The 72,089-nt window shown below is 33.1% G+C and overlaps 1 protein-coding gene, 3 long non-coding RNA genes and 1 pseudogene across 4 annotated transcripts; 1 reads left to right on the top strand and 4 right to left on the bottom strand.

The window, feature by feature from the left end:
* Positions 1-17,036: 17,036 nt before the first annotated feature.
* On the top strand, positions 17,037-18,708 carry LOC126745942 (putative nuclease HARBI1; annotated as a pseudogene).
* A 1,865-nt stretch (positions 18,709-20,573) lies between these two features.
* On the bottom strand, positions 20,574-23,405 carry LOC126745739 (uncharacterized). The gene is made up of 2 exons (XM_050453719.1): positions 23,107-23,405; positions 20,574-21,567 (listed from the first exon to the last, which is right to left on the bottom strand). Exons 1-2 carry the CDS (start codon positions 23,403-23,405, stop codon positions 20,658-20,660), a joined length of 1,209 nt encoding a protein of 402 aa, XP_050309676.1. The 3' UTR covers positions 20,574-20,657.
* Positions 23,406-25,732: 2,327 nt separating this feature from the next.
* Positions 25,733-51,274, bottom strand: LOC126745803 (uncharacterized). Its single transcript, XR_007663684.1, has 2 exons — positions 50,805-51,274; positions 25,733-25,960 (listed from the first exon to the last, which is right to left on the bottom strand). It is a non-coding gene; the product is annotated as an uncharacterized LOC126745803 (long non-coding RNA).
* On the bottom strand, positions 47,303-50,798 carry LOC126745804 (uncharacterized). The gene is made up of 5 exons (XR_007663685.1): positions 49,087-50,798; positions 48,360-48,531; positions 48,053-48,214; positions 47,861-47,994; positions 47,303-47,606 (listed from the first exon to the last, which is right to left on the bottom strand). It is a non-coding gene; the product is annotated as an uncharacterized LOC126745804 (long non-coding RNA).
* An 18,015-nt stretch (positions 51,275-69,289) lies between the features above and the next one.
* On the bottom strand, positions 69,290-71,505 carry LOC126745801 (uncharacterized). Its single transcript, XR_007663683.1, has 3 exons — positions 71,156-71,505; positions 70,944-71,082; positions 69,290-70,828 (listed from the first exon to the last, which is right to left on the bottom strand). It is a non-coding gene; the product is annotated as an uncharacterized LOC126745801 (long non-coding RNA).
* Positions 71,506-72,089: the final 584 nt, after the last annotated feature.

Raw genomic sequence — 72,089 nt, 5'->3', positions numbered from 1 at the left:
TTAATCACATATATGGCATACAAATAATAAATTTTCGCCTATTAGGTATTTACCTTTACGTGCTTAAAAATTCACATCATCTGTTACACAGATGACGCAATGCGCAGAACGAAAAAATTTTTACTCGAGCGGCTGACATACCGTGTTTTGGTGTATCGTGGGTGCGAGCACGATACACCAAAACAACACAAAACACCAAAAAATGTTTTGGTGTATCGTGGGTGGGAGGTTACCGATGCAGTAGTTCTCTGTCTACTCTCTATCTGTTAGGTCTAATACATTAAAACATAAATATAACAACATAAAATATTACATGTGTTGATATCTAGCTGAAAATTTCCTCTTTTGAAAATGCATGTAAACTTGACAACAGGGAATCGATAAATGTGTTTATAAACAAAACACCCCCCTTGCCCCTGTGCACATGTTGAACTCAAACAAAGGTATTGTTTACTAATTCTAGCCTTTCAATGTTTTAAGCGTTTTTCCAATATGTTTCAGCAGGAATGAAAGTTTTTCAACACAATATATATATATATATGCTGTAAAAATTGCAACATTTTCCTATTTTAACCTTACTGTATCTCCAATAGGTACCAAAATCCCCATGCTTAGGATTCGTATCTTGAGCACCCTGTATACAAAAATTGCAAAATGCCCCAATCCAAACTCAATTTAAATCATTTTTCTTCAAAATTTACGACAGTTTGGTAGGACTAATATTTTATTAAACCAATAAGAGCAATTTATCTGCTTTCCCTGATCGGAGTATATTGCCATTGCAAAAGGGCGCTTTGATGATTTTTAATTAAGTTGCAATGAGTAATTCAAACTATGCTCCAACTGGTTAATACCTCTGTTTTTGAAGGTGGTAGACAATGGTACAGTGAAAACATCTTGTCGGACTTGCATTGTCTTATTTATTTAATGTAACACGACGTTTCGGTTGGTAAGTATCTCCAACCGTTATCAAGTGTAAACTGTTAATACCTCGTCTCGATGCAAAATCTCACTTACCTCGCTATTGTTAAATGTCATGCTAGACGAGATATAGGATTGCGTTATTTTATTATTTACGCTAAGATCGATATGTATTACAAGGTTTGTACAAATGATAACTAATATTAAATCAATATACTGATAATTTTACACTAAATAGTATGAGTGTTTAAAGACTGCATAATAATATATTTAACCGATAAAACGATACTTTAATTAAAGTCTAGTCGACTTCTCGAAATCAAGTTCTGTAAGAGCTGAAAGCCTGCAATTTCTGATTAGATTAAGTTTGCTTTACGAACTAAGCGAGCTGGATACACGAGTCAAGTGTCACATTAATCAGACACCATGTCATTCGGTAAAGCTTATATATTATGCAACTATTTATTTTCTTAAGTGCATCGAAAAATTTTGATTCGGTTCAAGAAATGTAATACGGTGTACAAATTTGGTATTATAAATAACTTTGACTTATGCCTAACGAAGCTGATCACAAAAGGAAAGTAAAAACCCTTTACATTGTTTGTTTTGCCTTTAGTTAGGATACCAGTTCACGTAAACCGCCTAAAAATATAAGCAGTCGTAAGTGTACAATGGTAAGTGTATACTCGACTTATCCAAGAAGACACCAAAGGGAGGTAAACAGAGGTTTTTCAGCTTTGTGATATACACGCGCGTTTAGTTGCTCTGGTAATTCGGAGATGGCGGAACTTGTCCTACGGGAATTTTGTCCTACGCAAATCGAAACGGTCCGGTCTTTTCCCCGAAATTCGTGGGTTTCTACCTCTATATGGAGGAATTTAAATTTGTCAAAATCGCATTACATAAGCACCATGGCGGATTGTAGCAACAGGGCTAGGTCTGGTCTTTCTCTTAACTCGTAACGCATATTAAGTAAACACATTGGGGTGTCCGAGTAGGTATTATACGGTGATATGACTATTAAGAGGAAGCGCTCGTTTGAAAAACATGCTGGTTTTTGGAGTTTTGTAAGCTTAATTAAAAATAAACCATTCACATATTAATTAGGTATAAATGGAATTTAATAGATTCTATGTTTGTCAACATAGAAATGTAATTTTTATGTCCGAATATATATTATAAGCACTCAAACATTTCGTTTAAAAAACACAAAAAAATTGTGATATGTATTTGCTTAATAATAAAAAATACGTAGGGTTTGTTTGTTACAGTTTTCTTTTGTGAGCATAACACTTTAACTTAATGTGTTCAAATTTTAAATATTTGATTATAATATATAAAACTTTATTCATTTATCAAAATCTTAGATTAGTGGTTATAAAAGTAGAAAGCAAACAGAGTTTGGGCTTATGAGAAAGGGTAATCTTCATAGAAAAATCAACCCTAATTTTATAGGTTTCAATAATATAAAATTTTGATCAGCTTAGAAAATAGCCATATTTATTGCAAATGTATTTAAATGACAAATATATGTATAAATATATCAGAACAGAATATAAACATTAATGGATAAGATTTTGTCAACGCATAAATAGAAAATTGAAAAAGGTTGTGGACTGTATTTGAAAATTGTAGTGCTACCTCCACACTCTCGCCGAGACGTCTCGAGACTTTTTGCGTGGGGAGGTAACGGGAACAAACATCCACACTCTCGGCACTTCAGTACGAATTCAAGATGGACGAAGTAGAAATTGCTTGTGCATATAAATCTATATATTCTGGGAATCAGTATACAATTCTCCCAGGAAATTATAAGAATTATAAACAAGAAAGTGTCCCACAACAGATGTCCCAGTCTTCCGCAAGTCCAAGTCACATAACTAGTTTGGAATATGCTTACTTAGACGCAACTGAAAATGATGGTTAAATTTCAATGAACATTAAAGATAATCCTTTTTTTTTGTAAAATAAATAGAAATAAATGTGTTAAGTTCTAGGCAATAAATTCGGGCATAAAATAGAAATAGGCATTCTAGTTAATAAATATATAAATATATTTATTTTAGGCAAGCTATGGAAAACATGTTTACAGAGCTACTTCACGAACCTTCTGGAGAATTTAAAAGTTTTTGTCGCATGTCATCACTAGATTTCGAATATTTATTAGCCAAAATTTCACCATTTATTTCTAAACAAAACCCACAACTCAGAGAAGCCATAACGGCTAAAGTACGTCTCGCAGTGACATTAGGATTTTTGGCTACTGGCGACAGTTATAAGAGTCTTTACTTTTTGTTCAAAATTTCCAGCCAAATTATATCGAAAATTGTACCGGAAGTGTGCACTGCACTCAACGAAGCCTTAAAGGATGAAATAAAGGTCAGTATTAGATTTGAACTAAATACATTTATTTCTATTTATTTTACAAAAAAAAAAGGATTATCTGTAATGTTCATTGAAATTTAACCAATTTATCATTTAACCATTTATCATTTTCAGTTGCGTCTAAGTAAGCATGTTCCAAACTAGTTATGTGATTTGGACTTGCGCTTTCTTGTTCATAATTATTATAATTTCCTGGGAGAATTGTATACTGAATCCCAGAATATATATGTAGATTGGGGGGATAGGGGAGAGAGATAATCAGAACAATGGGAAAAGGATGTTGAAGGGTGAGTAGAAATGTATGTTTCTGAGGATCAGGGCAAAGGTTGATTATCGTATATAGTTTGATTGTAATAAGAAGAATGAGAAGGTGATGCCTGTAAACGTTTCATAAACATGCCATCAATTTTGTACATTAACAACTGCCTTTCTTCGTCGGGAAGCTTTCTTCATTTTTTCGCCAGCATTTTTGCGTAAAAATCACATTCGTCTTCTTCAGGAGGTCTTTTATTCAGCACGTTTTGTGGTGACGAAAAAGCTTCTTTCATATCGCGCCCAGCCTGCTGTAATTAAGGAGGAACTTGTCCACGTTGGCGAGGAGTTGGTCTGGATGCTGAAGATGATTGACTCGAATTGGCGGTGCCTATATTGTTTGCACTCGAAGTTGTTTTGCCAATAATTTCAACATTTGATGTTGACGGTTCACTATTTATGTCAGCTACACTTTGCAGTTTTTCGGTTTCAGTATTCTGTTCCTATAAATGATAGAAGTAGAATATTTAGACATTTTTAAAGTTAATAAAAATACTGCAAAGTAACAAATTAAATTTTAAATAATTTTTCCTTGCAGATGCCTTTAACTGCAGAAGAATGGATGGCAATAGAAAAGGGATTTAGAAGATTTCCACACTGCGTCGGTGCAATCGATGGGAAGCACATAATAATACAATGCCCAGCTAACAGCGGATCTGAATATTACAACTATAAAAGATTATTTAGCATAGTTCATTTAGCTTTGGTTGACAGTAACTTTTGCTTTACTTTTGTTGATATTGGAAGTCAAGGAAGAATAAGTGATGGTGGCATACTTAAGCATAGTTTGTTGTGGGACAACATTTGCTCAAACAAACTTAATCTGCCAGAATTGTCCTTTGCCAGGTTCAAATATAGAAGCACAAATTTTGGGCGACAGAGCATTTGCACTTAGTACTCATATTATGAAACCGTATCCAGGCACTCATGAACTTGGTTCACCAAAACGAATATAGGTTTGTTCTCACAGCAGTAAGAAATAAGTTTTTGACAAATAAACATGCGCAATAGAGATAGTCAGATATGTTTTCGGATTTATTTCAAGCAGAATTTCAGAGATTTCGTGTAATCAATCAACGCTGATCTTCGGAATATGAACATAACCTCTAAATTGTTGTTTGTATTTTATCATTTTGTATATAGTCCTTGCTATTCGTTTTGAAAAATTGTATTTTAAATTGTTGGATTAGTCACTGTCACATTAAGGAAATGAGTGATTTTGAATCGTCGGAAGAATCTGATCAGAATTTTGTTGATTCCGAGTTATCAAGGTTAGAGTTATTAAGGCTCAAAAATCAAAACTATTTTGATGAAACTGCGTCCCAATTTAATAGAATAAAATTTCTCGACCATTTTAGAGTAGCCCTGAAGTAGCAAATATTCACACAATTTTAAACTCTATTAATAATATACAGCGATTTTAAGGTTGTAGTGTATTTTTTTTGTTTATGTTTTATTTATGTTCCAATTTCTCACTGGCATAAAAAAGTGAGGTTATTTTTCTTCTCCACTCAACCCGTATTTGATGTTCGCACAGACGGTTTCAAATATATCAAAAGTTGTAATATTTTACGCATGCGCATCAAGAATGGTTTGGAAATAGTTTCAAACGTGTAAGAAATTTGCAGTGAGGACAAACCTTATATAACAAAAAATTGTCATCGAGTCGTGTGGTGGTAGAAAATGTTTTTGGGAATGTTTTTGGATATCAGTCTTTCGCATTTTTAGAAAACCAATATCACTGGAAGTAGATAAAGTATCACTAGTAACAATGACGTGTGTATTACTACATAACTTTCTGAGAAGAAGTAAAACATCAGAACGGACTTATACCCCTACTGGCACCTTTGATATACTAGATGATGATGGATCCATTATTCAACCTGGTTCATGGAGATAAGGAGTAGATAGTACTTGTGCTATTAGACATTACAGAATATACCCCGCAGATCAACCCAACATGCAACTCAAATAAGGGAAAAGTTTACTTCATATTTTTGTAATACGTAAAATATTTAATTTGGTGTATTATTTTTTGTTGTTAATGAAAACAAACAATTTTTTTAATCTTACCTGAAAATTCTCGGTGTTTATGGTGGATTTGCATTAGTACACTTCTCCCAAAAAAGCCTCCATAACTTCAAAAGCAAACCATATAGGCTTATTAATCTCAATGGCTCCAGCTCCGGATTTAATCGATTCCTTTTTTTTCTTAAATGGTTTCTAAATGTAGCCATTAAAGAATCTTTTTTTTTTTCTTTAAAACAGGTATAGGAATATCCAGTTTCTCGCTTAAACGAACCCATGCATTATTAATCTTTTTTTTATCTTTATAGAAATTATGTTTTGGGTCCCATATCACATCTTCCACTTAATATTCTTCCAAGAACTGTAGTGTGAATTAGTTAGTCCATTCTGCCATTTTTGTAATAACCACTTCCAAAAAACAAAATAACTATAACACACTCGCAAAAGTCGTACCAGCTAACTACAGAATTTCAGAACGACGTCAAATACGACGGCAGACGATAGAAACGAGAGTATGTACGCTACGCTCGCGCCTCCCGACCTCTCGCCTCATGCTTCCTTTGATCCGCGCCTGAAAAACCGACAAATAGTGGAGACATGTCGAGAAAGGCGCGGAAGGCCGAAACGAGGCGAGCGCACATACTACACTCTCGCTCTCGCTTGGTCTCGCAGACACTCGCCGAGAGTGTGGAGGTAGCATAGTAAGTAATTTCTAACACAAGTAAGAAAATTGTAAAAAAAAACGAATGTATTACACTACTCAAATGGGCACTTACCGAATAAGAAAGTTGTGGTCTTCTTAACGGGTATCCGCTTAGTTGCAGTCCAGGCTCACCACCATCACACAACGGTTTTTAAACCGAAAATTACTTAAATTGTTTTAATGATTGACTTAGTACCGATACCAAAAATTTACTTTTTTTACCGTCGTGACTCTCGTACAAGTGCTTCAACCTTGCACATCGTGCCCAGATAATGAAAGAAAAATGTGGTACATATTCCGCGCGAAATAGAGTAAAATTTGAATTGAATGATGCATTAACAGATATTTTGTTTTACAACAGTAACTACTCATTAAGAATAAAATCCATATTAAAGCATAATCTTGACTAGGTTGATATTGTTGGTACCTTGATCTTGCATTGTGAGGTTGTACAGGTGTCTGATTTCTTTCGATTGCCTTGACCAATGTCAATCTGAAAATTGGAATGAGCCTTTATAATGTGTGATGTCTGCAATAGTCAGTTAAGCAAAACTTGTTGCTCTTTCTTTTCACATAATTTTATTGTAGGAAAAGTGTAGTAAATCTTCATTTCAATAAAATAGTCAACAAAGCAACTGTCAATCCCAGATATTGATTTTCTTCTCAAGACCTCTGTAAGTTTTATTGTGGCTGGTACATACTTACAGTACTACCTATTTCATGCAAGAATTGTTTATATTTTCAGTAAGATTTCAAGGCTGATAGATGACTTAAACATAGTAAAATCTGGAGGGGAACCATTTCGACGGATTTGTGTTAATGGATCATTTGTCAGTTAAAGACTTCATCTGGTTTCGCTTTGAGCGGATTTACAAAGGAAAGACCCTATCTCGGTCTGATTTTTTTTTGTGAGTTAAATTAAAGTTTTGCCGAAGACAGTTTTAAAAAAATAGACTAAAGAATTTTAGGGTTTTTTGTGTCATTTTGTTATAAAAATTCCAAAAAAGGCCACATTCCAATTTAGGTAAGTTGCACATGGCATATGGTCAACTTATTCTTATAATTTTTCTTATAACCCATTAAATATTTGCACTTATTTTAATTTTAATCTAAAGCTTATAAAGGCGTCCAACTGTTTAAAGAAAAATTTTAATAAAAAATGATGTTGCTTACCTTAGAAGTTCCTCAGTTCGATTTCTCACATGTACTTTTGTTTTTAGGCCTTTTCTTTTTTTATCTAGCTCCTTCTAACTACCATTTGGGCTTCCTCATCTATTAGTTCAATAGCATGATTCACTTCCCATTTTCTATAATTTTTATCACCGATATTGTGAAAGACTTGAAGGGATTCAATGATCTAAACCCCATCGAACACACTTGAGCTTCTTCCGGATATCATAACATCTATCACAGGGCCTAGTACTGGCTGAATCCCTTTGTTTAATCACCACATAAGACACTATCGTTCCTGAGACACTCGAGGTGGGCCCCATGGCCATCTAGTCATCCACCAGGGCCAGAACAAGGACCAGAGGTATCACAGAATAATATAACCATTGAGAAGTGTAAAACAAAGGCCACACATATTATTATATAGATATATATTATATTACACACATTATTCATATAGTTTTAATAGCGTATTATATATTGTAGTTATTGACAATAAATTTACAAAGATTGTATTGTTGTTATTGTGTACAAGCTTGCTTCGCAACCTTTGACCTTCGATATATAAAAAACTATGAGTGATTTAGGATTTTCGCCATTTTAACTTTTAATCAGTAGGTCAATTCAATTTTTTTTTCAACGAGCCATAATCTTTGTTTTGATAGCTGATTTAGGATCTTGATTAAGGACTCTTTAACATTTTATTAACAAACATTTATGAACTAATAACAAAAAAAATAAGTACAGAACTGGTAAAGAAAAAAAAGTTTCATAAGTTTCAAAGTGAAATTTTAAATCTAGAGTAAAACAAAGAAAATAAAAAATGGCTGTATCTCCCAAACTAAAAAACTTTAGTTTGGGAACATAAGCTCCAATCATTAGGAAAATACCTCGTTTATATACGATTTTATTATGGCGGGTCTTTAAATATTATGTCTGTATCCCATATAATATTATGTTAAAGCAATTTTTAGTACTGAAAATACTACTGGCATCCTAATCCGAGAAATCGTCCACGGGATGCGACAGATTCGAGCGATATGCTAAGCGACATTGGGCGTGCACCGCGCCACCCCGACCGTCACCGTAGAGCTAGACCAGCGTATAGTCGAGTCGAGCCGGTTCGCTGCTTGCATTAGGCAATATGAGTACGGGGTCAAGGCTCTCTTAAAAAATACAAAGTTTGGCTATTTATGAATATTCGTAGTATTATTATCTTAATAAGGAAGAGTAAAATCTTCCATAAGGCACGAAGTAATATAGCTAAAAAAATATCTATTTTAGTACCTAATAATTGTTCATAATATTATTTTAGTACATAGCAAGAATGATCATTATCATAATTACGCTCACGAGCCTTTATAAAATTTTAATTTTCAAACAGATCATATTCAAATTAAATTTTTCGTATTATCAAAAGTGGTATGTAATTGATTCTAGCTATATACATAGATACATATAAATAAGAAGAATCAACCATAAAATCGAAAAAAATAAGTATAGAGAATCCCTAAAGTAATTTATGCGCACCTATTGTATTCTTGTTCTTTATTGGATCATTCTTTATAAGAACCGGCCATAAAATCGAAAAACTTAAATATCACAGAGACTCTTAAAGGTAATTTATGCGCACTCAGTGTATTCTTGTTCTTTGGAACACTCTTTATAAGAACGGGATCATTCTAAAAATCATCCATAAAATCGGCAATCTTAAAAATTAACAGTCTTTGAAATTTATGTACATTTGGTGTATCAAACCGATAATATTAAACTATTAAAAAATAGGTCTCTTTATCATCAGCGGTAAAATAAATATCAGATTACCGATACAAAACATCTGGATTCATAGCAAAGACACCATAAATTTGCAGATCCATATCAAGTCAGTCGTATGGCGTAAATAAAAAAGATAAGAAATTATTTTGCCTGTTGAGAGATAAAAAACAATCGAATAGTGGTGCTGTCTCTAAAGGTTTCATATAGCATATGGAGCTTTGGAATGTAACGGTTGAAAAAAAACCTAGTTTGCAGACCCAATCAGGTCATGTGTTAAAAACAATAAGACAATTTCTTGACTGGTTGAGAATTTTGATTGGTTAAGAGATAAAATGGGGATGGTGCCTTTTAGGGCCTTTAAAAAAACTTTTCATTTAGTTAAGTCAGTTTGCCACTAAAAGTCATTCAGTTTGTACCTTCCTGTGGGTTTTGAAGTTTCACTAATTACTTAGTTTTACTAATATGGACTCAGTACCAGAAACCCGCTTTGCCAAAGAGCCTGCTTCATTAGGCAAAAATAAAAAAACATTGAAGCACTTGTTGTTGTCAAAACCATTGTCTGCTGTTAACGAAGACCAACAACAAGCATCCACTAGCGATGCATAATCTGAAAATGTGGAAAATATGGAGAAGAACTTAATTTCACCAGACAATGAATACGTTTTACGCCCTGAAGGACCCTAAACATTCTTTGAGGAAAATAATCTTCAAGAATATTACGAGGATTTCAAATCGAGTTCGACTAATAAAATTGTTATTTCTAATAGTGAATTTGGTGACTTTTCATTAAAATTCAACTGGAAGCCGCTCGTTAGAAACAACTATACGCAATATTTATTTGTAAAGGTTCCAACCTTAGCATTGACCACCAATGTATATGGATTTGTCATCGGAAATTCAGAACAATTTACTGATAGGATAAGTCTTCCCAATTTGGCAGCTTTGGAAGCCGTGTGTCATTACTATTACCAACAGTTGATCATTGGTGGAATTAAAACTCGTTCGAGTACGTTTCGAGTTTTTATCGAACAGATGGGAACCAATATAAAGTCATTGGCCATGGAGGAGGAATTCAAATCTTCGATGCAACGCTTTCGTCATAATAAAGATGTTCTTCTTGACTTTAAGAAAAAATATTAATTCATTTGTAATCAAATTGTAACCAAGGTAATTAATAACGAAACTGTCTCAGCTGTATTTGGTGTTAAAGTGTACAATTCAAATCAATTCAATAGTGAAATTAGGTTGCCAATGGCATAAATTTTGAGCGATGATTCCTTGAAAGAATCTAGTGGAATTGATTTGGTTCCTCCAACGTATATGCATGCGTTGTTATTGCTCTCAGTAAAGTTAATGGCTTCAAAATAACAAGGAGCGAAATATCATTAGACACTGAGGTAAATTACTTACTTTATCGCATCTTTAAACGTGCAGAACGTACCAAACAAAGCCCCTTTGCTTTAAAAAGACATAACATACAAAAGAGCAAAGTATATAGATTTCAGTTAAGACTGTGAAAAGAGGTTCAATTCTTCATCAACTTCATTCAATTACTCGTCGAGCAATTTGAGCGTTGTTAACGATTGAGGGCCAACTAAAAAAAAATGTTCAGATGGGTTTAGCTGGAATGGTAAATTTAACATACATTATGTATATAAAAAAATGGTTCTTTTTTTAATTTTTTACTAGTTAGGCATACCTCTTTACAGGTTTTTTTTAACGGTTGCATTATTAACGTCGGTATTAAAAATCTTTTTAAGTCTTTAAGTTGCTTCTTTTTCTTTACAATTATGTATTAATTCTTATGAAATTTTTAGATTTGTAGGTATAAACGTTTGTTATATTATTAGCTTATGATTATTCATAATCTATTCTATCTTATAAAACAATAATTATATTGGAATTAGGTATTGAATGGTAGCAATTAGGTATATGCTAATTTTTAAAAGGTTTTCTACGCTATACATATAATATTGTAATGTATAATTAAATAAATTGTTTTAATTGATGTTTATTTTTTATATTATTAATTTGCACCTAATATAAACCTTAAAAATTTATTTTAGCTCTAAATTGTAACAATGCATGTTTTATGGCTTTTGTACCCAGTGTTGAATTTTTTTGGTAATGAATAAAATCTATGTTTTAAAATACATATTGATGTTTCTATTTTGGTTATTGAACCAAGGACATTACAGTAAAACTTATTTGGTTAATAATAATAACAGGTAACCTATACTTACCTGCTGTACTGCTCACTCTGCTTATTATGCCCAGTAAGAATATCGAAAAAGTAATAAAAATTGTTTTCCTTTTTTTATATAATCACCTTCTGAAATAGGCTGTGTAAATGTAAATTATGGGTAATTACTGGCATACTGGCATCACTTTTACAGCCTGTTGCCTATTTCCAAAAAACGGACCAATAAAAACAAACTCAGTATGGCAATCAAGTAATTTACTTAATATGGTACCTACATTGGGCGAATAAAATAGGTATAGGGCTAACAGATCTAAGATACTTATTGCCTAATCTTGTAATTAATAAATATTGCGACCCCGACCGCACTTTCTATTAAAAATAAATAAGTAGGTAATGATTATTATTATTAAACTTTTTACTTATTTGTAACTTATTTGACAACCGCAAATCATACGGTATGCCTCGTAACTGTTGTTAAAATATGAATTAAAAAGGACACAAGTCTATAGTAAGTATATTCCGAGTAAAAAATTGAGCTTAAGAGGCCGTTATAGTACCAGGTACAATAATTAAGAAATTGTTGTTGGCCGTAGTGTACCAGGCGTTAAAATCCAAAAGAATTACTGTAAAAGAGGATGAGTATGCCTTCTTTTGTCAACGCGCATCTTTGGGAGGTACGAAGTCACACGCACACCGAAGTTTGTCAGGTTGTATCTAGGAGTAATCTTATCGGAGGTCATAAAATGATTTGGTTATTTTCAATACGCCCATAATACTTGCGCGAGTTGCAAGAACTGTGAATTTTTTTCAACAAGGGTGGTTTAATATTTGCAATCAAAAACACATGCACACCTGTATTATAAAAAATATAAGAATTAAAAAATTTCCATTCTTACATGAATTAATATTACCTATAGCAATATTGTAATATAAATATTCAAAAAGAAAACACAGAAAATTTAGCGAATACTTGAAACAAATTAAAATTAAATTTGGAGCCTGGATCGTGTTTCAAAATTTGTTTTTACTGTTCCTGGATAAATACGATTATATAAATATAAGTACATATATAGGGTGATACAAAATTCGGTGCACATATTTTCAGAGCGTATTATTGGAGTCAAAATAAGACTTTTTTTCCTATAAACATGTGTCCTAAAATGCTTCCCCTCAGAGCTACAGCTCGCGCAAATTAATTGATGAAAATCGATTATTTACAACTGTGACTACAGCTATGCGTCAAATCTTGTGAAATTTTGCAAGTCGCCGTTTTTTATGTGCTCTTTTCATTTTCCGTCCCAAAAATTATGAAGTCCAAATTTAGTGGAGGATTCAGGGAGCATTCTTTTCCCGTACCCTTCAGATGGCCCCAATCTTATGTTTCCGATATGTGAGTTGAAAATCTAGCAACACCATCTAGTTACCTATGAAAAAATCCAAAATTTTGCTTGCTTGCATTTTTTCAATACATTTAACCGTTTTTAAGAAAATTGAAGGAAAAGAAAGTTTTGAAAAAAACTGGTAAACGAAAAAGGAGCATTATTAAGCCCGATTAAACTATTAAATAAGAAAAAGCAAAGTGGGCCGTGACTGCTTTAATTTTTGTCAAATCAAATTAATTATACCGAAAAAATGCAGAAAATAATAGTTTTGGATTTTTTCATTCCTAACTAGATTTTGTTCTAGAATTTTAAACTTCTTAGTAGAAACCTGACATATGGGTCATCATAGGGGTAAGCCGCTCTGAATCTGGGTTTACACCATTTTTGAGACGGAAAATATCAAAAGCACTAAAAAAACCCAAAAAAAGCCGACTTGCAAATTTTCAAAATTTGTTACGTATAACTTACTGCCCCTGCTTTCCCTTCAGCGACAAAATAAAATCTGCCTCTTCCTCCATTCTCTGGGAAGAAAAAAACCCTTTTTGGGTTTGGCTATGGTAAGAGAAACACTGTTTTTATTAAGAAAACAAGTTTAAAAGAGACTTTTTTATGCAATATTTATCTGAATAAATTTATCTTAAGTTTGTTTAAATCGCCTACATATATCTTGAGCCACGATATCGCGTGACGCCATCTTGTACTCCAAGAATGCCAGCAAAATTTATCTATTATACATTTTTTTAGTCATTATTTCTGAGCTATAAACTGTGTACTTTAAAACTTTGTAATAATTTTTCTTTTATTTTATTATTTGCGTGCGTTTTTTAGCGTTTTTACCGTTCGCTAAGTTGTAAATTAAAAAAATCGATGCCCAAAAATAGTCAACTGATTTTTATACACTTTCACTAGAAAACACGATCACTTAAGACTACTAGAAATATTTATTTGAAAGTCGCGCCAATATTCCGAATGTGGCGATGTGGCTTCTTACGTACTCGGCTGATCATAATTCTGAAAGATTCGTTGACCTTCCACGCATCTCCAGAGACTTACACCCATATTCATATTCAATCTCCGGCGATTCGCTAGTGGAAATCCAGCGGAAATCGCGCTTAGTCAACACCCACTCAAAGACAAGGCCTTAGTGCTTGGCGCGTGACGTCATCGATGTGGGCCACCGATTTTTAAAAACCAAGGGATTTCATATGCTTATATCTCAATATTTGGCTTATTTTAAAAAATGCTAGGAATAGAATAGAGTTCAGGAAACATTCAAAGGTATGTTTTAGTTCTGGTTGAATGTCAGGTTAAATATTATGGTGTAATATTTAATGCAGACTCCCAACTCCCCCACATCTGCACCAAAATTCAACATAGGTATTTATAATAATTTTTTTATACCATCAAGTAGTAAAAAATGTTATATAATTAAATTTATATATGTTATATACACATAAATACATATATTGACTTTAAAAGCTTAAAAAGCTTATCATACTCCAGTTCATGTAATTTTTTAATTGCAGAAAAAGAAGCACATTTTTTCTTCGAAGTGTCAAAATCAGGAAAATAAAATTTTTGGTCTGGTTTAGAGTTAAGCCAATTATTAAATACACATTTAAGTAAGTGAACTGTGTCAAATAGGTAAAATAATGGTCTCTGATTATCTATGGGATGAGGATAAACAATGCTAAGTTGGTCTGCAGTTGAAAAATGACTCATGGCTTTCCCGTTAATGGCATTATAATCACTTATAACACAAAAAACTATGTACCCAATCTCCTCTAAATTTTCAATAATTGTCTTAATAAAATTATAAAGTATGTCTGATGTAATTTTGGAGATGGGAGCTATGTGAACTACTTCCTTAAAGCTGGAACACACACTGGTAATCATAAAAGTAAATGCCGAGGAAGCTAGAGGCTTATTATTGACTGATGTTCCAGTGATATTACCGCCTTTATAGTCCATGTAAGGATCAATATGAATTTCATCAAAAAGTAGTGTCACAAATCTCTCATGATCCTTTAGTAAACTAAACACATTTCGGGCATAAGTTAAAAACATTTTTTTTGTATCTATGTGGGGATCGGTCATGTGTTTGTTACAAATACCCATTATAGTTTGAGGATGTGGTAAAATTAGGGATACATAATCTCTTAAATACTTGTATACATGAGGACTAATAGTATAGATTATAGAAGTCAAAATTATTGTACTACATACTTGAATATCTGTACCTTTCCTTTGCAGTTGTAAGCAAAGCTAATTGTTCACAAATAAAATCTAAAGCATGCACTATTTTGTTGTCTTCAAAGTTTTTAAAACTTTTTAGTATGTTTGACACAAAATCGAACACACGTTTTATTTTATTTATGTCATTTGATGGTTTGACATGATCGAGAATAGTATTGCCAAGGGTATTGGTAAAGTCCAGTGCAACGATATATTAGAATGGTCACCCGTCAAAACACCAGCATTCCACCTGCCAAACAATGTCATCCACCTTCTATTTACATTGTTTGACAAGTAAAATGCTGGTGTTTTGACGGATGACCTTTCTAATATATCGTTGCACTGGACTTTACCAGTCTCGGTAGCAGAATTTGGATTTAAGTCACAGTCAGGGTTGTCATTATTGGTAACATTTTCCTCCAAAGGCAGGGTAATAATAGTAAGGTCTATTGCTTTAAGTATTGCATATAAATCATCTAAACTATGGGAAGTATATGGAGTTTTAAATTTTGATGTTAAAACACAAACTGGCTCGCTATATAAAAAAGTTTCTTATTATTACTAAATTAATGCATGGACCAGGTGTGTATTCAATTTTAAAAATTGTTAGCTTTTTGCTGTCTTGAGTCTCAGTTTGCTGTCTTGAGTCTCACTGGTTTACTGCTCAGTGTGAGCAGTAAACCAATGTTTCGGTAGTTTAAAAGCAGAAAATTTTTCAATAAACTCTTCAAAACTGTCAAAATTATTTTGTTTCTCATGCTTGCCAAAGTCAATTTTGCTTAATTCAAGGGCTTTTGCTAACTTCAACTTGTCAATATTTTTAAACCTTTCATCTTTACTTGGCGTTACCCATTTTCGCCTTAGATTTATATCCTTAGGAAAACCGAAGACATGCACTTTAGGTCCGTTTTTATAGTGTCCGTTACAACCCGGAACACAACACTTTTGAGGCATATTTACACTCTGGTATTAACTACAAGCCGAACTGGGAGAAAAACATTAAATTAAACACGAACTAAAGTATTAAAGTGTGATATAAACAAATAAATCCGCGGCGCGCCGGAGAACCGGTTTTTCCGAGGATTTTTCTAGTCCGAAAATACGATTTTGCCATTTAAAAGTACGCGAAGACTACATAAATATTAACATACACGTTTCGCGGAAATAAACAGTTCCGATTTCAGAAAAAAACACAATAATGAGCTAATGTTTACTGCGGATCTCGTCAGAAATACCGGCAACCACAGAACATAAATATAAACAACAAACAACCTAACCTTAACCTCTCGTTTCATCAGGTGGCACAACTAGTAGATGCGCCGTTGTCAGATTTATATAGAAAGAACTCCTATTAGCAAGTAACAAGGTATTAAGTAGATAAATGATAAAATTTGAAAAAATGGAAGTTTAAAATATAAAAAGAGAAATAAGGATGCACTCTTTTTTTTAACTAAATTGTAAAGTAAGAGCAGTTAAAGATATAGATTTAATTATTTTAAGATAGTAATAGAGCATCCTAACGTTCACGTCAATCTGCAAAGTCTGGCAGCGTTGCAGGCAGCCTTCCGCGGACGAACAACGGCAGCGTCAACAGCTGAATTCACCCGAAAAGCAACCCGAAGTGCATGGCCCAAACGCGTGACGTCACGAGCAAAATTTTTTGGAGCGCTTTGTCCTTTTGTAGAGGTGTTATTGGCTTAGTCCACTTCATAGACAGCGCGTCGCCAAACGTAACATGCGCATTAAAATAACTTTTAGCAATTCGCCAAAGGAAGCTTTTACCTTTTCCAGCCACTCGCCACCTTGCAGTAGTTGCATTTTTACGAACCAAGAAAATTAATAATGGAACGTGATTTAAATTTAATACATGCCGTAATTGTCGATTTTAATGTTGTTAATGACATGGAATATAACAGATTGCCAAAAAGATATATAAGAGATGCAGCTAATCCTGTGGAATTTTATTTAAATGAAGAGTTTAAAATGCGTTATCGTTTTGAGAAGTACACAGTGATGAACTGTATTATGCATTTGATAAATTGGCAGCAGTTCGTAAACAATAGAGGTTTACCATTACCACCTATCTTGTCACTTCTTGCAACTTTACGTTTCTACAGTACAAGTTACTTTCAGGTACTATTTTGTTTTATATAGTGTGATGTAAATACATATAAATGACGTATTTTAATTATAGATTGTGTGTGGTGACTTAAGGGGCATTTCACAGCCTTCTGTTTGTAGAAGTGTTCACTTCCTATCCAGACAAATTGCTGAAAAATGTCAACGTTTCATCCGATTTCCTTCAGCGGAAGAAATTAATCAGACAAGACAGATGTTTTATAATATTGCACAGTTTCCCGAAGTTTTAGGATGTATTGATTGCACCCATGTTCGGATCAAAAATCCTGGAGGACCTTTTGCGGAAGTCTTTAGAAATAGAAAACGCTACTTAAACGTCCAAGTTATTTGTGGCCCAAATTTACAAAATCGATATTGTTGCACGATGGCCAGGAAGGGAACACGACTCAACTATTTTTAATTTTAGTTCAGTAACGATGTATACGCAACTTTTGCACATATTAAATTATTTTTCGTCTTTTAACTACGTAATTTCAAATTTACATTAACCATACAAAGTCAAGCTTGGCGCCGACGTCGAATGGTCTATCAAGAGTTTGCGTACAAAGAAGCAAACCGGCAACTTCAGCTTTTGCCGTTGCCATGATCGAGGCTCCAGACTTCGTCTAAAAAGTGCTTCTATAATTTCCCCAAAAATATGGGAAAAGTTTCTACAATATAATCTAATTTTCATTACACACCACTAATACCAAGTCTAATGTGTTTGTGCCGAATATAAGTGCGGGCCCGCCAGAAGAAACTCATTTATTCCATCCAAGTGCTCCAAGAGATCAAGGTAGGTGCCATTTTTAATCTTGGTGCTGTATGGTTCGGTTGAAAATTTTATTTTGGAAATTAATGTTAAATTTACGAAAATGAACCCTTGCCTATATAAGTAATACAGTCCACTCAATCGCCGTAATATAACAACAACCGTACAAACGACTAAATTTGAATGCGGAATATTGAGAGGATATCTTTTAGGTGATAGTGGATATCCCTGTTTGCCATATCTTATGACTCCACTGGATAGTCCTATTACTGCTGCTAAAAACAGATATAATCGTTCTCAAATAAGAACTAGAAACGCTATAGAAAGATTATTTGGCGTATGGAAACGCCGATTTCCGTACCTGGCAAGGACGTTAAACAGCAAACCAGAAAAATGTTGCATAATAATAGTTGCTTGTGCAGTTTTATATAACATAGGAAAAATGACAAATACTGAATTTAATATTGATTTTGAACACGATGCTGTAAATGAGCTTCAACAAATTCCTAATAGGCGCGCATTGAATGCAGGTTTAGGATTTGGTGTTAGGCGTGCTTTAATACAACGTCACTTCAACAATTAATTAATTACGCCAAGAACTATATCTATAATATAATATGTACCTACCTAAGAAAATATTGTTTATTTTGTTGTTAAATTAAATGTAAATTCAAAGGCACAAACTGAAAACAACATTTTTTAATCCAATTTCCCAAAACTATTGGTACATTAATTTATATAACAAAACGAGATATTCAAAAGGTAAAAATGTCAAGTTAACGCTCTTATTCCTAACATTTAGCATAAGAAAAGATTTTAAGATTAAAGTTAAATAAAAGTCTTATTTCTGACATTCTACATTTACAAAAAAATAGTAATGCTATTTCTGACAAACTTAAGTTATTTATTGATATTTTGATCCAATTTAATTTTCAAATATTCTAGCTCGGCTTCAGCAGCTTGTAACTTCAATTCAGCAGCTTTCCGCTTTAACTTCGCTGTTTCAAAATCCTCCGCAGCAATTTTCATTTTCGACTCGTGCAGTTCTTCGCACTGAAGCCTTTCAGTTTCTGCATTTTTAATTCGGACTGTTAATATAGCATCAGTTGCGTCGTGTCGTGTTTTGACTCGTTTTGGTGCTGGTGTAGTCCTACTTTCACTATTACTAATAGTTTGGTTATTGGTAAAATTTGATTCCTCATCAATGACTTAATTACTTGGGATTATTGTTTCTTGTGTGTTTTGCAAGATAGCATAAGTATTTTGCGTTTCTTCCGACAACGAAGATGTAGTTGCAACATTTTTCTCAATATTAAGACATGGCCCATCGCTGTCAAGTGTATGCTGAATTTCATATGATAAATGCGGCACAGCAACGTCAACTTGATTTTTCTTCTCTGGTATAGGTGGACCTCCGCCTGTACCCATCTGGTGCCTCCTCTCTTCAGCCACTTCAGATTTTCGAATTCGTTTAATTTTGTCCCAACATCTTTTTAATTGCGTTACAGATCGCTACAAAATATTTAAAATAAATACTCAATACAGACAATAGCAGACATATTACAATATAAATAGACTACTCTGTATAGCATACCTTCGTATTTTGGGAATACGCATTAAATTCATGCATTACACGATCCCATGCTTCCGTTTTTTTCTTTATGGATGTTGCGTCAGTCTTTTTTTCTTCAATAATGGGGTATTTTATTATTAAATGTTTGAGAATCTCTTTTTATTCAGCTATATAGGCAATTATTTCAGACATTTTTAACGCACAACTTCGAATTCTTTAGCTAAAATGCGTTCCTTAAACTACATAAACATCGGTACCCCAAGATTCTCATAAAACAATTCAATATATTTAGGATTGCTGTAAGCTATTAAGTTGCTGTATGCACCGGAGATCCCCCGACTTGGCAATTCCCCGAAGTTTCACTATGATATGAACTTGATATCGAACACGCTGACGAGGCGCCCCGCCCGTTGACAACGCGCTGGCGATTCGCTCGACCAACGACTATGAATATGGGTGTTAGTCATGATACTATTAGGCCGGGCGAACGTTGAGACGCAGTTAAGTGAGGCGACGCAGGGTGACTCACCGCAGATTTCTGTAATCAATAGACGTCGATAGAACAGCGAATATTCAGAACGCAGCGTGAGGTGGCGCAGTTTTTGTACGCCGTGAGCCTGCGTTAGCCTGCGGTCTAAACACAAAACCGTCGTGATTTTGCATATGTGTGCATCTGAGAAATAGGTATGGAGGAAAAGCTAATTGAAGCCGTTCGATGTAGAAAGGTCTTATATGACACAAATGATGTTGATTATATGAAATCGAAATTAAAACAGCAGTTATGGGACGAAATTGCGACGGAGGTTGGACTGAAAACAGGTAATTACTTTTATTTAATTTTTATTTTCTATTTTTTGACATTTGAACATAAACATATATGTACATATACTATATAGCTAAGTACCTAAACATAAACATCGCTAAGCTACACACTTTTACACATTATCTTTTTAAACTACATTCTATAATAAAATAGATGGGCTGATCCTTGTAAAAATTGCGTATTTCCCTTCTTTCCTATTCTAAAATAATGCAATTTTGTCACGTTTTAGTTTGTACGGTACATGCGTACGTAGATTTTAGTATTTCCCTCTCAATACACTATCTCTCTGCCAGGGCAGCGATCCTGCTGGTGATACGAAGTATTCTGTGAAGTTTTGACGAACGCAAAAAGCTTTAGATGGACTTCGAGTATTAATTTTACGAAGTGGAAGTAGCTGATGTTCCGGCATATTTTCGGAGAATTCTTCGATTTGTGAAATTGGAGAATTTCTCAAATAGTTATGCAGCAAGCAAGATGCTTTTACAACTTTCACTACACTGTCTAATTTGCAATCAAATGGTGAACGAAAAACACGAAAATGGGAAGCAAGAATACCGAAAGAACATTCCACAGTTTGTCGAGCCCGCGAAAGTCTGTAATTAAAAACTTTGTTCTCGTAATTGTCCATGACACTTCGTTTTGGATATGGTCGCATTAAATTTTCACACAAAGGAAAAGCTTCGTCTCCTACAAATACATATGGCATTGGATCATCAATTATAGGTATTAGAGAAGCTGGAGGGATATTCAAAGTGTTGTTCTTAAGTTTTTTTGCTAAAACACTGCTACCAAAAATGTTTCCGTCACTAAATCGTCCCATTGAGTCAACATCAATAGTAATGAATTTGTAGTTTGAGTCCACAATAGCCATTAATACAATAGAGAAAGTTTTTTTATAATTAAAAAATGAGGAACCACTTAAACCTGGCTTCTTTATTAATACATGCTTCCCGTCAATAGCTCCGATGCAATGTGGAAATTGCCACCTTTCTTCAAAACCATGTGCAATGGACGTCCAATGTTCTGCTGTTCCTTGTGGCATACATAATGGTTGCATACGTTTCCAAATAGCTCCTGCTACTTCATTTACAATATTGGATACTGTTCGGTCACTCATTCTATAACTGTAGCCCATACTTTTAAAGCAGTTCCCTGAAGCGATGTACCTGAAAAATAAAATACATATTTGAAAGTAAAACTTTAAAAATAACTTAAGTGTATGAAATTATAATAAATTAATAATAAATGAAAGGTTTCTATACTTTTTGAAGTAGGCGCCAGATGATCATTAACTTTCTTTAGCTTTCACTAGTTTTATAAAATGAAAGAATGTGTTAAGATATTCAATACTAAAGTATGAGCTTATTGTCTGAAAATCTGTAATTGTATTTTGGCGCTTAATTCAAAAACACTACATGGTAGACTAGGTTTGTTGTGACAAAATTTAAGAGTCGATAGAAATCTTTTTTTAATAAACAAATTTCTTTATTTTTGAGATACGGTGTTCAATTTCTATCGACTTTAAAGTTTGTCATGAAAAACCTGGTCCAACCTGTATATATAGTTAATCCTTATTTAACTATATTATTATTTACTTAGAACATTTTTATAGTTTGTTTCAACGATTTTTTATGTATCTTTATGTAAATTTTGTTGCAGGTTCAGAAGCGAAAATCATATGGGAGAAATTGAGACATTCTTTTCGGGACGCAATTAGAAGGCAACAAAAATGTATAAGGAGTGGCGCTGCTGCTACAAGTCAAAAACTGTAGAAGTTTCAGAAAGAAATGGGGTTTCTTCAACGTTACATGACAAATAGGAAAAGAGATACCAATTTCACTAACGCCAGTGATGAGGAATAACAAACGCAAGATTACGATGAACTTGAGTGTGAGGATGAGATTGAAGCAGAAACTGAAGCCAATAGTGTGGGTCTTCAACATAAAGAACGTGATCATGAAGATATTCCACCCATAAATCTTCCCTCTACTCCAATGGCAGAAACACCGTCAATACCAAGAGAAGAGAGGGTTTCCAACATGCCTAGATGTTCAATCAAAAAGATACCTATGAGGCAAAACCAAGTTCAAAAGAAAGATAATGTTGGTGTCTTACTTAAGCGATCTATAGAAAATCGAGAAATAAGAGCGGCAGAGAGATCAGTTGAGAGAGAAATGATATTAGAAAAGATACAACCTCCAAAAGTTCCCTTATATCATTTTTTTATGTCAATGTACGAGATATCAAAAAAAATGCCACCAGCATCACAACACATTGTGAGAAATAATGTTTATAAAGTAGTCTCGAATGAAGAAGCCACTTTACTCAACATTCCGCAGCTATACAGAATGAACCTGGCTGAACGTAATACATATCGAAAGTCTCAAGTTTACGAATCTACTACTGATCGGCATCAGATTTTTAATCAAAACCACAATGACTATCAAAGCTCTTCATCGTCTACAACCTTCTCAACGTATTCCGATAATTCTTCACATCTTGACGTTATCAACATTTCCAATGAAGCACCTTTACAGGATATTTCGTTAGAAAAAGATCAATCAATAGAGGGAACCTTAGTTAACTTTATAAACCAATTTTCTGTTAACTGATCTTACTTTTTTATATAAAACTAGAACAGTTATCTTATTTTGTTATTGGGAATGTTAATTGTTTGAGTTAAAATACATAAATACATTTCTTACCTTAAAAATACGGCTAGTTTTTCTTCCGTTCCGATGGGCTTTGACGCATTACACCGTTCAGCTTCTATGTCTTCTTTAATAAATCCGTGAATTACTCGGTGGGTTACTCGGTAATAATTTTTGTACTTTTCTTTAGAAAGTTCTTTCTGAAGAACGAATTCTCCGTGAGTCTTTCTCTTTTTTAAGTAATCACTTTTTGGCAGTTTTCTTCTGAATATAGTTGTATACGCTATTTCTTCGTCAACAAAGTCAGAATCAGATTCCGAGTCTAATAAATTAAGCAAATATGTATACATCATAGAAAATAGTAGGAATCTATTCAGTAGAACTGCGTTTAATCTGGACGCAGGTGTACGATAAACTGCGTTTCATCTTTCGGACTACCCAGGCGCGCAGTTCACTTGAAACCAGGCAGTTCACTTCACCCTGCGTCAACGCACGTCACACTGCGCCTCAACGTTCGCCCGGCCGTATATTAAGCAGTATTTTAAAGCCTTTTTTATTAAACATTACTTATTAAGTATTAATATATTTTGTTATATGAAATATGTTATGATTATTATAATAGTATGTAAAATATTTCCTTAATAGTATGTAGGATTCGTGGATCCGTGCAAGGATAGTAAAGCCTTATATAATATAAATGCCTATTTTGGTTTTGGAAAAAACGATTTTTGTTATTTAAGGTATTTTAATTTGAAAATAAATATACACAATATAAAACGTCTGAAGGCTTGTTAATTAATAATAAATTAATAATACTTTATAGCCAAAAAAAAGGATTTATGGTTTTTATTTAACTTTTTTTTTACTTTAGACGAATGCCTCTGCAGAAAAATATCAGTGATATAATATGTACATATTTTATTATGTTGTAAAAAAAATAAAACAAAAATAGAGGATTGATATACAGCCTATTGTGACAATTAACTTTCATAAAATTGTGTGCCCTAAGTATACATATGAGTACCCATTGGTTGTTGGTAATAATAGTGTTACCAGTAAATGCCAAAAGAAAATGCATGATGCCATTGATGACATACAACCAATTAATTTCACTTTTTTAAGTATCTATAATCTATATTTTTTTAAATTGCTTATGGGTAGACGTGTTATTAAAATGGCTTTGTAATCCATTGTCGGCAAACTTATTTGTCCTTTGGAAATCAAATCTAAAGAATCGGCAATCCGAAACTACTTCACTTTTTTTGTTGTTGTTGCTTGAACAACCCACCACTGCACAGTACACCATATTAAAAAAATGTTAATTATTATAATTTAATAAACTCTGCCATATTTGTCACACAAAATACATAAAAAATAACATATCAATACAAATAAACCATGCCCTAACCCTAAATCCATCGAACATATAAAGCAAAAACGAAACGTCATATTAAAATGTATTAAAACTCTAAGCTGTTTCTGGGGAAATTTGTCATCGAGTGACGTCAGGCGTGCGAGAGAGATAGGCTCATCTCATGCGCGTGGGTTTATCTTCTCGAGTATTAGTATCATGGGTGTTAGTGCTGTATGTCCACATGTGTCATTCCGGATTGACAGAGAATAGCTGGAAATACCGGCGTTGCCAATATCGTTATACTGCTTCCTCATTAAACTAATTTTGTTTCAAAATATTTCCAAAGATGTAATTTTGTTCCGATTTGTAATGATTTCCCTCTTGCAACTGACTACTTGTAAAAATATAAATTAACGCATTTTTCCAGAGTATATAATATTGGGCTGAATTATGCTTGAATAATGTTGGGCTGTATAACAAAACACCAAAACTTACACGCCTGTAAACTTCGGAAAACCTCAGTTAATTCTCTAAATTCTTATAAATCCTTAGCCAAATTTCTTAATTTTTGATAGAGAATCATCCTGTAAAATTTGTCGGTAGAATTCCTGGAGATCCTGTATAATATAATATATTGCAATTTAGGCTTAAATAGAGACCTTTATTATAAATTCCATATCAACAATTATTTAACGATTAAAATAAAGGGTTTATACTGGTTTTCTATAACTAATTATTCAACGTTTTGGTGATGGTATATTTATATATGAGTATATTTGTGTAAAAGGTCATTCCTTTAAACGCATTTTGTAAACATCTTTAAATACTACTTAAATACCATTCTCAAAGCGCTTAACGTTTAATTACTGTATATTATTAACATGTAATAAACCTTCTTGTTAAATGTGAATAACACAAACTTAAACTCCTTAAAGTATATCACACGGACATTTTATCCGATATTTATAGTTGAAATTCAACCAAAAATGTATACCTGGTGTAGACCAAAAATAAATGTTTATTTAACTATTGTGTTAATCAGTTTACATTTTGTTTTTATTAGGATAATGCTTTAATTTTCATTATGCACAGCATAATAAATAATTTGAGATTACGGTTCTATGTGAGTAGAACATTGATCAAAAACTGATTTTAGAAATGTCAGATAACATTTTATTAAATTTTATTGCAAGTAATATAGTAATTCCGACACTTACTAACGTCGTTCTAAAAAACAACGACGTAACGCAATGCCAAAACGCATTAACATATACGCATCTCTCTATGCCCAATGATCGATTCCCCAACCTGTATAAAAACAACAAGTAAAATCGATTCGTTTCAATTTGGTTTATTGATTTATTACTATGACAATACAAAATAACAATTTTTCTTTAAAAATACAGCAAAATTATCTAAGGTGTATTCCACTAAATTCCAAATAATTATAATTAGGAACACTAAATTAAGAACTGAGGAATAAAGTGCTTCTTGGATATCAGTCACGTTTATCATCATCGACGCTACAATTGAGGTAGAAATCATTAAGTGCACCTGTAAAAAATATAAGAGTTAGATTAAACTCAAAATTTAAAGAGAGCATTCAGTTATAATCAAAAGCCAAAACATATATTACTTCTTATTTTCGCTTTGGTAATTAAATGCAAAACTTTAAAATGTTGATGTTTCAATAAACCAAATTTAATGATTAGGTTCGAAATGTTATGTTAGTTATAACCGACGTTGGCATGTGTATATTTCCAATTAGAGGTGTAGACGATGAAGGTGAAGGTGGTTTTTTTTATAATACTTAATGTTTTAAATGATTATATTTAAGGAAATTATAGGTCAATTACCATTTGATTAATTTTTTACAATATATGGCTGACTTATTAAACCAAAATTACAACATGTGTAAGCTATTTTTTCAATAAGATACCGATTTTAAAAATTATAATCTTAACATTAATTCCTATATATTAATATTAAATATAAATAAATAATATCTTTATTTAGAAAAAAGCTACATTCAATAAAAACATAAATTAAAAATAAACTAAAAGTATACGTCGGCCATAACTGTATCAGGACATTCCAATTTGTTCTTGGATGGTCTCGGTAATCCAGAAACAGTATCCCGGTTCCAGAAATATCCTGTCAGAGGTAGACCATAAATTTAAACTACACTTAACCTAAACATTATTTCCTTGCCCCACTTATTAAAAGCACAGTTAATTGTTGTTTGCCTTATAATAATAAAAATAATGTCGACTCAGGTTGATTGAGTCGGTTCGGTTGCAAGCAGCCGATGACACACATTTAGAACTTGATTGACCTTGCTGACCAGACACATTGGTCCCCCCGTGTAACACTTAGAAATGCTTCGGTAGTTCCAAGAAGCTGTAACCAGTATCCCGGTTGGCTCAAAAATACCAACAGATAAACCCACAATCAAGATGATGATTGGAGCGGAAACCATGCATTCTATAGTAAAACTCAATAAACTACATAATTAAAATAACATAACAAAATAACAAACACAATATTACTTATTCATGATAAATTTTCTCAAGAGGCCTCTGAACTGATTCAGAGGTTATTTTGATGTTAGCAGGCAAGTTGTTAAATAGAATTAAACCTTTGTACAGAACTGAATTATGCATTTGGGTTGTGTTACATCTGTCGACCAGTATGAAGTCTATACGATTTCTCGTATTATAGTTATGTATATCTCCAAAAACTCTTAATTTATTACAAATATAATTGGGGAGCATCTGATGTTTTAATTTAAAAATAAACAAATAGACCTTATATAAAATTATTTGATGTACAGACAACATATCTAGGACACCCAACATAGAGACAACAGGCGTGTAACGATTACAATTTAGAATCAGTCTCATAGCCCCATTTTGAATTCTTTACATTTGGTCAATTCTATACTGTGGCAAGTAAAACAATAATGTAGGACAGAACTGTAAATGAGGAAGAGCAATGGCGTTGTAAAGTTTTAATTTGATGTACATTGAGATTTTTTTTTCTTGTAATAAATCCAACTTTTTTTGAAAATTTTCTCACTACATAATCTGCAAAGTGTAAAAGACTTAGAAAATCGGCTCATGCAGGGGTTGATAGAGGACTTTTACAGTGGTTTACACAACAAAGAAAGAAAAACGTTCCATTAAATGGTTCTATTCTTCAAGAAAAAGCTAGCAAAATGGGTAGTAAAATTGAAGGAAAAACTTTTGAATGTTCCAGAAGCTGGATTGAACGTTTTAAGAAGAGACACTGTATTACTGGAAGAAAAATTATTGGTGAGTCTGCATCAGTAGACATTTATGTTGTTATTAACCAGTTGAACTGGTTTACTACTGTTTGGCCTGATCTTCGTAAGTATTACAGCAGTAATGACATTTTTAATGCTGACGAGACCGGACTTTTCTATCAACTAACCCCAGATAAAACTTTAAAATTTGTTGGAGAAACCTGTGCTGGCGGAAAACTTTCTAAAATTAGAATAACAGTGCTAGTCGCTGCAAACATGTCTGGAACAGAAACAAGAAAGTTGCTTGTTATCGGTAGATCCGCCAATCCTAGATGTTTTAAAAACAAAATGTTGCCAGTTAAATACAGGGCAAACAGTAAGGCTTGGATGATATCTAATTTGTTTACTGAAGACCAGTGGGTTGCAGAGTTACAGAAGAACAAGAGGAAAATATTACTTTTAGTCGATAATTGTCCAGCACATCCCGAAGTTCCTCTAAATCAAATTAAATTGGTCTTTATGCCTCCTATACCAGTTCAAAGCTGCAGCCTATGGATCAAGGAGTAATTAATTCATTGAAGAGTCATTACAGAAAAATAATGATAATAAAAGTGATACAGGCAACTGATAATGGACAAGATTTTTCAGTGAGTCTTTTAGATGCTGTAAAGTTCATACATCTAGCTTGGCAGGAGTGCAAAACCCATTGCAAACTGTTTTAAGCATGCAGGATTTTTTAAAACGGAAGATGAATTTGATTCAGGCGATGACTTGCCCCTAAATGAATGATTAAAAAAACATAGTAATCAAATAAATACTGACATTCAAAGATCCGTTGAAGAGGAAATCAGAAAAAGGATAAATGACTTTGACTAGCAAAAATTCATTTCTTTTGATGACCATGTTAGTTTAACCGAATCTAGAATAGAGGAGCAGATTGTCTAGTCAGTTTCAAAAGGTACTATAAAACTAACTTTAGAATAAAACTAACCTTTTGTCTTTTATTTTTTTTAGCAGTAAATGTAGAAGTCGGAAGTTATGATGACGAAAACGATCAGGAACCTAATGAGGATGTTGAAATAAATATTACATTAATTAGAGAAATGACGGAAATACGCACTTTTTTGCAATCACGTGAAGTTCCAAAAGAAGTCTGGAATAGTTTTTCTACCTTAGAAGGATATATAAGTAACATAAGTTTTTTAAACAGACTTATACAAATCAAGATTTCTCAGTACATATACTAAGTAGTTACAGACTCGTAGATTCTGACTTAGTAGCTATGTACATATTGTAAATGTGTTATAAAAACTGTATGTGCTATTTATCCTTATAATAAAAGCCAGTTATAATCTTTATTTTATTTAATAATTAAAATACAAATACATACATATTCTTAAATTAACATCATGCTGTTTTTCTTTTAAAGTGAACTTCGGATATAGTGAACCTACGAGGGCGGGTCAATAAGTCCGTGACTTTTTGAATTTCCCGCCCTTTAATGGAAATAGCAACTCTGCTCCTGTCAACAGAGAACTGTCAGTTGACGCCTGTCAAAATTTAAACAAGCTGCGTCATTTACTTTGTGTTTGACAGCTGTTGATAGCAGACTACCACTCGTTTTGAGAAGAAAATGGAAAAAAGTGAATTTCGTGTGCTCATTAAGCATTATTTTTTACGGAAAAAAACCATCACTCAAACCAAGGCTAAGCTTGATAAATATTATGGGGACTCTGCACCATCCATTTTCATGGTAAAGAAGTGGTTTACTGAATTTCGATGTGGCCGTACAAGCACGGAAGATGCCGAACGTTCTGGACGCCCAGTCGAGGTCTCTACATCCAAAAGAATCGAAAAAATTCATGATATGGTTTTAGCCAATCGGAGATTGAAAGTGAGAGAGATTGTGGAAGCCATAGGCATCTCACATAGTTCAGTAGTTTCAATTTTGAATGATCATTTGGGTATGAGAAAGCTTTCCGCAAGATTGGTGCCGCGTTTGCTCACAATCGACCACAAACGCAACCGTGTGACAATTTCCCAGGAGTGTTTGGCGTTATTCAACCGTAATATCGACGAATTTTTGCGTCGTTTCGTCACCGTAGACGAAACGTGGATCCACCACAACACGCCGGAGACCAAACAGCAGTCAAAACAGTGGATTTCTCGGGGTGTATCGGCGCCCAAGAAGGCAGAGGTGGGTTTGTCAGCCAATAAAGTCATGGCGACCGTTTTTTGGGATGCACGCGTTATAATCCACATTGACTATCTTCAAAAGGGAAAAACAATCAATGGAGAATATTATATCAACTTATTGGATAGATTCAATGAGGAACTGAAAGAAAAAAGACCACATTTGGCCAAAAAAAAAGTTCTTTTCCACCAGGACAATGAAAGGGTCCACACATGTGCAGTTTCCATGGCAAAAATCCCTGAATTAGGTTACAAATTACTTCCTCATCCACCCTATTCTCCAGATTTAGCCCCCAGTCACTATTTCCTATTCCCAAACTTAAAGAAATGGCTCGGCGGAAAGAGATTTGACTCCAACGACGAAATCATCTCTCAAACAAATGCCTATTTTGATGACCTCGACAAATCATATTTTTCCGAAGGGATAAAAAAATTGGAGAAACGTTGGACTAAGTGTATAGAACTCAAAGGAGACTATGTTGAAAAATAAAATAACTTTTTATATAAAAACCTGTCTTTTATCCAAAAAGTCACGGACTTATTGACCCGCCCTCGTATTTTGATGTATTTTTTAAGTTCACTATATTCGGAGTTAACCGTATATACAAAACCACATACCAGAAGAGGTTCAAGAATTGCATATTTTTTCAGACGGTTGTCCTGGACAAAACCGAAATAATACTATGGTTCGATTTTTGCTGGCTCTTCAGGAAACTGGAAAACTAATGGAAAAAAATTATTGGAAACTATTTTCGAATTCGAGGACACTCTTTCCTTCCTTGTGACCGCAATTTTGGTACATTAAAGAGATAAGTCAAAAAGCACGACAGAGCTTATCTTCCAGAAGAATACGAAAGCATCATTTTAATAAGTAGAATCACCAAGCCATTTGAGTTTAAAAGGATCTCGTACCACGATATTATTGACTACAAAAACTGGTAGCCACAGTATTACAAAAAAAGCTGTAAGCCTATCGAAAAGAGAAATAACAATGTATTCAGTGTTTCAAAATATTGTGAATTTACGTTTGATGCTATAACTCCAGGTCATGTAACAGTTTCTGGCTTCATTGGCGGTGCATTTCCTCCAGTTTTAAACTGGTTAAACCGAACGTAAGGCCAAAGCTTCCAAATGACAAAGCCTATTCCGAAGCAGTACCTATTAATGACAAAAAAATCCAGGACTTAAAGAAAATTCTACAATACGTTAGTGGTGAAAATTTGGCATTCTTTTACCATATTATTTCATGGAATGTTACTACTTCTGAAACTATTGAATAAAATTTATTGAGTTCATCTTTATTGTACTAACTCTTTTATTATGCCTTATATTTCTTAAAATGCAAAAAAACAAAATAAAATAATAAATAAAAAATAAAAAGTTTCGAAAACATCTACTGAGTGGAAGAAGGGTCTAAAATCATTAAATATTTTTGGCAAAAAGACCAGTGTTCAATGTCGTTGTAAATGTTATTTTTCTATAAAATAACTTCGAGTTAATTAATAAACAAGTTACCTCTGAATACTATCACGAAATTCTCCTTCCTAATTGAAATAATTATTTTTTTTTATTTCCTGAAAGATGTGTATTTTCTCACTTAGACCGTTCTTCCACTCACCGATTCAATTATTAATGATTAATCTAAATATAGTGCAAAATAGTTTTGGTTAGTAAACGAATTTCACTCTTTCTTTTGCTTTATAATAAAGAATGCATTTCAGTTTTTGCTAATTATAATAATTTATTAAATTAAAAATTTATTAATTTTATTTTCTTCTGTTAAAATTAAGTAATCGTTGGCAACATATAATACTAACAGTGTTTATCAACAAAAGCATCCCTCTGCCCCCTGTGTAGATGTTGCGCTCAATCCAAAGCAGCTAATATTTATTCTAGTGTATTCAATATTCTAAAAGCCAAAGCGATATTAACCATCTCCAAAGAAAAATTAGGACACTGCTTACTCAACTCAAAAATTACCACTCAAAGAGAGTTGTCACAAGAAACCATACTCCCTCAGTACAAAAAATGGTCGCAGTGTAAAGGGTCAACCTGGGCCAGACCCTAAATTATCCAAATTGAAACTTAGTGTCCACCCAGTTAAATCGTAGAGAAATGTGGTAAGAGAAGTTTGAAATACGATACGTGCGTTTTGTTCAGTTGCCCTTTTTTTGGCATTTGTACACGTTTTTCTAATTCTTAGGGTCGTTGATTTCATTGACTGTATAAAATATAGTTTATCAATTTTTTGTCAAATGCTTAGGAATAGTAGTACCGTAAAGTCGGGTGACTTTAACCCAGTTTTAAAGTTTGTCTAAATTTTTTTATATATAATATCACAAAAAATGCAAAATTTTTATTTGAGTCTTAATGTATTTAATTAAACTATCTACCTAACAGTATGTAACTAAGTTCTATTTCAAAAAAATAAAAATAAAAAGTGGGTGTGCAATGTCACCCTCAAGGATCGGGTGACTTTGTTCCATACAATATTTTGTGCTTATTTAGGTTTATTTTAAAGGCTGAGGCAAAAACACCCATTCGGATGGATATATTTGACTCATTTAAAAAATATAATTTGATTTTCTTAGATTTTTAGAGAAGGTATGTTTGGTAAAATATAATTATGGCAAAAAAAATAAAAAAATATGAAAGCCAACAAATTTTTTTATTTGAACAAAGTTTTAAACATGAACTTATGATAGATGGATCTCCACAGACATAAAAATATTTTTTATGAGGAATTTCGTAAAGGCTGTTCATGCCACTTCCAAATATTTTTTTAACATGGACCATTTCTAAAATCCAGCCAAACCGAATGTCCTTGGCATACCCATTAAATTTGGCAGGAAAAGAATCTAGAGAATTGGGTCCGGTAACAATTACGTAGTCACCAATAGAAAAAAATTCTTCATTTTCTGACGAATTATCCATGTAAACTAAACTGGAACTAGAAATACTTATGTCTAAATCCGATTCATATTTTGTTTTCTTTTTTTTTTCGATTTTCGATAAGCCGCTGGTTCCAGGCTCATTAGCATTTACAACTTCAATCGGTTCAGGCATATTATCTATTTCTGCAAGAAAATTATCAATTTCTTTTTCAGCAACCTCCAAGGTCATCTTATCTATATTTTCCCTAGAATTCAGTGTCTGTATGTTATTTTTCTTATTTTTATTTATGTTTGTTTTTTCCTTTTTTTCATTTTTATTTTCATTTGTTTCTGCTATCTTGCGATTTTGAAGATCATCTGAGCTGATACTTTTTCTAGCAGTTACCTCAATTTTCCGTCTGCGTTCTTGTTTTGGTTCAGAGTTTATTCCTCTATTTTTTTCCAAAAAATTAATAACCACATCACTTACCCTCGCTGCTATTTCGACGGGATTCTGCTGATTTCTGTTGTATCTTGGAATTCTCTCTAACACTTGTTGTTTGTCGAGTGGGAAAATTCCGCATTTTCGGAAGTTGTTGTCAAGATTTTTTCCACCCTGTTTACTAACAGCCTCCACTAGCTTTTTAAGGAGTTGAGGAAAAATGCTTTTGGCGATGGAGCCAGTATTGATGTTATTGTGGGTCTTAAAATCGAGTAGAATTTTCTGCCAAGCTACCTTCATAGAATGAAAATAGGCTACGTCTAGGGGTTGCATTAAATGGGTGGAGTTGGCAGGAAGACACAAAAATTAGATATTTTCTCGTTCGCAATTCTGAATAACTGTGGGTGAAATATGGGAGGATAAGTTGTCGCCTATAATCACTTTTTTCCCAGGAATATTTTTTAATTTGGGCAGAACTAATGAAATAAACCAGTCTTCAAAACACAACGAATCAAACCAAACGCTCTTGAATCTGTTATATCGCGAATTCTCTGGTCCATTTTCTATCCAGGTTGACCATAGCTTGTCTGATTTATATAAAACGTAGGGAGGACGCACGTCGCCAGCAGCGTTACCGCAAAACATAATGGACACCGCAGATTTGCTAGTATTTAAGACCCTCTCTATATATTTGGTCCCGCGTTTGGTCAGAACACTTTTACGACCCGGATCGTCACTTTTAGGTTCGATTCGTTTCGTCATAGTTCCAAATACAATTTGGCGAAACCTCCTTAACACGTTAGCATGTTAGGTATTAGTTATTCACATGCCGCTTGGCCGCGCGCGGTGATTATCTGGCTTGACTTAAAACATTTGTTGGTCGCTGGCGGACAAATCCCTGTATAAACTACTATTAGTAGGAATAGCTTGGCAAATAACGAATGCTATGGTTTGGTGGTTCGGAGATACAGGCATCACTAATGGTATTTTAGGTGCATAGAGTAGTAAAAATTAAAATATTAAAAAATGTAGTAAGCTTTCCAAAATAAACGTATTTACACCAAGTTACAAATAGTAGACGTTTTTAAGACAATCAAAATCTATTAATTGCTTACAAACCGTTTGAATAAAACAAAATGGAAAAGTAAAAAAATATATTTATATCAAAGTATCAATAGTTATTAAAAAACGCAAATAAAAACAGGTATTCATAAAAAAAATTCAAACTTAGAAATGGGTTGGAAAACAAGTAATACATGTAAATGGTTTGACGTCGCAAGTATCACAAAATGCGGTTAGTTTCTTCGCTTTTGCGGCTTTAGCTGTTCCTCCTGCTGCTAATAGCAGCTTGTAGCATTCTATACACCTCTGTAAATGTAAAAGGAATCTTTCGATTCCTTTTACATTTGTCTATTGTTTCCTTCATTATATGTGCTTCTTTTTTAATTTTTTTTTGTAACGGTTCACTAGTGGCGGCGTTTTCTTCCCAAAACAGGCTATTGATTAGTTCTTCACGGAATTGTGTAATCCAAATTTTAGATCCTGGATGTAAAGTCTTATATATAATAAAAGAATTAACCACAGCTGTTCCCATAAGAAACTCTATTGCAACCTTATGGTACCATTTAACAGATTTTCTTACAGGAGAAGAGTACGCTGACATTTGATCAGATAGATCAATTCTAGCCTTTGATCAGATAGATCAATTCTAGCCTTTGATCAGATAGATCAATTCTAGCCTTTCCAGAATTATAAACAATGATTCAAGCAGGTTTCATTATATTTGATTTTTTCTGTTCTTTTTTCCGGTATCTCTTATTTCTAGATCATGGTATGTTGAAAGCATTAAGACATCTCTCTTATCCTTCCATTTTGACACCTCTATTGCGTTTTCGTTTTCTGTTCCCACTATTTCACCCTTTTTTATTTTTGCATTTACAACTTCTCTGGGTAACCCCTTCCTATTTTTTCTTAGTGTTCCCAAGTTATGTGTTTTTTGCTCAAGTAGTTTTTTTGCAAGAGGCAAGCTTGTGTAAAAGTTATCATTTACAACTACTCTGCCGTTATCTAAATAGTTTTCACAAGGTTTTATTACAATATTTGGCATTTCTCATTAAATACTTTAATTAATCTTAATTTTGAAGAAACCAGTTGCTTGATTTATATTGTTACCATCTTGCTCCTTATCAATAATTTGCTCTAAGCAAGATTTTAAATCATCTTTATAAGTGTAATTCAGTAATGTAAGCAATGTAAGTCACAAATTACCTAAATCTGCATTGTTTACATTAAGCTGCCTCGTGTTCTGTGTTTATATATTCATGTGCTGCGTTCCAATATGCAGGTAAAAAAATATTAAACACCAAAAGCTTTAAATATGAGTGAAAGTGATCAAGAGGATGCAGAGTGCAAGATCTGCAAAAGGGAAGTTAGAGGTGATGACCAGGGACTTTTCTGCGAAGGTAAATGTCAATCGTGGTATCATGTCTCCTGCCTAGACATAAGCTCTCAACTGTATAAAAAAATCAAAGGCGATGTTGGCAAAATCCTATTATGGATGTGCGACTGCTGTAAAAAGGAACTTAAAGTGTTGATGACAAAGGCAAAAATGAGGACAGCACAAAGAAAATGTTTGGAATACTGGAAAATCTACAGGGTAAAATTGCACATATAGAAAATAAAATGCAAAAAAACTGCGCTATGGTTCTAGAAAATGCTGATTATAGGTCTAAAACTACAAATAAGGATGAACCAACAAAGAAAAATATACCTAGTATTTTAAAGCCAAAACAGATACAAGATGCGAAAAAAACGTTTTTGGATCTAGAACAAAAGATTAAGCCCGAAGCTCTGGGAGTTAAAATTTCAAGTAGGAAGGGGCTTTCAGAAGGTAAGATTATAATAAATTTTCCTTCTAAAGAAGACCTTATTGTTCTTAAGACCTCAGTAGAAAAAAATCTTACTGAAAAATATGATATAGTAGAGACTAGTTTGAAAAACCCAGATCAAAGAATCAAAATACCAGGTCTTGTAAACAAGTACACAGATAGGGAAATTGAAGATATGATTAAAAAACCAAATAATTTAATATCTGAGAATGATTACCTTAAAGTCACATTTATTAAAACGATTCAAAATAAAAACACTATGACCATCTATGCGGAGTGTGCTTCTAAAGTTTTCCATCATTTTATGTGCACTAAGAAGATTTATATAGGATGGGAGAGACTTAGTGTGTACGAAGATATTGGTTTGTTAAAGTGTTGGAACTGTCAACAATTTCATCACAAGGAAAATTTATGTACCCACAAACAAGCTTGTAGCAGGTGTTCTGGGGAGCATAATGTCAATGACTGTCAAAGTCGTATAGTAAAGTGTAAAAACTGTGAACTGAGTAATAATAAGTACAAAACTACACATAAAATAAATCATGAGGCTAATGATCCACAATGTCCGAGTTACCAGTACCCTTTGGCACGTGCAAAATCTAAAGTAAATTATAGATAACTTTGATCCTAGAAATTTTGACATTGACAATATTAAAGAAAACACACCTGAATGTATGCTGGTGATTCCGAGTGATTTGTCTGGTCATAAATTTGTGATAAAAAACTGTTAAATATAATGCATTTAAATATCTGTGGGCTAAAGTCAAATTAAGACAATTTATTAGTATTTATTACTTCATATAATCTCGCTTCCTATTATGATATAATAGTTCTCTCAGAATGTCATAATTTAGACACCACAGATGCTGTAAATATTTCTGGATATAGTATATATTATAATGAGGCACATTACAATTCATTTGATGGAGTAGTAATTTACTACAAAAATCATCTAAATCCTGCATTTTCAAATAACAAACTGCAATCAGGTAGTACTGTCACTACTATGAAAATTCGCATAGATCATCTAGATTATAATATATTCTCTACCTACCGATCCCCGTCAACCAATGTACTTAAATTTTTGGATGACCTTGATTTATTTTTTAAAAATTGTCAAAAATCTAACATAGATCTGTTTTTGGGCGACATAAATATAGATTTATTGAAAAGTAGTGATCAAAAAGTTATAAAATACCTAGCCTTAATAAATTCAATTGGATTTGTTTCCATGTGTAACAAAACTACAAGAGAAATTAGTAATACTTGTATAGACCATATATTTATGAGAAATAAAATGAAAGCCAAGGTAAAAAAGCCACATTTATTATTAACCACGACATTACTGACCACCTGCCTATTATGATACATATCTCAAGTCACGACAAAGAAAATATAAACAGCACTGACATAAATACACTAACAAAAACTGATTACACACGACTAAGAAATGAAGCTGAGTTAGTTGATTGGAATGCTATTTTAGCCATTAATGATCCAGAAGAAGCATGCAAATATTTAATAAACAACCTCACTGACATAATAAAAAAATCTGAAATAAAAACTGAAATAAAACTAAAATACAAAAGAGCAAAACCATGGATTTCTGGGTTAATTGTTTCTATTAAAAAAAGAGATAAAATGAAAAGAAATTTGAGATTAAATTCTACTGACGAAAATAAATTAGAATATACTAATTACAGAAATAAATTAAAAAGGTCAATTACGGTCATCAAAAATGAATACTATAAAAATCAAGTTTTTGAGCATGAACATGACATTAGAAAATTTTACAAATTAATTAATGAGGCCACAAATCAAAATGACAAAAAACCACAGATATTACAAATTAGAAAGCAAAATATGATTCTGACTAAAAACAATTAAATTGCTGATTATGCTAATGATTATTTTGTTAATATTGGTGCTCAAATTTCTGGTGCCCTTAATATCCCAGAAACGCCAACCCCTATAAAAGAATCAATTCCTAACTCTATGTATTTAAGACCTACAAATTCAACAAAAATAGTAAAACATATAAATTCGCTTAAAAATAATTACTCCCCTGGTATCGATCAAATTACTTCTAAAACAATAAAACTTCTATATATAAAACTTAAGGATCCAATTACACATATAATAAACCAAATTTTCAAAACAAGCATTGTACCATCTTACTTTAAGGCTTCTATCGTTACACCAATTCATAAATTAGAAGATAAGCTCGATATAGGAAATTATAGGCCAATAATCACGACTTGTTGATTTTTTGAATACCATTGACGGCATATCAGAGAATCAATTTGGATTTCTTGAAGGTAAGCGGACAACTGATGCAATGTATGAATTGGTAAAAAATGTTACTGGTAATTTAAAAGTAGGCAAAAAAACGATAGCTCTATTCCTGGACTTGCAAAAAGCATTTGATAGCGTATCCCATTCCCTCCTCATTAATGTCCTTGAAAGAAATGGTGTGCGGGGACCGGTTTTGAGCATCTTTGAGAATTATCTCACAAATCGTACTCAATTTGTCAAAATAAATAATATATTAAGCTCTCCCAAAAAAATTAAACACGGCGTGCCTCAAGGTACCGTTCTCGGACCAATTTTATTTATTCTTTACATAAACATGCTTTGTAATCTTAATGTGGGTGGGAAGGTTATAGCTTATGCTGATGACACGGTAATAATTTTTTCGGATAAAACTTGGGAAGGGGTGAGAGAAAAACTTAAGGTTGGTTTCAAAAAAAATAAAAATTTTCTAGATACATTCAAACTAAGTTTAAATATTTCTAAAATATATTATGTAGCCTTTTCACTTACAGCAGCAAATAGACCAAATTTTAGCAACATTAAAATAAATGATAACAATTTAATAAAAGAGCAAAACAAAATAAAATACTTAGGAATTATTTTAGATAACAATTTAAAATGGAACCAACATGTTATATATATTACTAAAAAAATCAGATGTCTAATTTATAAGTTTTATTTGCTTAGACAGTTCTTAAATAAAAATAATTTAATTGTAGTGTATAAGGCACTTGTTGAACCGTTGCTTAGGTATGGTATGTTGGTGTGGGGTGGTATGTACAGTATGAATATGGAACAGTTAGGGGTTATATAAAATTACATAATTAAAATTATTTAAAAAAAAACCAAAACTCTACCCTACTTACAAGTTATACTCAAAAGAAATATCTAATATAAGAACATTATATGTAATAGAAGTTTGTAATTATGTCCATTTAAATAATAACTTTAGTTGCAACATCATATCACATAACTATCCTACAAGAGGTAAATCAAACCAACTACATAATTCTATCTTATGTAAAAAGACTATGGAACAACATTTTGTAGATTATTTAGGGCCGAAACTTTACAATTTGTTACCTCACAATATAAGAACTATGGAAATCATGGGCACATTTAAGAAGAAATCTAAAGAATACATCTTATGTAACATTTTAAATTAAATTTTTTAGAAATTTTCTAGAAATTTTCAATAATAATTAAAAACGATGTACCATAAATCAAAATTAAGTTTATCTTGTGTATTATAAATTTATTAAGCGCGTTAGAAGTAACTAGAGCGTTTCGAAAATGAGGCAATTGTTGTAATTTTTAAAGTATTTGTTGTATTTTTCAAGCACATACAGGTACTGCGTACCTAGGTGCTAATATTTATATAGCTTTTCTATTTTGTTAGAACTCGATGTAAATTACTTTATGTTTCTATTTAAATATTAAATAAAAATAAAAAAATTAAATAAAAAAATAAAAGAATTTTCTACTGCCTCATTCTTTCCTGCATATACAAATACAGAATGGGTATATCCTTTTTGGTCATACATTTCAAATAGCTTTACTCCATATTTGTGCTTCTTTCCTGGTATATATTGCCTAAAATTGAGCCTACCGGGAAATGGTACCATGCTTTCATCGACAGCAATTATTCGTCCTGGCTTTATAATTTCTTTGAATTTAGAATTTAGATGTTGCAAGAGCGGCTGAAGTTTATGAAGACGATTGTTTTGAGCTAAAGGATCCTCATTATTTGAAAAATGCCAGAACTTTAGTATTGCCTGAAATCAGTTTCGGGACATAACAGGCGGAACGGAATAAAAATTATAAAAACTGTATTTTTATAATTTTTTATCTGACTCCAATATGCTTCTATGGAAGGATAAATCACCATACCCATGTAGAGGATGATTCCCATAAATGATTTTATGTCACCCTTATTCACCGGCTTCCAAACTGCTAAACGGCTTTTGGGTTTAAGCCGACCTTTTTTTTGAATGCATTGCTCAGCATTTCGGTTTGTTTCCAACACCACTATTTCCAACAAATCATCAGTAACAAACAGAAAATAGGAATCAATAATACACATATTTGTCAAATCAATATTGGAGTTTAGACCATGGCTACCACTAAAAATAAAGATTTTTTGGTTATCGCCAGTGACTTCTTTCCATTCGGTAGAGATGTTATTTGGTGTAGGGATTCCATCCCCTGAAGCTAGCGTAACCACTTCCTCTATATTCTCTAAAGCAGAACTTTCACTTTCGGAGCTTGAGGCAACATAATCGCAATATTTTATACTATCATCGCTGTCAAAGTCTTGATCGGATTCATCCGAAGAAAGATCTTCATCGAGATAACGCTGTAACTCCTCATCGTTCAAAGGTCTTCTTTTGTCCTAATTTTGTTTATAACCTGATGAACCAGGCAAATCCATAGCACCAATCTTAAAAAAAAATAATTAAAAAGTTACTTACGATAATACCATAATTGTCACTATAATACCTTTTATAAACCAGTTATAAGTTGATAATATTTCACAATCACGATAACAAAAAAAAATTAAGTTGGTAGCTGGCTGTCTTTTGGCAAATATGGAAAACGCGTATTATAACGACAACACGTGGACGCGGGCGGCCAAATAAATATTTACCCCAAACAAATCACTACTTCAACAAAACTAAAAAAAATATACTTTTCTAAGCCCTTTAAATATCTCAGACAAGAAAAAAGTGGGAGGCCGACGTCGGCGTGATATCAATGAGCCCGTCGATTAGTTCGGCAACCAACTGCACATGTCGTTTGCCCGCCGGCGGTACATGCGGCAGCTAAGGTGTTAAGTTCTTCCTCCAAATTATTAAAATATTCAGTTTCTTCATTTATTTCGGTCCGTGATCTTTTTATGCTACTCGCAAACCGTTGCGTTAGTGTTGGGTTTCTTAGAAGAAAAGTTTTAATCCATCTTTACAGGGATGTTTTCTGGAAACTGCTTCACCGTTCTGCCCTCGCGGTCTAAGTAGTTTTTAACTAAATATTTAAGGTCGGTTTCGTCGATGGGGAACCCATAATGAGAAAGAGTGCAAATATGTGAAGTAAATGCATCTTCTTCAATTTTTGTAAAAACCGGCTGACCACCTATTGATTTTATGTGACTATTTTTAATTTTTTTTTATTGTCCCAACTGGAACTTTAAATTGTAGGGAAGCCTTTTTCTGAGAGAGTTCTCCATTTTTTACTACTTCTACGGCTCTATTTAAAATCTTAGACAGGTAGGTATTTAAAGAAAATTTAAGTTTTAGATAGGCTTTACCTACGACTTACTTAGTTTAAAATATTAGAAACTTACCTATTTGTTATTAAACACAATAAACAAGGTATTCTTTCAATTAAGCCAAAGTTACCCGAAAATTGTACTAAACGGCACGCTGTCTAATGAAAGTCTAAAGGTACGGTCTGTTTTGGGCGAGTAATGAAGGCGATTAAACGATGCGTTTAATCACTTACGTCTAATCGCTTCTGGTGGTCTGTATTCGTAGATAGCGTCAGTATTCGCTTAGTCTCCAATCAATCAGTAGTTTTTTAAAAACCGTCCTAAAATGAGTACACGTGAACTTGTAATGGCAGCACAGTTGCTTATGGAAGAAGAAGCAAATGATGACATTTTGGTATTATCATTAATGCATAAAAGGCGTAGAAAGGTTCATAACATGTTTGTTCAAAGAAGAAAGGAGGGATGTTTTAGTACGCTGATAATGAGACATTTAATTGATGACGATATGGCGTTAACTTTACAGTGTTACTATTTTGCCAAGAGTTTGCAGACGGTAGCTCAGAATTATTGGAGGCTTGGGATTGTTCGAAGGTTCACTTATGACTGGCTATTAAAGAATATAATCTTGATTATAACTATTAAATAAGAGGGCGCCACTTAGTTTTTTTTTTATGAATGAAAGAAAACTAAGAAAAACACTTGGTATATAGGTTTCAATTAACAATTAAATGACCCTGGATAAAGTAGATTTAAAGAGGCAAAAAAAAATATGTTAACAATACAACCAAATTATATTTACACCAAAGATATGTATACACCTCATTTTCTAATCTGTTAAATGTTAATAAGTTATTATGAATTAAAATATGAATAATGTTGTTATGGTTAAATAAAATAGGTTTGTCAAAAGTAACATTTAAATTATGATTAAGCTACTAGGTAGATTTCAGCACTTGACAAATAAATTTCAATTATTAAAGTTTTTAGTAGATATTTGTATTACACAGGGGAAAGTTCATGAACCTTTTTACCTAAGGCATATTAGCCTTAACCGACTTATATCTACTTAACTACCAAAAAAAGGTACTGAAAAATACTGAACAAAAAATAACTAAAATTATAGATAGGAAATTGACATACTAAAATATGATATTGATTAAATATTTGTAGCAATAAATTGAAATTAAAGATATATTAGTAAAAATTTAAATAAGTGAGAAAAATCTATGGTTAGTGATATTTAAATAAATGGAATAAACTGGCCTGTATATTCCTCCAAGAAATGAACGGCTGGCCTTCAAAATTGAGGCTGTGAATGTATGCCATTTATAGCTTAGCTATCTGGACTGAGAATCTCTAATACTAGCTCTAACTCTGGCTCCAGCTCCACAGCTTACAGCAACTTCTCGGGGAAATCAAAATCTTGCAGCCATCAACAATTGAAGAAGAATAAAGAGGAAAACGGAAAAGTAAAACCCTAAAACAACGGTTGCCATTGTATTCACTGTCGATAAAAATGAATGGCGTTCAAAATGTGACACACTCACCTTGCTAAGTTTCATTATCTATCCATCAAAATCTCGGGCATCCTGCACCAGAATTATAAAATAAAGAGTTTCCTAAAGGAACAAGATTAAGGACTATAAATTATAAACCATATTGGCCACTTCCTGCTTCACAAATTTCGGAAATAAAAAACTGGCCTTTTACGTGCGCTTCTACCTGCGACACGGGAACAAGTCCTCGAAAAATTGATGCAGTACCGACTAAATAAGTTACGACCCCACCTCTCGCCTGAGCTGTCAATGTCAATCCAATCAGAGAAAACATCAATCAAGACCAACCAGAAGGGTGACGGACCGTCAACAGAAAGCATGAATAATAAAACCAGGAGAGTGATGCGTTACAGTAGTAATGTGTCATTGACAGTGTGAGTTTAAAGAAATCGATAAAAGAAGTTGACTGAAATTATTAATATAATTATTGAAATTAATGAAATATCAATGGAGCGTTAGTGAAAATAAGAAATAGAAAAATAAAACGCTACAACGAAACCAAATTCAGAGAATACTTTAGGCTTACTAGATATCAGTTTAATGAACTTTTTAACCTTGTATCCGCTGACATAAAAAAATCTCCTACTAAATTTGTTAGAAGACCAATTACAGCTAAAGAAAAGCTTGCTTTGGTGCTAAGGTATTTCATGGTGAGAATCTGTTGTAATAGATTAAACCGAATTTTCTTTTAGGTTCTTGGCTACAGGAGAATCCTATCGTTCCATGGCATTTAATTATAGAATTTCCCATAATTACATTAGTGTTTTGGTACGAGATGTTTTGAAAGTGCCATATAACACGTTAGTGCCCGTGTTCTCGAAACAGCCCTCGAAAGAAGATTATCTTAGAATAGCTGGGCAGTTTGACGAGAAATGGAATTTCCCAAATTACTGCGGAGCTATTGACGGAAAACACGTGCGTATTATTTGCCCACAGAACTCAGGCAGCTTGTTTTTTTAACTACAAGTCATTCTTTTCTATTGTGTTGCTGGCGATTGTTGACGCTAAATATAAATTTGTATGTATTGATGTTGGTTCGTATGGAAAGGAAGGGGACAGTAATATCTTTAATAAGTCGTCTATGTTTCATCTTGTCAATAACGATAAATATATGCCAGAGGACAAACCTTTACCAATATCAGATATACGATTACCCTATGTTATTCTTGGAGATGAAGCATTTAAACTCTCAAAACATCTTCTTCGTCCATATCCGCGAGATCAGGTTAACATTAATATACAAAAGCGTGTCTTTAATTACCGCCTGTGTCGAGCACGAAGAACTTCAGAAAATGCATTTGGATTACTGTGTCAAACATTCAGGATTTTTTACACGCCAATTGCTGTACAATCTTCCACAGTAGATCTTATAATAACCATTGCATGTTGCTTACACAATATGATAAGAACTTCTAGTCAAAGTTCTATAGAAGATATTGACTATGACATGCCCAAGGACAACATGATTAGATTAAATCCCTCGGGCGGAAATTCAACTGTTGAAGCATTTCAAATTAGAAATAGGCTTACAGAATTTTTCAATAGTCAAGAAGGCTCGGTGACCTGGCAGATAAAGCACGTAACGGCAACAGATAATTAGATTTAGTTACTCTGCAATCTTGAGTTAAATATTTTGTAATATTTTATTATGAAAATAGACAAATAAAACTATTACCTATCTAGACACACATTTTTTATAACTCAGTTAAATTATAATTACTAAAAAAATCTGCGGAATCGGTAAATGCTTGAGAGTCCTGGATATCACATGAAGATTCTGTTGTACTATCGTAATTGTAATGAGCTGATGTGAGAGAGGCACGTGAAGTGGAGGGAGTGGGACGGGATCCTGTTTGCGACATTTCCAATTCCATTCGAGAAATCAAGTCCAGTGTTTCTTTCTTTGCTTGGACTTGTAAATGAGGTGGAAAGGTGATAACTATTTCAGCCATACTGGCAAAAAAAGTTTTGATTGGATGGTTTTTGCCTGAAGAGGCAAATGATTCTTTTATTTCCTTAATTTTCCTTTTATTTCCTTTTTTTTCCTTTAACACGAGCTGTCTCTCGTTTTCTCTCTTGTTAAGTGTTTCCAAAAGCTGCTCATTACCAATATGTTTCTTCTTTCTTTGGGGGCCTTCATTTATCTTTGTATCAATTTTTTCCTGTACTATATGTCTCTTCTTTCTTGGTGCACCTTCATTTATACTTGTATCCAAATCTTGTGATTGTGGAGAATTAATTTCTGCCGTTGTATCGTCCTCTGCAATATCTTCCTTTTCTTCACCTGAAAAAACTTCTTGTGATGTGAAAAATCTTCTGTTCGGTTAATGTTTGCTTAGTTTCTAAATCACTTGATGCGCCTGCTTCTTCTTCTACTGACACATTGCATAAAGTTCTAAAAAACCATATATGACATAAGCTATAATAAAGTAGGTAGGTATATAAAAATGCTTTATTTTCTATTGGATCTGGTTTGCTCTAAAAAGTTAAGAGCATTCATGTGCACCCATGTAATTGTAGCCTTTGCTGAGGAACCAGTGCTTTGTTTCATATCCTTCTTCTTTTTCCAATAAACATCTTTTAAACTTTTCCACTAAGTCTTGCATTCAGTGACTGGAAATAATGTACGACATGAAAAAGTTCGAATTATATTAGTAGTTAATAGCTTAGTTTACACCAAAAAAAAACTATACTTGGATTTTAAATTTGTTGTTTCGAAAAAAAAACACAAATATACATATTGAAAGAAGTGTATAAAAATGATACGCAGTATCATTTTTATACACCTTACCTAATTAAAATGTAATTTATTTTGACACAAAAGCATATCCTATATATACAGGCAGTACTTTTGTTGTTTATTAAATTTAGTATTCCGAAGAAAAATGCAATGCCACAAATATGTATGTAAATATTTTATGGGAAAAAAAGTAAACAAAAGGAAAATAATGTTATACATTAAATAAACTTACCGCTTTTGTCTATGTTTTTTGATATTATTTTCCAAATATTATCCCGTACATTTTGATCCTTATATAATTTATGCTTTAAATTATACAATGCTGGATGAGTTGACACTTCGTAAATCAATTTTTCATCTTCCGCTTTGGAGAATCGAAGTCTGTTACCTTTGTTGGAGCTCATTTTGCAGCCACACTCGCGAGCGATTTAACCTTAGAACATTGAAAGGCTAGAAGTAGCATGCCGTGGAACTATGGGCAGGTTTGTTTGCTTGCAACATCTCTGATGCAATGATGCCAAATGCTTATAGAGAAATGGCAAAAATCACTTTATAATATCATAAAAATTTTCAGTTGTTTCCGAAGGCTCAAAACAATACTATTGCTCTCCTTTAATAAAATATCAAGCATTTTTTTAAAATAAATTTAATAAGATACTCTATATCGAAGTCAATATACGATAAATAAATGAAAATAAAGTACGAAGAAACGAGAAAACGGTAATGCCATCGCAACGCCGCTCGATCCCATTGTTTATGCCACCGATACAAGCACTCTCTACCAGTGACGTCGTCAACAAATATTTACCTGTTAAATTTTTATTAATTATTATAGAGTTTGAGTATAAGTAATATTACCATTTATGAGCTATTTATGTATTTTTTTAACGGACTTCGTTAGAGGAAAGTCCTAATAAAAGGCAGTATTTTTGTCAAAGCATTTTTATGGAAATTAAATATTTAATTAGTATAATATTATAGATTTCTTAATGAATCATGTTTTAAGACATACATTTTTAACATTTTGCAAAATTTCATTGTTATTGTTATATTGAACAAAACTCAGTTTTACATCACTTACTTTATATCACATAATATATACTTCTATGGTGCTGACTTTTTCAAAGGGACAGTATTGCTTCAGCGGAAAGAGTTAAAACTAGAAGGATGTTCAAATTGTGAAGGAGTTGCAGGTTCTTTATAGGTTATAAGATTTTTATTATGAGTATTTAGCCTGTACAATGGTTTTGAGACATTTAACAGTGACCTATATAATACCTAATACCAATTATTATATCATATTAATTTATACTAAAAAACAAAGCTTCTTAGGTAAGCTTCTATTCTTAGGTAAATAAAGACTATGTACAATAGATTAGATTTGATAGTTTATTAGTAGTAATATTCAAACAAGTACTTTTACAAGTCAAATAAAATATGTAGTATGTTGGGCTTTTTCGAAAATCATGTTATTATTTCTTAAGTATTTTAATAATGACTTGAGACATCTAATTCAATTTCTTTGGCGCAAATTTGTTTGTTGCAATCGTCGAATTTTAATTTTTTGTTCTTTTTTTTTTCCATAATTTGGTGACAAGTGATTTAGCTTTTGAAACGGTGGAATCATCAGTGCTTAGGTCCTCAGGATATTATTTTGATTTTACCCTGGAATAATATACATAAAAATATAGTATTACCAAAATTAAAAAGAAAAAATTTAAAAAATGTATTATGATAATCCAATTGATCAATAAAATGTATGTTATTATAAAGAATCTTTGTAATATCATACATTTGATTAATTCCATTTAATTAAACAAATATAACACAATAAAATACTATATCACTTTTAAATAAGATATATAGAATAGGATGATACATGGCATAAAACTAGTAGTCTATTTTGAGTGTATTTTTACCTTTTCCTTGGCAGAGTCAGCGAATGTATAGCAGTTAAACAAAAACGGCTTGGATGAGAAATAGTAATTGTTGACCTAGACCTAGACGGTAACAATTAATCTCAGATGCAGTTATTGTTGATGAATGATCAGATCTGTAATTATACAAAATTTGGTGTATCAAGAATATTAATCTATTTTAATTATCCATACTTGTGTATATTAGCTTCACTATTTGTACTATATACCATTTTGGAATCTAAAGAAGTTTTTGCACTCTTCAAGAAAACTACCCCTGCAGGTTTGAAGGGTAAATCACTTGGTAAATTAACTGAATTATCGGCTGCTGTGTTTTTAACCAGTGCATCAGAAATCCTAGTAAAAAAATATAAAATATAAAAATTTTACACACATACCTAATTTAATAACTATTAGGTATAAATAAAGCTTATATGAGTAACACTAATACTTTTTGTGACGATTTTTTTATACTAGAAAAATATATTTAAAAAAAAATTACCTTTAAGGTAGAGCTGATTTTTTTAATAAAGTCTGGCTACTGATAATATTATCTCCCTTATATAAGAAATCACTTCTAAGGATGTGATCTGAACAAACAAATATGTTCTTTTTAATTGTGTTGATTTCCATTAATGAAATCCATTGTTCCCTTTGGGCATATATTAGGCAATCTATAATAAGTATTTGATATTTAATCAAAAAGCAAAAAAAAATTACAGTAATGAATTAATAAGTGGTGCCAATTACTATATATATTATTGTAAGTTGCAATATGGTAAAACAAAAAAAATTATCGACCAAATTTTAGGTAAAGACAAAATTAACTTTATACATAGATGTCAATATCTAAATAAATTTCAAAATTCTTTAAAGGCAATAAAAATTAGTAATTTCATCTATTTACCTAATGTCTATATTAAAAAAAACATAACTATATATAGATAGGTACATGGGTATTATGCCTTCTTTCTGCCAAAACAACAAAAAAAACATAAAATCCTGTAATAAAACCAGGGACAAAATTCTAGTTTTATATTTTTTTATAGCCTATTGATAGATGAATATGTTCAAAAAAATATTTAGATTTAAAAATATAAATATTTTGGTATTTTACGCACACTTTCACATTCAAGTTTTTATTAGGTTTATATCTATAAGATCCCCTATTCTACGTTTATGATGATGGTTACCCCATGATGTGATGTTATGAAAGTATCGGTACTTACTTGTGAGAGGATCGGCTTGAATTACCTTTTTATCATGATGCGGCACAAACGACACAAGTTTTTGCCATCCTAGCAATTTAAAAAAACACTAAAATGTGGCCTTTTTCCTTTTTAAACTAAAAATTAAAGAAAATACACGAATCCCCAAAATAAACAAAAAGCCGTTTGACAGATGACACTACGCGTATGGCTCAGGCGCTAAAGCTCCGGTGTTGTCGCTTCAAATTTTTTAGAAGCCGTTTTGGGGATAAGAATGTTAATAATTTTGTTTATTTTTTGCTTAAGGATATTATATTTATTGCTAAAATAGGTTAATTGTAGTATTTATACTTTTTATTTTAAATTTTTCTATAAAATACAACACAAATAAGTTAAATTAACGTTATAATGGTTGTTAAAATATAGCTAAAAATTTCCTCCGTTGGAAATTTGCGTCGACTTGACAACAGAGAATCGGCAAATATGTTTGTAAACAAAACACTCCTCTTGCCCCTGTGCACATGTTGGACTCAAACAAAGTTGTTGTTTACTAATTCTAGCCTTTCAATGTTCTAAGGATTTAACAAACGCGCGCGTTTACTTTGCCTGACGACCAATTTTGCTTAAAGACGCGTCGTCTTGTGGCGACTTGTTTCGACTTGTCGCCTAAACCAGACCATTTCTATGATATGGCTATTTAACCTAATGACACGATTAAACGTCTCGTCTAATCGCCCCGACTACTCGCTCAAAACAGATCGTACCTTAAAATAAAACCCAAATTATTCGAATGCTTTTCGATCATAAAAATAGAGCAAAGAGTAGACACCCGAAATACATTTATGAACCTACGCTGCAGGACAAATTATATGACCTTCAAAATTTAAATATTTCGCTCGTCGTATAAAATATTTTTTAAATATGTGTGAAATGGAAGAAGAATGTGTTACTTCGTCATATATGTAGGTTTTTGCATACATTAAAAAAAATTTTAAGTTAATTTTGTTATATTTATTTTTACAAAAAAAAAGTATAACAAAGTGAGTCAAAGTCCCCCGACTTTACGGTACGTTACTCCTCCTGGATAATTAAATAGAAATGCACATCAAATCCTTATTAATAAATAGCAAGTTTATAAGAAAAAATCATAATAACAACTACACGTTAAAAGTGAAACCAGATAATTACTTATATAATATTATTGAGCCTGTTTCATGTATTTTATTTTCACGAACATAATGTCTTGTTAAAATAAATTGAGATAATCAATAGATGCTATAAGTGGAGTTTTATCCTCTAAAAGAATGTTTGGTAGACCGCATTATCTTAGATAAAAGTTAAAACAATAAAAACCTGAAAATTTTATTTAAACTGCACTATTCAGTTTATAAAGCATATTGTAGACAGCTCATAAAAACATATCTAATTTGAATTGTAAACAGTAAGATCTAACATTAACCATTCTGCTTCTAAGTCTATTTTTACCCAATATTAGCATATTATTATCAGGGAATTTTATAACATAAGTAAATAAGAGTTACAAGACTCGTGTAGGTTAAAAATTGATAGAATAAATAATAAACTACTGCCGCGATTATTAAGGTGAATGATGGCAAATAAAAATGTAAAACGTTACACTTTTCTCGCCAAAGTTTTATAAATAAACTAAACACTAAATAAAGACCTGATTTGCATACATTAGATGTATTATGTATTGGTGCAGTGATGCGACAACTTACTTGCTTTGGCAATATACACAAAGTTTAGTAGCAATTTGGTTGAAGCGTCGTCTCCTTTGTTATTACATACCCACTCTGTATGGCAATTTGAATGCAAATTTCAATGTTTTTCTTCAGCAGTTTCCCAAAAAAACCGTTGTTATATGGAAAGTATGCTACGCCGACACCGACGTTCGTAATAACAACTCCGGCGTATTTGTGGTTTGATACTCGTGAAGGGAACTGTTATAATGCGGCTTCGTTGGATTTTATTTTTAGCTAACAAACGGCGCCTACTGGCGTCGGTCATAGTGTGGGTGCGAATGTTTAGCACAATTGAAAATAACGATCTAAAAGTAACGGTAATAAAAGGGAAAGGATTGGAAAAGTTTTATTTTTATCCTTGGGATAACTACTTGAATAACGTTTCACGTTATTTATTTAATATTAAGACTAATAATATTTTTTTATGTAAAAAAGGTGTTGTGAGAATTGATGGTAGACGTTTGGGATTCATGTTTACTAATATTATTAACGGTTCAATATTTACTCACGGCAAATAAAAAGATATGGATTAAATGCATGCAACAAAGTTTATTTTTATACTAATTTTGTTTAAATTGCCATAATTAAATAATACTAATTTAAAATATCACAGTTCAAATAGTAATTATCAACAGATGTGTGTGTGTGATGAAATATTGGTTCTTCGAATTTAATAATTATACTAAACGACGAGCTTTTACATATGGCTTACTTGAAAGAAAAAGGACACAAAACAAAAAGTATAAATTTTACATTAGAGGGGTTTTCATTTTTATAGTATTACAAAATTAAAAATTTATTTATTTATCAATAAAATCACAAACGTAATTATCAATTTACAATAAATAAACCATTATGATAAATAGGACCATAAGCAGTGTGAATAAAAAATCAGTAAAATCTAACACCTACATTTTCCTAGCAAATGCTTAGTTTGCAGTGAATAAAAATAAGTAATAGCTTTTACTAAAAATGCAATTAGCAAAAGCTTAAGTTTTTAGCATTGTCTAAAAAGGGTGAGAATAAAAGTAAGTAATTACTAAGAATATTAAGGAAAAGCTTACATTTTTGCAAGCTTGTTGGATCCTGCCTTAAAAATTTAGTATTAATAAACATTTTGACAGAAATGGCTGCATTTATGAATAAAAGATCTGTAAAATTTTATTCCAATAGAAAAGAAAGTCATGCCGAAGGATACCACGGTCTGTATAGATTTAGTGAAGAAAATGTTGAGTGGATAGCTAACCATTTTTTGGAGCCAAAAGTAGAGACTAGAGGTGGTGCATTGAGTACAAAAAAATTCAAATATTTTTGCGGTTTTTAAGTGATCCCGGATTTCAAATAGGGATCGGAAAAGAGGAAGGAGTTCATAGAACAACAATATGTAGAATGATATCTCACGTTTTACCAAAAATAGTTGAAAAGGCAGGAATTAGGATTAAATTTCCTACAGAAAACTCGACTGACCAGGCAATCAACGAATGGGCACAGTTGTATAGATTTCCCTGTGCTTTTGGTGCAATTGATTGCACTCATGTACCAATAATAAAGCCATCGCTACATGGTTACGAGTATGTTAATAGGAAATGCTGGTGCAGTATAAATGTGCAAGCAACTTGTGATGCAAAAGAAATTTTTACAGCCGTAGATGCTCAATGGCCTGGCTCGATGCATGACAGTCGTATTTTAAGAAGATCAAATATTTTTGGTATGATGAGAAGACGTTAACAGAACTATGGAATTATTTTAGGCGATGAAGGGTACGGCATAACACCATGGCTATTAACACCGTATAGAAACCCCACCACGAGGGCGTTATTATAGAACGCTGTTTCGGATAACTAAAACGTCGATTCCCTGTTTTGCAACATCCGATACGATTGAACATTGACAAAATTCCGTCAGTAATCGTCAGCGCTGTAGTTCTGCATAATGTTGCTAAGTATTTAAATGACCAATTACCAAATGACGAAGAAGAAGTAGCCGGTGAGGATCATGATGGTGAAGAAGTTGTGGAAGATAATGATAAGCTAAATAACGACCGTCAGCGTGGTCAACAGATGCGAGAAGAAATAAAAAATATAATTTTTAAATTGCAGTTGTAAATATACTACTAAGTATGATACCATACAGTGCGTTTTTTTTAATGCGGTACATATGATTTTACATGGTAAAATTTCAAGTGCATGTTAAGTTTATTTTTACTAAGCCTATGCAGACCAAAATTCACATAGGCAAAGTTTAGGTCTCTAGAAACATAACAAGCTTTAGTTTCTTCTTAAAAACTTGCTAGATTTTCAGAAAAATCTAATTTAATCTTAGAAAACAAACACTTTTTCATAGCCTTGTATATTGATTTAATACCAGCTATTTCATCATTACATTGACAATGTCAAAAAATTGATTTACATGATGTCAAAAACGAAATTTATTTAACAAAATAAGCATTTAATTTTAGTAAAAATAAATCCATATAAAAAAATAAAGAAATTAAATTAATAATTTGTATTTTAATCCTTTTAAGCAGCTACTTCAGGAACAAATTACATCACATTCTTTTAAGGACCGTAAATTTGATGAAGGGTTTTTGTTTACTCTTAAAAGAAATCTTTCTACTACTTATGATAATCTTTCTACTACATATTTTCTAATTGATTTGCGTAGAACTGGGCGATCTGGATATAAAAGCCAGTAAATACATTTGCCGTTTCCTGGTATGAGACTGATACAATCTTCAATCTTACTCCAATCATATAAACAAGAGTCATTTTTTAATAAATAATTTTAAAAAATTGAGCTTTTATTTTTTGTTATGTCAAAACATTTGACAACTAATGAATGTCTGTAGCCGGTGGTCATGTATTGTACGGGGTATTTCAAAAGAGTCGATTTCTAAATTTTTAAATGAATTGGAAAGAGCTGGGAGTAGTATGCTGCTAAGAGCCCAAACTTGGCCTGTGTCAATTTTTATAACTACAGTAGAAATGTGCCTAACATGCACTTGACATTTTAACATGTAAAATCCTATGTACTGCATTAAAAAAATGCACTGTATAAAACAAAAATGCACTCATCATGCTGAAACCACATTTGCTGTCCAAGGTTTAGTGGAACATTTTCAAGGAGTTCTGGGAGAACTTCCTCCAAGAAACGCAGATAAATAGGTCCTGTTAATCGTTTCGGTAGAAGGTATGGCCCAATTAAATAATCATCAACAATGCCTGCCCATACGTTGACAGACTAACGATTCTGATGTTTTCTTGGAAAAATTGCATAAGGATTTTCTTCGTCCTAAGCATGGCTATTCCTACTATTAAAAATACCGTCTCTTGTGAAAGAGACTTCATCGGTCCACAAAATATATCGTAAAAAATTTGGTTGTGCAATGATGTGATCCAGAAGCCATCGACGAAATTGAACTCTAGGATGATAATCGGCTGCAGTCATACCTTGAACTTTTTGGAAGTGGTAAGAATGGAGTTGTTGCTCGTGTAGTATCCGCCAGACAGAAGCGTTACTCGTATTCATATTCTTAGCAACGTCACGTGTGCTATTTGATGGTTCATCGGCAACTCACTGAACAACCTCTTCTTCAAATTCGACCGTTCTTACGGTTCGAGCAACACCAGAATCATGCATCTTGGTCTTAAACATGCCTATCTCAGCGAGCCGCCGATGAACCGCAATAAACTTTTTGTATCCAGGATGCTGTCATTCGGGATAACGTTCATGATACAACCGCGATGCTGCTCGTGCATTGCAGTTTGTTGCTCCTTATGCCAAATGCATATCCGCCAATTCTTGATTGGTAAAGTTTTCCATTAGCAATAAATGTTTAAAAATTGTAAGCTATAAAATTTTTAAAGATTGTTGTTATGCTATCATGTACAAAAGGTAAAAATTAATGCAGCAGATCCTATTTAGGTAATTAATGTTTTTTATAAATTTTAACGCGTCTTAGGGCCGTAGTGGTGTAGTGACGCATTTCCGGTCATGCGTTCCTATACTCAAATGGATTCTTCTGTTGCATTGAACAACCCCCAGAAGTTTAATCCCATAGTTCTGAAACACCCTTACTGAAATTCCCTATTTCCATTACAAAAAAATATTACATACACAATTTTTTACACTAAATCTCTAAACAGTACTTATAGCGCTGGCCTCGAGAAATAAGACTAACAATTAAAAAGAGTGTTCACAAAAATCATAGGTAGGTATATACAAATAAATTGTAAGTAGATTACCATAAATAAATTTAAAAAAAAAGTAGCCACATAATTAATCCGATTAAATAGAAAAAAATTCTTTTAGTTTTATTACAAAGGTTTTAAAATTTTGAATATTTCTTAAATTATTAGGTAGCCTATGCTTTAGATGCAGAGTACATTGGGCTGTACATGACATATAAATTTAGTGAAAGTAAAACAGTTGTATTACATTTTAATTTTTGTTTTTAATTTTATACATGAGTGTTTATTTTTCAAACTCCATTAACTTATTTAATTTAAAAACTTTAAGCTCTCTATAAAGCGACTCTGTATTAGTAAGTATATTATTATGAAAATGTAAATACATTAATTATTATTCTCCTAGTTTTTGTACTACTTTTATTAGTATTCTGTAGTTAAAGTTGATTCGTAAGGTTTCTTTAGGGTTCTACTTACGTTTGGTTTATTATTTTTATTTATTGTATTTAGTTTTTAAGTAGTTCATCTTGTTCAAGAGCCCCATTTTGGCCCCAATTTAGGTTATTTAGGTTATATTATTGTAAATCCCTGTAGTTCTAATTTTCTAGAATTTGTATACTTGCTTCCTTTGACTGTCAGTATTCTCCTAAAATGATTGATCTCTTTCGGCAAAAACAATGAAGATAATTCTATGTATTTCGAAACTGTTCCATCGGGACAGTTTCGATAAAAAGGGAGGCGCTTCGTGACAATTCATTCAGTTTTAATTGTTTAGTCAGTTTTTACCTTGGAAACAATTAAACGACAGTCAAGGCGAGTTAGGTTAGTGTTTTTTTTGACGTTGACAATAAAAGTGTGTTCCCGAATTTCGTTACAATTGGTGTCAGAAGTAAAGGATATTTGGAAGCTCATTTTAGTGGATGCCTTTAACAAGAAGTCAGGCCAAGATGGAGACCGAGAAATTGATGGAGCTGCTATTAAAGAAGTTTGACGAGCAAAAAGTAGAACAAGAAGAAAGAGACCGCAAGCAAGAAGAACGAGACCGTAAACAGAAGGAAGAATAATAAAAACGAGACCGCAAACAAAAAGAGTGAGGAGACAAGAAACAGGAAGATTTAATAAAGACAATTAAATCTGACCTGAAGAAAGAAAATAAAGACCTGATTCGAACCATGAAAGATGACTTACTTAATTTAAAAGATAATCTTAAAAAGGAGCAGGAGGAACGAGACAGAAAACAAGAGGAACGAGTTTTACAACTTAAAGAAGATCTGGAGAAGAATCAGAAACAATTAATTACTAACTTTGAAGCAACAATAGAAGAAGAATTGGGGCCAAATACAAAAAAGATCCAAGAACTAGAGATGAATGTAAAACGGACTCCTCTTCATCCCGATCCTGTAATGCAAACAATAATGAAAATAAAGCCACCAAAATTCGACGGCAAAGAAGCATGGATTACCTATTTGAATCAATTTGAGGCCGATGCTAAGGGAAATCGCTGGGATAACAAAGAAAAGGCAATTAATCTTAAGCTGAGCCTTAATGGAAAAGCTACAGAAATATTAAGAATGGTGCCATTTGAGGACCAGCTCAATTTCGACGTACTGGTGCGTACCTTAGAGATGAGATACGGTGAAGCCCATCTACAACAAGTGTACCAGGCTCAATTGAATTCTAAGAGAACCCGAGGAAGGACTTCAATAGTTTGAGGCCGATTTTTCTCGATTAGTAAATCTGGCTTACCCTTCAGCCCCAACGAAGTTCGGAGAACAAATTTCTATAAATTGTTTTATTGACAGATTTCGAGATTCAGATACTAACCACGCTCTAAGGATGGCACATCATAATAGTATTTCAGAAGCTTTGGCCCATGGACTAGAATATGAGGTAGCTTTTCAAGCAACTAGAAGGCAGACACGAATAAGACGAATCAGAACTTCGGAAAGTAATTTCGAAGACCGCCTAAAGAAAATTGAATCATTATTAGCGAGGAAACCTAAAAGACCATTGCAATGCTGGAATTGCAACGAGGAGGGGCATCTTAAGCGTCAATGCCCCAAGCCTTTAAGAGATCCAAGAAACCAAGAAAACTTCAACTTCAAGCTGGCTGGGTGCTACCAAGCCCCACGTATAAGACTAAACCGGCTGCCACATCCTGGAGAGAGCTTGGTAGTACCGGGAAAAAATATGCGGCCGTGAATGTGCGATGGTAGTGAATACAGGATCAAGTCATACTATCGTGAAGCCGAACATCGTAGCACACTATAGGCTTTCAGCACCATCCAATTTAATTCTGGAGTCTGAAAATGGAAAAAAGATCACGATTGTTGAATTGCATGAAGCTACAGTCATAATTGGCTTAACAACATTCCAACAGCCAGTACTAGTGGCAGAAATCATGGATGATGTCATATTAGGATTAAATGTTATGAATGCTCAGCAGTTTAAAATGGATGTATATAACCGGATATTGACGACGAGAAATGAAGAGATTTTTGTGCACCACCTATATGAAGATCGAGTCGTTAAGTTATTCAAGGATGTTACTATACCAGAAAATTCAGAGGTGGTGGTTAATGCTACAACTGGAGGAAAAGAGGGAGAAACTGTTTTGATTGACCCCTTGGAAAACTGCAAACTATATGGTCAAGGAATTTTTCCAGCCAAGACGTTATCTACGCAGAAGAAATCTACAGTTTTGGTTCGAATGGTAAATTTAAAAAGATATGATCAACACCTGAAATAAGGAGAGAACAATGGCGTATGCTCTGAAGTAGTGGCACTCATGGAAAATACTGATAAAAGTCGTTATTCAAACAGACCTTTTCCTGTATGTTTACAAAACCTATTTGAAAAATCTTCTGCCAATTTAACCATGGACCAATGTAGTAAATTGCGACGTCTTCTTAAAGAAAATCAAGATGTGTTTTCCTTGCACGATAATGACCTGGGAAGAACTGATTTGGTGCAGCATCGAATTGACACTGGAGATAATGCTCCGATTAAACAAGCACCTCGAAGAATTCCGATAGCTAAACAAAGAGAAGTTCCCTCAATGCTTCAAGAAATTAGGACACAAGGAGTGATAGAACCTTCTCAGAGTCCTTGGACATCTCCAGTTGTGCTAGTGAAGAAAAAGGATGGATCCACTAGATTTTGTGTAGACTATCGGCGACTGAATGACATTACCAGGAAAGACAGTTATCCCCTACCAAGAATTGACGATACCCTGGACACGCTATCAGGTTCACAATGGTTCTCAACACTCGATCTAAAGAGTTGATACTGGCAGGTAAAGATGCACCCAGAAGATAAGGAAAAGACCGCATTTTTGACTGGACCAGGACTTTGGCAGTTTACAGTCATGCCCTTTGGACTCTGCAATGCTCCAGCTACCTTTGAGAGACTTATGGAAATAGTTTTACGTGGAATGACTTGGGAATCATGTTTAGTTTATCTGGATGACGTCATCATACTGGAAAAAACATTTGAAGATTATTTGAAGAATATTCAAAAGGTATTTGGTAAACTCCGAGAGGCCAACCTGAAGCTAAGTCCTAAAAAATGTTGCTTATTTCAAAAAGAAATTCGGTACCTTGGTAATGTAATATCAGAAAAGGGTGTCAAGACTGATCCGGATAAAGTAGAAGCAATCGAAAATTTGCCACGACCCACTGACAAACACCAGTTAAGAAGCTTTCTGGGCCTTTGTACCTATTAAAGAAGATTTGTAAGAAATTTCGCTAATCTTGCAAAGCCTCTACTTAAGCTCACGGAAGACAAAATGGTATTTAGTTGGTCAACAGACTGTGAAGAAGCATTTCAACGATTAAAAGGAGCACAATGCACATCTACAATTTTAACATATCCGATTCCTGGATAAACTTTTATTTTGGATACCAATGCAACTAATGTTGGAATTGGGGCCGTTCTATCACAAAAAATATGAAGATGGCGAGCAAGTAATAGCAAACTTCAGTAAAACGTTATCAAAACCAGAAAGAAACTATTGTGTGACCAGACGAGAGCTATTGGCAGCAGTAAAAGCTATTGAACATTTCCATATTTTCTTTTTTTTTCATATTTCATTCTAATATTTGTATGGTTAACGATTTATCCTTAGAACCGACCATGCTTCGTTAAAATGGCTTTCAGGTTAAAAACCCCGAAGGACAAATAGCAAGGTGGCTTCAACGATTACAAGAGTATGACTTTACAATAGAACATAGAAAAGGCGCATATTACCAAAATGCCGATGCTTTATCGAGAAGATCCTGTATTGAAACATGTCAACATTGTTTTAAAATGAATCAAAACAGCATCCAGAGATATTTAGTTGTAATCGTATTGGCCTTCACAGTTCTAAAAAGTGGGATGTAGCTAGTTTAATCCAGATCAGTGTGATGACTCTGTATTTGGTCTTATTTATGAACTGAAATCTCGAGAAATTTCAAAACCAGAATGGAAAGATATTTCTGACAAATCTCCAGAACTAAAAGCTTATTGATCTCAATGGAATTCATTGGTTATAAAAGATGGGTTGTTAAAAAGAGTCTGGGAGAGCCTATATGGAAAAGAAAAGACATATCTGACAGTCCTTCCTCGAAAACGGATTCTGGAAGTTCTTGAAACTGTTCATGGCGGTGTCGGCGGAGGACATTTTGGAGTTAGTAAGACCTTGGCAAAAGTTAGAGAACGGTTTTATTGGCTGAACAGTCATCAAGATGTTGAACGCTGGTGCCGACAGTGTGGGCAGTGTTAGTCAAGCAAGGGCCCAAAAACCCAGACAAGAGGAAAGATGACGCAGTATCTTGTTGGTGCACCGTTTGAACGAATTGCCATAGACGTAGCAGAACCCTTTCCTACTAGTAGCTCCGGAAACCGATATGCTCTTGTTGCTACGGATTACTTTAGTAAGTGGCCTGAGGTTTATCCGATTCCAAACCAAGAAGCAACGACAGTAGATGAAGTGCTGTTCCAGAACTGGATTTGTCGATTTGGTGTACCCAGAGAGATACATTCAGATCAAGGAAGGAACTTTGAGTCACAAATATTCCAACAAATAAGCCAGTTGCTGGGAATCAATAAGACCCGTACAATCCCACTACACCCTTAGTCTGATCGAATGGTTGAAAGATTTAACCGCACATTTGAAACCTATTTGAGAATGGTGGTAAACTCTAAGCAAACCGACTGGGATACCTGGATACAATCATTCCTATTGGCATATCGTTCTTCTATCCACAAGTCAACTGGAAAAAGCCTGGCAAAAGTTGTCTACGGTGATGAACTTCGTTTACCTTTGGACATTATTACTGGAAGACCCCATAAGTCTGAAACCCTTGAGGAGTACGTCGACCATTTATAAGAGCGTTTACAAATTGTTCACCAACAAGCACGGGATAAACTTTATCTAGAAAGTAACAGAATGAAATCACGTAATAGCAATAATAAATTGTGCCAACTCTTGTTCATTTCCTCCGGTATATACAAGCCGTATCGTCCGCAAACGCAAAATATCGAGCACACAGGATGGCACACCCCAAACTCAAAATGTACAAAATTGGATACCAAAGCCTATAAAAAAATATATGCAGCCACTTTTATGGTTTTTAACACATTAATAATTGTATTTATTTCAAATTAAATAAGCATTGCATTGCTGTTTTTCAAGAAGATAATTTTGAATATATTGTTTAAATGCTGCTATTGGAAATTATTTAACATGCTCAAGCAATTTATTCCAAAGTTGAGAGGCTACAAAAACAAAAGATTTTTGAAAATTTGTGTTTCTATGCTGTGTTACATCACAGTAAACGAGCAACGAGAGAACTAGTGAACTACATAAATAATATTTAATATTAAATGGTGAATAGGTTTTTAGGCCATATATTTTTTTAGGGATATATGTGCAATTTTAAGTTTATTTTTGATATGAGTTTGAAATGTAATACCACTGTCAAAATACACGCCTAGATTTTTAACCTCATTGACTACTGGTAGTTAAACATTTCGAATCTGTGCACGACAATTGGGAAAAACCTCAAAAGCCATTTTACCACAACCCAGTATTATTTTATAAGGTTTGGAAGTATTTAAGTTTAACTTGTGATCCTGTGAAAAGTTATCAATAATTTTTAAGTCCGGAATAAACTGAAATTGTTTTACACAAGATATTATGTCAGCAACATATAAGGAAAAGGGCGATGGACCCAAATTGAAACCTTACGGGACACTTGTAGATACAGTATGGTAACTTGATTTTTCAGTGCAAGATTCCTTATTAAGAACTACGCAATGTGCCCTGCCAACTAAATAAGACCTAAAAAAATTCTTGCATCACCAGAAAATCCAAAATAATAAAGTTTTGCTAATAGCATTTCGTGACTTATAGTATCAAATAAGCTCTACTAAAATCTAACAACCCAAGATGTGTTAATTCTTTTTTTCTATTATTTTTTCTGATTTCATTAAGAAGGTTCACCAAACTGGTAGAAGTACTAAAGTTCTTTCTAAAACCTACCTGACATTCAGGAATTAAAAAATATGATTTAATATATGCCCAAATCTGTGCTTAGGGTTTTATAATTTCCTTTTTCGAGATTGTAGAATAAAAATGTTGTAAAATGCGACTGTTCATACTATTAAGTGATGGCTTTAAACAAAAAGGCATACAAAGATGTAAATCTTTTTAAGAAAAAGCGCTTTTACCAATTATATTAGAGTGAATGGTTTTTACAATTTTAAGCAAAGTTGGATGATTCATCCCATAAAAAACTTAAAAGAGAAAGAGCATAAAAAACTTGGATTACCACAGGCCTTATCTTAGCACTAAGAAAAGGTGATAAAATGAAGAAAATACTTTTAAAGAATAACAATTTCGAAAATAAGTGTGTTTATATAAATTATAGAAACTATCTAAATAAAATAACTAATAAACAAAAGTTTAGCTATTACAAAGCCCAAATAAATTTTTATCAATATGATTTCAAAAGATATACCGAATCACTTCAAATGGAGTTAATGAAACTAAGAAACAATCCGTACACATAGATTTTCAGGGTGATAAAAATCAGTCCTTTACTGACAAAAAACAAATGATTAAATACTGCAACCAATTTTTTGTTAATGTATTGAAAAGTATGGCCAGTAAAATAAAAACCCCAAGCAATATTTTCAAACTAAAGTATAGATCACTGAACTTAATGTTTTTAACACCTGTTTGTAGAAATGAAATTATTGAACATAAACATTCACTTAAAAACAACTTCTGATAATATCTGGTTATAATGGAATACAAACTAAAATCATAAAAAAATTTTTGAAAAATGCCTATAAGAACGACTCTCTAAATTCTTGTCTGATAATAACATTTGATCTAAAAACCAATTAGGGATTAGTACTTCGGACGATATACTCCTGGTCACAAGAACTATAATGAAACAATTATATTATAACTTACGATAAAGGTAAAAAGTGCCTTGCAACATTTCTTGATCTAGCGAAGGCTTTTGCCAAGCTGCCTTCTTGATGTCCTAAACATTTATGGTGTCAGAGGGGTTGTGTAAGGGAGAGCGCCCACTAAAGATGTGCGCTTGAAGAGAAAAGGAATGATGTGCACATGAGTTGTGCATTTAGTGCAGTGTTGCTTGATTTTATATAAAACGACGCTCATCGAAGCTGCGCGACGGCCGCTGGAAAAATTTTAAAGCTTCTTAATGCAGTGTCTCACTGCATGCGTGCTCAAACGTAGGATACGTTCTATTTTCGAAAGTTATGTAAAACACATACAACATGGATGATGCCATCTACTTGCTTGAGGTTGCAATTGATGGTGTTTCTAAAATTCTAAACTTGGATGTTAACATGCCAAAAGCATATTCAACTAATTTTTGGCCTCTTGAAAGCCTTGCATTAAATACGCGCTTGTTGTTTGTTAGATTTCGCTTGGGATAGGGTTTTAAAATGTTTTGTGTTAGCGGAAAAGCCTCATCAGCTGCGAAAAAATATGGGAATTTTGTTATTTCTCCTGAGAGTGGTTTGGGGTCCGTTATTCCTAACACTCCTCATGATAAAGCTTTATCAAATGCATTCTCTTTTAAAGCTCTCCCATCACAATTCCTGCCAAATTCATCCACATCTATTGTTAAAAACATACCATCGGTATCACACACTGCCAATAATACCACAGAAAAATATCCTTTGTAATTAAAATGTGCCGACCCAGTATTTGAAGGGCATTTTAATCTGATGTGCTTCCTGTCTATACTTCCAATGCAGTTTGGTAGATTCCAGAGATCCCAATACCGCTTTGCAGTATCAGTCCAAATTTCTAGTGTAGGGCTAGGCATATACTCTTGTTGCAAAGCATTCCATATGCCAACTGACGTATCTCTAATAATCATTCTCAAAGTGGTATGCCCCTTAAAAAGTAGCACGATAGAGCTTTTAAGTTGCATCCTGTAGCAAAACACCTATAATAAAATAGTATTAATTAGTTTTTAGTACCTTAGGTTCCTTGTACTATTAACTAAATAAAAATGTATTTAATATCTTTTATGCTTAATAAAACTAGTATAATCATAATTATTATAATAAATATGCGTATTATAATTTTTATTCGATTCCAGTTTCTGAGTGTAAGCTACAATGGAGAGACAAAAGAATATAAGTTTTCAGGAGCTACATGTGTAAAATATAAATAGTATTACTTAGCAGAATATATAAAACTTTTGGACCCTTTCACTACTTCTTGAAAAAGCAAAAGCAATTTACAGAGAACAGAGGATTCTCAAGAAAATGTTGACTTTTCACATTCTAAGCTTTCGAATAATTTCCAATGATCCAGTATCGATGCAATAGAACGTGAAGACAGAACAGAAAATACGAGTATGGTGAGCCTAGATGGATCAAATAATGCTATACAGGTTACCAATCTACCCGAAAATAACCTAGAAGAAGGTCTTCAATGGCAGCAGCAAGATTTAACTAATATTATTTCAAATGTTCACACTGACCGAATTCAAAGACAAAGCCAAACAAGTTCGTCAAGCGTACAGCGTTCGTACAGCGGAAACCAATTTAATCTCAGCAAAAAAGCGTGAACTAGAATGGAAGTAGTAAGAATTTTTCATCGAAAAGATCCAGAACAAGCATTACTCTCGAAGATGTCAATCTTTCGGCTCTTAATTATTTTGAATCAAGACGTTAGTCCAAAGGAATCCCTACATTTCAACCAGGTGTAACGCAAGATCCTGAAGTTTCATTTTTATTAAGTATGGTTTGGGACATGTAAGCAATGAATCCAGAACAGAAGAGAGGATTCAAGATTGGTATAATCTCATAAGCTTCGGATATTTTAGAAGGGAAAAGTGTGATTAGAATACCTTATCCCTCACCCCCAACTCACTGCTCAGAACAATCTCAAAATAGTGGTGTTGCTCAGTTTACAGTCCCTCAACCAGCATCCCCACAAGATACTAATCTACTTTGGAACAACCTTCATGAGGAAAAATAAGCTGAATCTTGGTTTAACGCAAATAATTGAAATTTCACAATTCTAACAAGCCAGTGTTATTTATCAGACAAATAAAGAAAAGTTTGACAGCAGATTTTTTTACTTAGCTAACTTTAAATTAAATAACAGCCTACTTCTGTTATTACTTGTAAAAAAAAGAAATTATGCTTTAAAAGATTATAAAACATATTTATACTGACCTCAAAGTAATGAGCAGACGTTCTTCTGCGGACACACTTTGCCTGTAGTTCGTATCCTTTTTTTGAATAAAAGGGCGGACTTTCTCAGTTAAAAGTTGGAAAGTCTCCTGACTCATCCTGTAGAATAAACTTAATTTATCCGGATACAGGTTTACTTCCTTAAAAACAATAAAAGCACTATGTCGTCTTTAATCTTGCTAAAAGGGATGCACTCAAAACCGCCTTCGTTTTGTTGAAAATTAGCTTTGTTAATATTGTTTAAATGCAAAACTGCAAGTAAATTATCTTCATCGGATGACGACAGTTTAAAAACTTGCAATTGCATGTGTTTTGTACATCATTTTGGTATGTGATCGCAAGACGCACACCTGTATACTTGACTTGCGTTTCAGGTACGCTTCACCAACGCTTCATTTCAAGCATATGGCTGCTTTGGTGGGCGCTCTCCCTTAAATGTTTTTAAGAGTTACCTGGCGGGCCGAAAACGGATGACTAAAATTAATCATATCTATAGCGATCTCTCAGATATGCTGGTAGGAATACCACAGAATACCGTTCTTGGGCCTTTACTTTTCTTAATTTATATAAATTCTTTAACCGATATCTTACTTGAGAATGGTATGGTGGTTTCTTATACGGACGATACTGTGGTCATCTTGGTGAAACTTGGAAAGAGGTGCGTGAAAAAATATCTTTAGGTTTAACATTCAACAAAAATTGACTAGTCTCTTTTATTAAATATTGACAAAACCAACTACATAGCTTTCTCCCTAACAAATGCCAATCGTCCCAATTAGCATCCAGGTAAACGGATTTGAGAATGAAATAAAGGATGTACAATTTACTAAATATTCAGAAATAATCATCGACCAGAACCTCAAGTGGAAACAATATGTGTTAAGATTAACTAATAACATTAAAAAATTAATTCGGGAATTTTATATGATTAGGGAAATTCTAAACGAACAACTTTTTATATGTGTTTACAAAGCTCTTGTAGAGTCTTTACTGAGATATTCTATAATAGTATGGGAAAGTTCTTACGAAAATGCATTAAAAGCTTTAAAGATAATCCAAATTAATTTTTAAAAAGGATAAAGTGTTTCCAACGTACCTACTTTACAGTAAAAGAATACTGGGAATTGCATCTATATATATTGTAAGTGTTTATTCTTTTATATGCGAAAATCCTAAAATAGGTATACATGTCATTCTTACTTTACCAGGTTTAATGTTCAAGGAAACTTACAGATTCCCAATAGTACCACCAACTTAAACCTTGGGTTATTTCACTACCTTAGTGTAGAAATATACAATATTTTGCCGCTAACAGTAAGGATGACAGGAAACAGAAAAGCTTTTAATAAGAAATGTTTCACTTTTATAACTCATAATTTCGAAAAGTTTTCAACACTATTCTGAAACGTTTTTCTTGATTTAAAGTAATAAATTTCTTTTTTAATTTAATTATCAAACTAATTAAGTTTTATTATGAGTTTGAGCAAATGGTGCACACTATATCTTATTTTAATATTTATTCAGTTAGTTTTTATTGGTAAGCTCTTAGTATTATGATTATTATGATACATATAGAAATTAGTTTTCTAGGTACCTAATATAATTACAATAGTAAACATAAACATTTTTGTATATTATAAACGTTAAATTTTAGTAATATATGAGTATGAGTATGAACCTTGGATGTTTTCAATGGTGTCTGTTTATTTGCAGATGTTGATGCATGGAGTTTACATTTGTGTTCAGACCACTTTTATTACATAAATCACTCATTACTTATATTATCATTACTTATATTACACTTGAATGTTTTTCGCCTGATGGATCCCTTCGATCATTTTCAGTAAACAACCAACATTTTTTTAATATTAATAGTATTCTGGTAGAGCCAGTCTTACTCCAAAATTTCTTTTAAATTAAATTTTGTCAATATAAAGTTTAAAATTAAAAATGACCCCCTGTTTAATCATATTTCATCAGACGATACGTGGATGAAATTTTTGAGATTTTCCAAGAAAACCGCGCTGACTTTAACAACTAATATAAATAAGAAGTAGCTCATAATAATCATATAATATAGGGACCACTTTTACAGGACTCATTCGAGAAACCTCTACTAAGAAGACTTAATTATTATTTACTATATTATTTTTACATTGGGCTTATTATTTAAATTACCATTAAATAAGAACGAATAATAATTCTTAATTTTTTGTATATTTATTTACATTACATTAATACAAATTAAAAGAATAAAAATATAATTTCTTTCTACATAGTTATTGTCTATCACATTACCTTCTCTATCGCTGTATATGATTTTATTTATAAAATATATTTCAGGCGCCTTGTAACTTTAAGGGGTTATATCAGCATACTAATAAAAATAAAATAGAAGCAATTCATGGTGAAGTGTAAATCTGTAATATAGGTCTCTTGTCACGCGAAAACCCTATATGGCATGATAAAACATTAAATTAAACTAACCGATAAGGGATTATTCAGCAGACCTTTATGTTTAGCGTAAATTCGGCTTTATCGTGACAAGTGCGATTCAAATGAGGCAAATTTATCTATTCAGATTACGTTGCGTATTAGATATTGTATAACATATGTATAGCGAAAATCTACTGCAAGGTATAATAGGGTAGAAAAGGACTTTTCGGCAAAATTGGCATTGCAGCAAATACAAAAATACGCCAAATTTGTTTTTGAAGGATACAAGTCGTACCGCCGAAAATATAGCAAAACCTCTAAGTGGAGATGTAATTTCCTAGTTTTTTTTTTAAATCGAAATAAGTGTTAAATAATTCGTTATTATAGTATATTTCACTAACCTGTCAAAACTCCTGCTTGTTACCTGTCCCAACTATGTTACCACCTGCTATTTAAATTGTTTGTCAGGTTCATTGATAGATGCTGAAAATAATATTAAATAACTAAAATTAATTCTAAATTTAGGCAGGTTCTTTGACACATAACAAAATAAATCACGCCTGATGTTGACTATAAAAAATACTTTTAATTCTCTATAACTTTTGTAATCGATCTACGCTTTTAGAGAAACTGGAGCTTTAAAATACCAAAAAACATGTTTGGCAAAAAATACAAAAATCTACCAAAATTTACCGTATTAGTCAAAGTAAATTATTTCACAAGACTGCGCTATATTTTGCAAATAATTTGGGCTCATTTTAGTAAGTAAGCAATTGTCGCGTTTGTGCTTCACATTTAGAGAGGTCAGTTAATTTTGTGACATATGATTCAAGTGTTCGCGAATAGATAGCTAAATTTCTTGAAACAAGCTCTGTTTATAATAAAAAGAGGCTGCTTATTATTCCTGTACTCACTAAACCCACGGATAAAGCACTATTGGAGAAAATGATGATGAATAGTAGAAATGAGCGATCCGGTGATTTAGAATGAACGGCGTGATTAGCGACCGTGATTCGGCAATCACCGTTATTTTAAACGGTGACCGTGATCACTGTATTTTTATACATTTAAGGAGTCGCCTGGTGGCGGTCCAACTGGCCGGGCTGTGGTTAAAAGCTGTAAAAATATCAGTCATCACTCATACGTCATACGCATTTAGCTTGAAGTCGTTCCATGACATTATACACTATTGAAACGGTAACAGGTATCTCGAAATCACGGATCGCCGTGATATGAATATTTCAGTCACCGCCGTTATTGGCGATTTACAAATCACGGTGACAAAATTACCGATAGTGAAATATCGCTGATCTCTAAATAGTAGCTACATTCAGATAATTGGCCGTTGTCACAGGCGTAACTTGTACAAGTGTTCTACAAATAATAAAAAAATGCAAGTTCCATTCTTTTAAAGATTCGGTTACTGCAAGAGCTATATAAACTGCAAAATTCGAACATAACTGACGTAATTTCCTATTTGTGTATTAATGTGTAATTTAATAGTAGGGGAGCCCAAGCGGGGATTTTGCGTGTTAGTTGAGCGCGTCAGAAAATCATATGTGAAGTAACCTCATACCCTATAATGTATCGTTACGTTAATGATTACGTTACGTTAACGATCCTTATTATAGAGGCCTGCGTTAACAGCAGTCCGTCAAATTAGTAAAAAAACGATCCTTAGGAAAACTTGAACGCGTCAGATTAAGACAAGGTAAGGTGCGATTTCGACTGTTTTAACAGAAAACTCGTATTTTCCGAACAGATGGAAAAAAAATGACTTATATGTCATGAGCTCAAATTTTGTAAAAAAAAAAATTAAGTTATGAAAATTTTACTATGTCAAACTGTTTGGCCGCTAGGGGGCGTTTCTTGAATTTGGTCGATTTCGGTAATTAGCCATAACTTTTATGCTATTAAAGATAATTGACTTCTGAAAACACTTTCTCAAAGTACTTTTTAATGATAAATATTTTTATGTTTATTAATACCCTTAAATAAAACGCCCGAATCAAATACATAAACTAATTATTATTCCGGTCTTTTGCAAACGAATAAATAGACTAACTCTTATATTTCTTTTTATAATCTTTTAGACGCAGAACCTCAAACCAAATAATAAGGCGGTGAACCGCCGTCGCCAAAGTTGCTTATAGTCGGCCAATGCTACCGAAGTCTCGCCTCGAAACGTCATTTGCTGTCTTCCAGCAACCGTTAACCTAGAACAATAACATAATATTAGTAAACTAGTCTTCTAAAATCACCCAGCGAGAATTATTCTACGCTGAACGTTTCTTAATAAGCTTTAGTTTTAGATCCTTCCCGAAATCAGCATCTTCAATCGAAGTACTTTTACCTTGATCACGTACTGGTTTTCTTCCAGCTGATGCCACATTTCTAAAAGAGTCTAAGACTCTAGAGGACTTTTTCTTTAGTTTTACACCAACGTTTTTGGTGACATCTTGGCACGTGTTGCCGTTAAGCGACTTTTCGCTTTGGCACGTATTGCCATTGGACGACGTTTCGCCCGATGGGCACGTATTACCCTCAGGTGTCTTTTCACCTTGGCACGTATTGCCTTTAGGCGACTCTTCGCCTGGGCACGTATTGCCCGTAGGTGACTTTTCACCTTGGCACGTATTGCCGTAAGGCGACTTTTTGCCGTCATCTTCGGGTAAAAGCTCAAAATCTTCTTGCTGGATATTATACGTCTTCATTTTATCTACTGCTCAAATCCCAACATAGCGTTTCTTCGATCCATCCTCTCTGGGTAGACCTTCTACCACATGACGATCATGATCTAAGACTTTTTTTTTCTGTATGGACCATCATATTTGGGTAGCAGCTTTTTGCTTTTTACATCACTGATAATATTTTTTTTCTGAAGCAGGACCAAATCATGAACTTGAAAACTAACTGATTTTCATTTCGCATCAAAAAGAGTCTTTTGTTTTTGCTGACTTTTTTCAGTAGACTCGGCTGCTTCTTGCCGATTTTTAGCAACATCGATTTTTGCATGTAAGTCACAGATTTCGTTAGTCAAAAATGCATCTTTGACTCCTCTAGGCTTATACCCAAAAAGTAACTCATGAGGACTTTTCCCCGTAGTTTCGTTAATGCAAGCATTAATTTCAAATTGAATTTGTGGAGTATTCTGATCCCAAACATCTTCGTTATTAGCAGACGCTGCCAACGCTGATAAAATTGTTCGGTTGTATCGTTCTACCTGTCCATTTGCTCTGGGTGTGGCAGTGGCATTATAAACAGTTTTAATACCAATTTCAGCTTGTAACGAAGTTACAAGATTTTGTCTTTATTTTATAGTAATAAGGGTAAGCCCAGGCAGTCTTTTATAAGATAACTTAGATAGTTGTGCTCCGTTAACATTTTAACCTCTAAATTTATAATTTACATAACAAAAAGATACATTTTAAGCTTTACCTGTGAGTCATGAGGGGTTTATAATTCTAAACATTTATAAAGAAACCAACTTAAAGAGGTTGCTAGCTTGATAGTATCCTGGAAAGGTTTGATTTCTTATAGGTTATGCCTAGTTCTCCGTTAACTATGTTGTAGTCTCTGGCCTTACTGTTTTCACCCTTGGTTATTCTTAGGATAATAAAGAACCACAAATGCCTAAAACTGAAAGAGTTTTCATCACTATGCTTCCAGTTTTCCGGTTATTTTCATGAAATTTTCCTTTCATGCTGTTGCATTGTTTATATGTTCTATTTTGCAAGTTTCAAGGTTTACCTACCTTGGGAAGCCCTGTTAAATGAAGGGGTATGCCCGGTGTGTCAAAATATAATATAAATCATGATTCAGTTTCCCGCGGTTTTCCTAAAAAGCCGGTTTTCTTGTACACATGTGGCCAGCTTTTGTCCCGCTGTTTTCACCTAGAAATACCCGGTTTTGAGAGCTGAAACTAAGTTTGTTTATCATAAAAGGTCATGGCCTATAAATCCGTACCATTTTTATGAGGAAAAACTCTATTTTCCTTAAGTTTTCCCAATTGCATTTTTATTCAACGATTGGTTCCGAGGATGTTCGTGAGTCGTCGGCATCCAAATTCCTGCGATGGGTATAAAAAGGTTCCAGGTCCACCAAGGATTCACATTCGTTGCAGTAAGGTCGTACCATACCTTTCGAGCGAAGTACCAGTAATTTTTCCATATTTCAATACCGTTAAATTTTCAATATTTACGTTTAAATTTGCCTTGACGTTGACAGTGTGAATTGGGTTAGGTAAGAGCCACCTGTTGACAGTTGACCGGCCGCTTCCAAGCTCGCGTATTACGATCTTTATCGAATCCGTTGTTATTGATATCGTTCCGTCCCGTTCCGTTTTATTTAATTTTAAAACTGTGGTTTGGGCACTATGTTTCTTCGTGTTTTGTAGGGCAGGTAGTAAGCGGGTTATATTAATGAAATTATCGTAAAATTATCCGCGTTACGATATTTTAGTTACCATTTTTACAAGCTTGGAAGACGGTGGTATTTTATGTTTCCGCTGTGAGTTTTTATCTGTGATTAATTATTAGAATATTCATATTGATTCCGTTTCGCTTTATAAACTTTTAAAACTGTGGTTTGGACACTATCCTTCTTCATGTTTTGTAGGGCAAGCCACAGTCGCGAATATTATTAACTGGTGCCTGGACACTATCTTTCTTCGTGTTTTGTAGGGCAGGCAGTAGCCGCGTTTATTAATTATTACTTGGCTTCTCAAAGTGGTGAGAGACAAGTAATAACCGAGTCCGTGATGTCATAATTACTATCCGTATAACAACAGAGCAGAGATAAATGTTGACCGATTGATTGAGATTGCTTCGCTTGATTGGTGTTGAGTTTCCGGCTTTGCTTAACGAATGTCATCCGCAACCGCTTGTACAAAACATCAACC

The sequence above is a fragment of the Anthonomus grandis genome, chromosome 16, assembly GCF_022605725.1.
Source record: "Anthonomus grandis grandis chromosome 16, icAntGran1.3, whole genome shotgun sequence".
Taxonomy (NCBI): Eukaryota; Metazoa; Arthropoda; class Insecta; order Coleoptera; family Curculionidae; genus Anthonomus; species Anthonomus grandis.
Note: the sequence above shows the minus strand (reverse complement) of the source record. Positions and strands in the feature narration are given on the sequence as shown.

Bases quoted from the DNA above. Each gene is read 5' to 3' on its own strand.
- LOC126745739 (XM_050453719.1), bottom strand. From the start codon at position 23,405: ATGATGTATACATATTTGCTTAATTTATTAGACTCGGAATCTGATTCT. The intron at 21,568-23,106 runs GTAAGAAATGTA...TTTATTTTTCAG, and splicing joins AAACTAGCCGTATTTTTAAG to GTACATCGCTTCAGGGAACT.